At 48.5% G+C, this 70369-nt stretch overlaps 4 protein-coding genes across 7 annotated transcripts in view; 3 read left to right on the forward strand and 1 right to left on the reverse strand.

The window, feature by feature from the left end:
• Nucleotides 1-5027: 5027 nt before the first annotated feature.
• LOC135920543 (uncharacterized) lies at nucleotides 5028-18183 on the forward strand. Its single transcript, XM_065454852.1, has 5 exons — nucleotides 5028-5279; nucleotides 7839-8267; nucleotides 11855-12057; nucleotides 16862-16892; nucleotides 17744-18183. The coding sequence occupies exons 1-5, from the start codon at nucleotides 5028-5030 to the stop codon at nucleotides 17963-17965; spliced, it is 1137 nt and encodes a 378-aa protein (XP_065310924.1). The 3' UTR covers nucleotides 17966-18183.
• A 1009-nt stretch (nucleotides 18184-19192) lies between these two features.
• On the forward strand, nucleotides 19193-38523 carry LOC135920521 (solute carrier organic anion transporter family member 74D-like). The gene is made up of 9 exons (XM_065454816.2): nucleotides 19193-20150; nucleotides 25368-25454; nucleotides 26361-26555; nucleotides 27838-28002; nucleotides 29999-30194; nucleotides 34033-34177; nucleotides 35861-36033; nucleotides 36968-37038; nucleotides 37786-38523. Exons 1-9 carry the CDS (start codon nucleotides 19445-19447, stop codon nucleotides 38082-38084), a joined length of 2037 nt encoding a protein of 678 aa, XP_065310888.1. The 5' UTR covers nucleotides 19193-19444; the 3' UTR covers nucleotides 38085-38523.
• Nucleotides 38524-38639: 116 nt separating this feature from the next.
• LOC135920511 (uncharacterized) lies at nucleotides 38640-59603 on the reverse strand. Of its 4 annotated transcripts, XM_070538782.1 has the most exons (4): nucleotides 59559-59603; nucleotides 58841-59488; nucleotides 45952-46100; nucleotides 40717-41787 (listed from the first exon to the last, which is right to left on the reverse strand). In XM_070538782.1, the coding sequence occupies exons 1-3, from the start codon at nucleotides 59578-59580 to the stop codon at nucleotides 45994-45996; spliced, it is 777 nt and encodes a 258-aa protein (XP_070394883.1). In that variant the 5' UTR covers nucleotides 59581-59603; the 3' UTR covers nucleotides 40717-41787; nucleotides 45952-45993. The 4 variants fall into 4 exon arrangements, with proteins under 4 accessions (XP_070394884.1, XP_065310871.1, XP_065310872.1 ...); XM_070538783.1 differs by lacking the exons at nucleotides 58841-59488; nucleotides 59559-59603 and adding an exon at nucleotides 58697-58802 and having other exon boundaries at nucleotides 38640-41787; nucleotides 45952-46157; XM_065454799.2 differs by lacking the exons at nucleotides 58841-59488; nucleotides 59559-59603 and having other exon boundaries at nucleotides 38640-40744; nucleotides 40888-41787; nucleotides 45952-51333.
• A 1954-nt stretch (nucleotides 59604-61557) lies between these two features.
• The window catches only part of LOC135920547 (glutathione S-transferase omega-1-like), a 10569-nt gene continuing 1757 nt past the window's right edge, over nucleotides 61558-70369 (forward strand). Inside the window, exons 1-4 of the mRNA XM_065454856.2 lie at nucleotides 61558-61831; nucleotides 64902-65007; nucleotides 68910-69129; nucleotides 69923-70049. Of these exons, the coding sequence (XP_065310928.1) occupies nucleotides 61807-61831; nucleotides 64902-65007; nucleotides 68910-69129; nucleotides 69923-70049 (478 nt within the window). The 5' untranslated portion in view covers nucleotides 61558-61806. The remainder of the gene's footprint in view (nucleotides 61832-64901; nucleotides 65008-68909; nucleotides 69130-69922; nucleotides 70050-70369) is intronic.

Here is a 70369-nt window from a genome sequence, read left to right on the forward strand (position 1 = left end):
AGTGTTCACGTAGTGAACATGTCCATTTCACATGTTGCTGAAGTACTGATTGGCCGTCGACTCCTGCATGTCGCCTTCTGACGCGTACCCAAGCCCAACCAATTGTCGGTGAAATGGTCCTGTCGAATATAGGTGGACACTTACAGAATACACCCCCCCCCCCCCCCGCAGCGCACCGTGATGTCATGCATTTTGACGACTTCTGCTCGGTCACCAGTTAAATAATCTTATTCGGTGAAGATGGTTTAGATCGTATTCCAAAAGAGCCAAAGATTGAACCTGGCGTGTTTTACTGCTCTAGCTAGGCCCAAATACGAGATGACGTTTCGAAATCCGTGACGTCACACTGACGCAATGGCGCTCGGGTTGCCGCGGGAAATTACAAAGAAATGTTAGTTTAGCTGATATTTTTTTGTATTCAAGCTCTTACCGTGAAATTAACGAATATGCGCGTTATGAAATATTAATTTATCATTGTAAACCTGTTTCACATGAAAATGACATGAAAAGCCAACGCTAATCACTCTTGTAGGGCTCGATTTCTCGACACGCATGGTAGCTGCAATTCCGCCATTATCCTCCATGTTGACTCTGATTGGTTGTCGAGGTCAGGCGGTTTGAATTTGTACCAGGAAGCGCAAGTTTTGCAAAATGCTATTTCGCGTTTTCATCAGGATGATGAAACGTCACGTGGAGCCGGAAATTTTACCGACTAACATTTTTTTTCTGGTCCTTGGCAGCTGTAGTGCGAGTTTAGCGCTTTAAAAACGAAGTGAGCACTGAGCGGTATAGCGTGCAGAAGCCAGTGCAATGCATCTGCAATTTCACAAATGTGTGGTGGTGGACCATGATAGCCGCCATGCCAGCTTGCTGATCGGCTGAATGAATATCTCGTGAGGGGCGTCGCAGGAAGGGCCGTTTCGGAAACGTCAATTTGACTTTGCGTGATGTTGCGTTGGGTCGCCATTGCAGGTATTTTCTGCCAGAATTTGGGGTGTGACCAGCCGCGCGAATTATGCTAATGAGCGGCCATATACAATGGCGTCTGAGAGGCACGCGTATCGCCGCACTTCCCCCGTCGTTTGGGCCCATGAACATCTTTTGTTGATAAGGCGTGCTCACAGTATTTTGCATCGCTCTCTGGTGGTGTTGCCATTTCTCTTTCGGCCCACCATAAAAAAATCGTTTATTTGTAATACTATTGCTTGAACATTACAAACCTTCTGCGACTTCTTGCACTTTTCACTGCTGTGTTTGTATTGTAATCAAGATTAATCACTTTTCACATGATCAGAAGTTACGATAACGGCGGCTTTTATGCGAAGCATATTACTAGAGCTCAACCCAGCTCCTCAGGCGCGGCGGTGTCGCCTTCAATACCACGTGACACCGTGACGTCACGACAGAGGAGAAACAGGGCTCCAACTCGCGCCGTCGCGGCGGTATATAAGCAGCTGCGCTTGCCTCTGCTAGACACTCACGAGGTGAGATGCCTCCTGGAGACAGAGCTGCTCGTTGGAATGAGAAGCGAAGGTTGCGGCGTGCTACAGAGACTGTTTCTAGGTGGCTTTGCTACGGCGCAGCGCCTACACGCCCCGCAGCGGACGCGGTGAGCGTCGAGCAACGCAGTTCGGCGCGACAACGAAACGTGCGCCTCAGCAAGCGCCGCACGCCTGAGCCGACGCAGACGACACCGGCTTTTCTGCGACACGAGCTCCTTAACGCTGTCGCGTTAAAATAAAGGCTAGTATGCTTCGCATCCTGGGCTTAACCTTAGCTAAGCCACAGCCATTTTTTTTAATTTATGAAAAGAAATGTACGCAAGATGGCGTCTTCCTCACACAATGCTGGTAAGCAGCGAAATCAACAAGGGATGCCAGCGCCGGCCGATTCTAAGCCAACTGAGTCGGGCTGAGTCACTTGGCTTTCACGAGATAGCGATAAGGCGACCTAGAATGATGTAGGTCGCGTATGTTGTCTCCAGGTGAAAAACAAGCGCGTCGGCGACAATATTCGATGACTCGTTCGGTTTCCCGAGGACACGCATCCTGGAGCGAGGAACGTTTTCGACGGAATAATCGTACGCTTTGGGCTAGCTGCTTTATTTTTGCTGTGGGGGAAAACTGTTTTGATTTATCATGAACGTTAGGTTCAGCGCCTTCATTTCAGTTTCTTAGGCGAAATGTCAAAATTGTATCACGTTACGGAAGCGAAACGGGGCCAGTTTGTACGCGTCGCGCCTAGGTCACGACGTCACACATTGAAGGAAACGGCGAAATGTCCAGAATCGTGGAGGAAGGAAGATGTCCAGAACAGAGCCCCTGGAGAGGTCGGCAGGCTACCATATTGAAGGCCAACAGCAACGATATTTAGGAGTTAGTAAAGAAAGCCTAGTTGCAGATAGTGTAGCAGGCACCCGTGAAAACTTTCAAGTTCGAAATGCGAGTGAACTCGCCACAAGAAGTTCGCCAATATAGACGATTTTTGACGCCGAAACTCGAGAAACGCCGCAAATGACGCAGAAACCAGAAAGTTCCCAACCAGCGCTGCTGCTCGGCATGCTCTCCGAGATAAGGCGACGCCGACGGCGTGCTAAAAAATGTCGAAGGAGACGTGTGAGAGTTTCGTCACATCCGCTAACCAGGTGTATGCGTAGTCTGCTATAAGGGGCTATTTAAAGGATTTTAATAAGAAATTAGATGTGTCTTACCCGTACTCACGTACGGGGCAGAAACCTGGAGGCTTACGAAAAGTGTTCTACTTAAATTGAGGACGATTCAACGAGCTATCGAAAGAAGAATGATGGGTGTAACCTTATGGGATAAGAAAAGAGCCGATTTGGTGAGGGAACAAATGCGAGTAAATGACATCTTACTTGAAATCAAGAAAAAGAAATGGACATGGGCAGGACATGTAATGAGGAGGGAAGATAACCGATGGTCATTAAGGGTTACGGACTGGATTGCAAGGGAAGGGAAGCGCAGCAGGGGGCGGCAGAAAGTTAGGTGGGTGGATGAGATTAAAAAGTTTGCAGGGACAACATGGCCACAATTAGTACATGACTGGGGTAGTTGGATAAGTATGGGAGAGGCCTTTGCCCTGCAGTGGGCGTAAGCAGGCTGATGATGATGATGATTAATAAGAAATTTAGTCAACTGCAGCCTTCAAGCTTTGCCAGAACTAATATATAACCTAATATAATAATATATAACCAAATACCCAGAGTGAAATTTCGTTGCAGTTGTCCTTTAGAAAATAACCTCGCTGTCCTGCGTCAATCCACAGTCCAGTTACAGCGGTAACTGTCGCACTGTATCATATGCTTGTTATTCCGTAGTAACGCGTATTAACGCGACAGCGTTAAGGGCCCCGTGTCGATGAAAATCCTGTGTCTGTCGGCGTCGGTGGGGTTGTCCGTGAGCGAAAACTGTCTCATATATTTAGGTATATGTGTATATGCCACGCCTTGCTATATGACACGCAGTATATGCGGGTTATATTGCCACACCATTCTATCGCTAAACTTGCTCGTACCTTGTCTTAACATTCTAGACAAAGTTATTCTTCGAAATTTTGAGAATGACAGCCCACAAACAAATGTCATGAAACAAGACACCGACAGCGCATGCCTTTTATATTACATCTTCTCAGACCTAAATATTAAAAGTGCGAAACAATAACAGAAACCTGAAAAAGAATGTAATTTTTTGGCGCGGCTGTACACTACCTCTGGGAACGGCCCACGCTAGTGGCCGAGTTTCTACCAGAAAGCACGCCTTCCTGCATAGCGATTCGCCGCCAGAGTTTCCCGGTAAACATTACGGTTTAATAAGCTGTGGTTGCCGGGAAGCGTGAGAAGCAGTCGGGGACCTTTGAATGATATCGCGTTCCACTCTTAAAGGCGAAGCGTCCTCCAAGTTTTTGACCTTGTGATGACTGCGATTAATCAGCAATAACGTTGAGAGAAAGAAAAGGGAAAAGAGGGCATGCAGGGATGTCGACTAGACGCAAGCCCGGTTTGCTACCCTACAGTTGTAGCTGGAAAAAGGGGGTTAAGGGATGACAAAGACAAAAAAAAAAACCTCTGGGAGCACGTCCGGAGGTGCGTATGTACATTTGCCACCAAGAATGATTTTGAATCTAGGTGATACAACGTGGTTCCTTAGCCGAAGACTCTCTGTCTTTCCTGTCAATAAATCCTATTCTATTGAAGTTTGTATTTTTGTGTTCATATTGAGAAAAGTAAAACGATAAAATTAACACGCGCAGTACTCTTCGCTGTTTCCTTTTTTTTTTCTTCCAAAAGCTTCCAGCGGACAGTAAAAAAGCTCCTATGAGAACCTCAGGAAGGTATAAGGGAGGATGTTGTAAACGCCTTCATCAAAAGGAGAAAAAATAAAAATAAAAGAAACAAAAACATTAGATTAATTATGAGAGTGTCCAACAAGAAAGGCGACGTAGGTGAGGACATACTCCTTAGGGCTCACCATGCTTTCCTCATGAGTCATGTCATGTCATGGTCGACCTGAGCTAGTGCGCTCTAATATGCTACTCTGCAGTGGGGAAGAGGGAAGGGGAGGGAAAGTACTGGGATGGATGATGATGATAAGAGAAGTTGTGAGTGCTTATGTACATGAGACAGTTGTCTTGCTAGAGCCACTCGTCGAGCTTGGTGTCCTGCAGAAACTTCAACAACACTTTAGTTGCACGCATTGAGGTTGCTGTGTCAGGCCATGGGCCGAGCATAGCTTCCTCCGACTGTGGTTGCCTGCCAACGCTGGCTAGGACACTTTCCAACGTTCTTCACTCCAGCGTATATGCTAGGCAATCGCACCTTATGTATTCTAGCGTTTCAGTCATCTGGCATTGTTCACAGTCAGGGCTGTTCGACTGTACAAACTTCAAACTTTAAAATAATATAGCCTGAAAATCGATAGCAACGATCAGTATTTAACTTAATATCGTTTTTAAATTACAAAATTATATTTTACTATTCTTCCCTTTTTACCTATACTGCCGCCCGATTCATGTCCTCCGTGGGCCGAGGCCCCGTAGTGGGTCGAGCCATATCCGTAGCCAACGAACCAAGCCAAGCGGCGCGTGGGGCGCGATTGCGCGCAGCAGCCCCGCAGCGGCTTCTCTTGGCTCTTGGCTTAGCACGCGAGCAACGTTGCAAGGCCGAGCGCGGTGCTCTAATCACGGCCGCCGAGCCAGGAGACACATTTATGTTGTGCTCGGTCGCCGACTCTGAGGCCAAGCTGCTGCCATCGGGCATGAACGTGAGTGCTGCGTCTACGTTCTATATATATGTACAGTCGCGGTCAAAAATACGCGGCCCACGGCTCCAGTCGGCGGAGCGGCCGCGAGCTGCACCGCGGCGCTCGCGTCGGCGCTGCGAGAGTTTGCGCTCTGACGACAGGTATCTCCCTCGCTCTCGGGCGGATACGTAACACGGTTGATAAAGTTCAAGTGCATCGTTCAGCTGTTTCGAGATAGCGAGGGAGATACCTGTCGTCAGAGCGCAAACTCTCGCAGCGCCGACGCGAGCGCCGCGGTGCGGCTCGCGGCCGCTCCGCCCACTGGAGCCGTGGGCCGCGTATTTTTGACCGCGACTGTACATATATAGCGTGCGACGAACAACAGGGTAATCTCTCATGCGATAAGTGGTCATTCGCGCGCGTTCCATTCTGCATCCTGACACGATGCGCGCGAATTGCGCCTCGTTCGAATGCGCGTCGTCCCGTTCTCGCCACGTACTGTAAACTCCATCCTTCGCGATGTGGGCTCATCAATCGCAGCTGTTATTCGGAAGTGCGTTCCGCGGCAGCGTCGCGGGCTTTAGCGCATGTAAGGCACTGCGACGACATGCGAGGACAGGATTCGGATGTTATCAATGTAACTCAACAAACATGATGCAACGTGTTTACCTGCCCTCATTGCACAGTGCTGCCTGTAAAGGTTATACGCAAGCACTCGCACCGTTCGAGCGTTCCGTCATATGAACCACATCCTTCGCTGCAAGCTGACGCAATAATACAAATAATACTGGTGCCCTGAGACACTGTGGAACATTGCCCGTAAACATACGTATATCATCGCAACGATATATTCTATCGTCTATCGGTAGACCCCATTCCTTCTTTTCCCGTCATAGCCAAGCGTGTCACTATATTGCCTGACAAAGCTTCCCCCTCTCTCTATTTCTCTCTCGGTGCAAAGAGCGCAAAGCTTGCGCAAATCTCTTAGCGGGAAGCACATACTGTAGAAGGCACACCCATGCGAAAAGTGGTGCACATATATTCGACTGGTGTAATGCAGACGGATGTAACTGAAGAAGCCGGTCGACACATGCCTTGGTGTTACTTGGGGTTCGCCTGCACGCTGTTCAATAATTTACACCCTTAAAAGCGAAAAAAAGTTTAAATCGGCTCTATACCTCGCACCTTTGCACCCCTTTTAGGTGTAAGAGTGTAGTTTATCCTTCAGCGTATCAGCAGACTCTGTCACAAAGAATAAAGCATCCCTGATGGTCCTTTGAAAAGCAGGAAACGTGTAGGTCTGTTTACTGTTTTTATGACCCGACGTGCCGTTACCGCAACGACGTCAGCATGGTGCGATCACCTCCTAGAAAAATGCGACGCCAAGTGAAGATGTTACCATTCTCAGCTGGGATTATCAGATAAGAAATGCAATCCAGCTAGTTTATTTTTTTTTACGTAACTTTCGCAGCTGGTAAATGTTTGCTGTTGCATCGATTCCATGCCTCACAAGGAGAATGAAAAGGCATGCGCATTCTGTATTTGTAGGATCTGCTTTAAATTGTGATTCGTCAGGCAGGGTCGATCGACTGCAATGGGTTCGGTAAGGTGTGGTTTCACACAAGAGGAGAGCTTAGGTAACACGGACCAGGATGCATGCAAGTTTCGGGCCACTGAGTCGCCTGCTGTCATCGGGGTCATAACATTAGTTTAGAGCCGTCGACATTTCCTGGAAGCTCCATTGTTAAGAGCACATGCCATGATTTTTTTTTGCTTGACAGAAACTAGCATGAAACCTTACCTGCAAAGTGAAATAAAACTATATTTGTGAAGTAAAGTAATGATCGAGTTCGCGACCACCGAGCTCCTCCGGTAAGACCGATGTCACAGTATATGTGGCAGGACTGTTCTGCCCTGTTGGCCTGTTTGAGACAAAGGCGCCAGCTTGAAGCGTACGTATGCGTAAGCGAAAGAGAAGCCATAATTGGTTGTATATTTCTACTAAAGGTTGAAAGGAGGAAATGAATTATGAATAGTTGCAAATTGGTAGTGCAGTGGTCCGCACAAAACGAAACAATAGGTAAGTACACAAACTCACCTCTAGGTCGCAAGCAGGAATCGTCCCGCAACTGTGGCCACACAGGTCTCTAGAGTGACTTCCAGGCCGCTATGGAGACTTAGTTTAAGGGATTGATTTGATTGATTTGCTTTCATTTGTTACAAAACGTTACAAATACCGTTAACTTACCAGCAGAGGGGGGGAGGGGGGAGGGTCCACTTCTCGGCTAAGGAATGGAGAACTGATATGGTGTCTCAGAGACGACGGCGAAGCCCACGCCCAGTTGCACATGGCACTGTGTCTCACGCGGCGAACGCTGTATCCAGTGTTGTTCAAACGCAAGATCTACTATACTACCTGCTGTTGTGCTACTTGTTCCTGACATTTACTAAATCGGCGGCAGTCGCCAACGGCTGTGCGGACCCAACTACGAGTCTTAAACTTGTTGAAGCATACGTCGTCGAGCCTTCTTCGAGCACACGTCTTCGAGTCCGTGCGCGACGCGTGCTCGTCCCACGCAGGAGGACTCGCACAGCCCCGGCTGCTCCTACCCCGGCGGCAGCAGGCGCGCACCGCCGCGGTCGGTGTTGCGCCAGCGGCTGCTGGGCAACTTCCTGCAGCGTCGGGCACCCGCCGCCAGGGACGCGTTCCCGGAGACCGAGATGATGTTCCCGCTGCTGCCCGACAGCCCGACGGAGGCCTGGAGCGGCGGCTACCCGCTGGACAGCCCTCCGGCCTCCCTGCGGCGCCGCTCGGCCAACGGCCGGACGCAGGGTCCGAGCTCGGCGCGGACGGGCAGCTCGGCGGCCCGCAACCGGACGTCCCGCGACGGCGGTTCGCGCCAGGGCGGTCACCGGCGGCACCACGCCGCGCGCGACGCTGGAGCCAGGAGGAGCGTGTCCAGCGGTTTCTTCAAGAGGATCTTCCGGGGAACGCCGCGGAAGTACTCGGTGCGTGTCGAAGCAGCGTGTGCTGGTTCTTTAATTCGAACTAGGGTGGTTGCTTGGGCCAGTTGGTAATCCATGATCAAAAATAACGTACAGCGCGAAGGACAAGGACAGCGATAGACGTACAGCGCTGTGTATGTCGTCTATCGCTGTCCTTGTCCTTCGCGCTGTGCGTTATTTTTGATCATGAATTACCAACTAGCCCAAGCAACCACCCTAGTTCACTTCATTTCTAGTACAATGGGCCATTTCTCTTCGTCACAGCGCTGTGTATGTCGTCTATCGCTGTCCCATGTCCTTCGTGCTGTACGTTATTTTTGATCTTTAATTAGACTTCTGCGCGCACAAAGGCAGGACGTCGAACGAAGAAGGGACACGCAACTTCGTTCGACGTCCTGTCTGTGTGCGCGCAAAAACCATGTAAAACCAACTCGCCCAAAACGTAACGCTTTTGATCAGCGTATAGTGTCCGAGGAAAAAACTCGTAGGTCATCGTGCTAGGCCTGATCGACTGCAATGCGATAGCAGTATCGATCGTTATCGGCGCACGCTGCGCCTGTTATTCCGCTGCATGCCTCCAGGACCGGCCTTATTTACGAACCGCATTACGCTAATCGTCCGCGCCAGGATTGGCGCGCTTAATTTTTTTGCGTCGACGCCGACAATGAAGGCCGCTGATTGCCGCGAGTATATATATGATGTTACATTTAAAAACTTGGCGTACCATTGGGAGTAAAAAAAGAATCGATGAAAGATAACCCATAGAATATTGGGTACCTTTTAAGGGCGCATAAATAAAAGGTATACAGCATTCTTGCTCGCTAATTGCCTCGGTATTGCGAGGCCGAGTTCGTGTGGGCTTCGACTTTGCCGGGCCCGGTCTCTGACTTCGATATCCCATAACGTAGATGGCGACACGAGCATCGAAAGAAGGGCGTACAAAGATTGCAGAATCAATTATTGCACAGCCCAAGTTGTGCAGTTCGCGTTAAACGCGGCTCGCACGCTTAATGGTGTTGAACAGGTGAACAGACATTCCCTCCGGTGCGTTCCAACGGACACCGGGATCGCCTGGCAATAACATTTTGGCCCAGGAATCGCCGTTCACTGTCAACGAAGCGCCGCGTCCGCTTTTCTCGAGAAGCACCGTCGCTGCATACTCACTTTCTCGAATCGTGTGGAGTGGAGGAACGTTCTAGGATAAAGGGGTCAGATTTCTTGGATAAAGTGGTCAGATTTTTTTTTTTAATGCGAGGATAAATGCCTCAGGGCATACAAGGGTATGGGATGGGGGTGAATAAGGATGAATAAATGAATGAAAAAAGATTTGCTGACTTAATGAAGTCCAAGAGGGATTTCTAGGACAAAGTGGTCAGATTTCTAAAATAAAGTGGTCATATTTCTAAGATAAAGTGGTCCGATTTCTAAGATAAGGTGGTCAGATTCCTAGGATAAAGTGGTAAGATTTCTAAGATAAAGTGGTCAGATTTCTAAGATAAGAGGGTCAGATCTACCTCCCGAGAACACCTTGCATCAAGGCTGTAGGCCACCAGAGGTCGCCTTCTCTATTGCCTGTGGTCATGCGTCGGACAAATGGTGCAACGGAGGCTCCCTGGACTTACGTAGGCTGACGACACAGCTCTACTAGCGGTCAATAAAAGATATTTACAGACAGTTGCGAATATCTGTGGCAATGCAGTGGCAAATCTGGGCCTCAGGTTTAGCACAGAGACATCGGGAATTGTAATCTTTAATGAAGATACGAGCAATTACGTGGTGTCAGTTCAACAGCAAGTCACACCCATAGTCAAGCAATATAAATACATTGGCGTGTACATAAACGAAGGAAATACCCAAGCACCCACCAAGAGAATCTGAAAATAAAGGGGAAGCGGAATGCTTCCATAATGAAACACAAAGCATTGTGGAACCATAATGAGTATGAGGTGGTGCGTGGAATCTGGAAAGGGGTAATGGCACCAGCGCTAACGCTCATAAGTGCCATTCTATGCTTAAAATCTTATGTCGTGTCGGGGCTGGAAGTTTACCAGAGATAGGTAGGTCGGTTGACTTTGGGAGCCCACGGTAAAGCCAGAAATGAGGCAGTGCTGGGTGACATTGGTTGGGCCTCTTTTGAAATATGAGAAGCACAGAGCAAAATTAGTTTTGAAGACTCGGGAACATGGATGAAAATAAACGGGCAGCTAAAGTGCACAAGTATCTGTACTTGAAAAGCATGGAGACAGAATGGACGAAGAGCTCAAGAAAGTTGGCAACCAAGTACAAGTTAATTGAAACTGTACATAGACAACCAGCTAGGAGTCATAATGAAGAAAGTGAGAGAAACAGAGACAGTTAATTGGATACAAAGAATGGAAGCAAAAAGTATACCATGGATATTTACAAGAATGGGAAGAAAGAAATTAGAAGGGGGAAAATCTGTACGACAACACAAAGGGCAATGCCTTGCTAGCTGAGGCTCGAAACGGTTGCCTAAGGACAAAAACATACCGGAGCAAATATTCGCAGATAGATGAGGCATGTGTATGCTGCAGCAGAAATGCGGAGACCACTCGGCACATCGCAATAGAATGCGAAGCGATACGCCCAGTGAGAAACGTAGGTAACGTACACCTTCCAGAAGCGCTTGGGTTTAAAGTGGACGGAAGCGTCAACCGGTCAGCAGTCGAAATAAGCGAGAGACGTTGAGAGTATTGGTGGTAAAAAGGCAGGGAAGATGATACAAATGGATCTCTTACAGTCATGGCTAGCTGTACAAGGTAGATATTGAAGGAAGAAAGATTAGGGAGATGCACACAAAAATTTTAGATAAAAAACGTGTATAGCATATACCTGATCAAATGAAGCATGCTAAGTGACTATTTTTCAGTGCCCCATTTTAAACTGGATGTCACTAAATCATCATCATCATCACCGTGATAGTATGACCACCACTGCAATCTGGTCGCACCCAGGTACCCCAAATGTGTCCATAGCTTTATTTATCTTCCTGGTCAACACGCGCAACCTCTTTGTACAGATATATGTTACTCCAACTAAACAAAAGAAATATGTTCTTGTCGTCCGAAATGTCTGGCTACTATCTAGCGCTATCAGTCGGTCGGTTGATCAAAATTACGCCCCCTTAAGTTTCTTGTTAATGCCAAAAAAATATAAAAGAAAGGGGCGCTAATATTAAAAAAATAACGATATTTTAAAAATAACTAATGCTGCAATACGACAACACTATGTATAAGGTATCTCATCTTTCTCATTGGTTGATTTTTTGTGTTCATTCCTAGTGTCCATTTCGGTGCCTATGTATGTTTTCGGCGTTCTTTTCTGTAACCTTTTTTACTGCCGCCTTGTAGAGGGGGCTGCGGGCTCCTGTCAAGCTGCCGTTTGTTCGTGCAGCTTTTACCTGCAGCCTCCTCCATCTTGCTTGATGGGAAATAAACATTATTATTATTATTATTATTATTATTATTATTATTATTATTATTAAATACATCCAGCGGTTGCCTCGAAATCGCATCACTCGTTGACAACTATGTCGACGCATGCCGCACTGAGCGGGCAATCCAATGCAGCGGCTTGTCGGCTCCGCAACGCCGCAGTTGCCGCCCGAGCCGAAGGACACGTCCCCAGAGCTGAGCTTCAGCGAAGTGATGATGCGCTACCACCAGCAGTCCCCGGACTCCGGCAACTCGTTCGGCTCGGCCACGAAGAAGTCGGCGTCGGAGCGGAAGACGATGCCCGAAGTGGTTCCCGCAGCGCCCCCACCGGCGCAAAGGTGCGTGCGGTTACGACTTTTTTTTATGCGAAGCATATTACTAGAGCTCAACCCAGCTCCTCAGGCGCGGCGGTGTCGCCTTCAATACCACGTGACACCGTGACGTCACGACAGAGGAGAAACGGGGCTCCAACTCGCGCCGTCGCTCGCGGCGTCGCCTTCAAGGCTGACCACGTGACAACGTGACGTCACGACAGAGGAGAAACGGGGCTCCAACTCGCGCCGTCGCTCGCGGCGTCGCGGCGGTATATAAGCAGCTGCGCTTGCCTCTGCTAGACACTCACGAGGTGAGATGCCTCCTGGAGACAGAGCTGCTCGTTGGAATGAGAAGCGAAGGTTGCGGCGTGCTACAGAGACTGTTTCTAGGTGGCTTTGCTACGGCGCAGCGACTACGCGCCCCGCATCGGACGCGGTGAGCGTCGAGCAACGCAGCGTTCGGCGCGACAACGAAATGTGCGCCTGAGCAAGCGCCGCACGCCTGAGCCGACGACACCGGCTTTTCTGCGACACGAGCTCCTTAACGCTGTCGCGTTAAAATAAAGGCTAGTATGCTTCGCATCCTGGGCTTTACCTTAGCTAAGCCACAGCCATTTTTTCATCCGCGATGTGGCAGCAGTGCGTTCATGACCCCAGAGAACTACCGGTCAGCCATTTTCGAGAGTCCAGTTATCCAAGAAAAAAGAAGTATTTTGCCGCACAGTATACTGTACGCACGTATTCTTGATGTTTTCAGATATAAAGAACGTGCGCCATGCGTCTGGCTCATGTGTGGGCATTTTTGTTTGTTGTACTTTAGAATACAATTCATCGTCAAACACTCGAACTCCCCAACAAACTGGTGCCAGCTGGAGGGTCCTGTAAGTTTATAAACTTGCGCTTCTTGAGCTGTAAGCCGAGACTTTTGAGACCTATTTCTCCGCACTGTGGATAAATAGGTCTAGAAATAGAAATATAAAATAGAAATAGGAGAAATAGTAGCGTGTTCTGTGTGTTGGAACTGGTTGACCGCCTCTCGCGTAGAGGGACTCCAATATCAAAAGATAAGCGTGCAAATGCTACACTGCGACAGCTCGTCGATGGGCTGGCACTGGTCGATGCTTGGCGCGTGCTTCGCCCTGGGCAGTCAGGAATGACATGGACAGGGAGGGGCATGCAGAGCTGCATCAACCGTTTGTACATCTCGTCGTCACTGGCTCCCAGTATGCATTCTTCGTGGTTAATTCCTTCTGCGCTTAGCGACCGCAGCTTCCTAATTTTGCAGTTCGCCGATTCTAGCTTAGTACTAAGAGCAAAGAGGAGGTGGCGCTTAAATCCACGTCTCCTGAAGGATAGGCAGGCAACCGCAGAGGTATCATCCTTACTATTTCGATCGCTTCATAACACAGCGAGTCTACGTGGTACGGAATGGGATGACGTGAAGGTCAGGGTGCGTGAGTGCTTCAGGTCTTGGGGCAAGCGTCGAGCGCGCGAGGAGCATGAGGAGATAAAAATCGTCTCCGACGCGATCCTGCTGCTCTCGAAGCCACTGTCCGGCGGGCCTGGAGTTGCTCCGGCGCTGGCCTCTCTCCGAAAGGAACTTCGGATTCTCCTGCAGCGACGCTGGGATGGCTTGAGGGCCAGAACCCGAGCAGAGCTGTGGGAAATGGAAGCGTGGTGCATCAGAAACGTCCTACGTAAACATCTTTCAAGGATGAGCACAACTCTCTCTTCCCTAATAGATCCAAGCTATAATAGCATAGTCGACTCACCAGATGGAGTTCTTGCACTGGCGAGGCAGTTTTACATGTCCTTGTGCCTCTCCAGTTGCCTCTCCAGCTGTTTTTCCGTTTGCTTTACCAGCTGAGCCGCCGCAAGTGTGCGACTCAGCCATAGATGAGGACGAGCTATTTTCCGCCTTGCAGTCTATGAAGCGTAATCGCAGTCCAGGATCCGATGGTCTTACAGTCGAGTTTTATGTTAAATTTCGGACAGTGTTACGGAAGCCGTTCACATCACGGGTGAACAGGCTACTCAGTGAAGGGACTTTGTCAGTGTCTCAACGAGAGGGGCTAATCACTCTCCTTTGTAAGGACGAGTCGAGGAGCACCGATCTGAGAGCATGGCGTCCACTCACGCTTCTGAACTGCGATTATAAGCTCATAGCAAAGTGCCTGTGCACGCGACTCACACCAGCTCGGCACTGGTTTGGGTCCGTACCAGGCATGTAGTGTCCAGGGGCGCTCTACTCAGCTTCATGGTATTGCAGTGAGGGGGCAAACACCAGGAAACTTCCAGGTATTCTTTGCTCCTTTGATCAGGAGAAGGCTTTCGACATTATTAGCCATAGGTACCTTTTCCGTGTTTTGGAAGAGGCTGGTTTTAGTGTGGGTTTTCGGCAGATGGTCCAAGCTTTGTATTCTCGACCGACTTCTGCTGTTGTCATACGGGACCGCGTCTCGGAGGCGTTCATTGTGGGACGTGGTGTACGGCAGGGGGACCCCATCTCACCTGCCCTCTACGTACTCGCTTTTGAACCGCTTCTGCAGAGGTTGTCCTGTGACAGCAGAATTGGCAGGTTCCTACTCCCACCAGGTTCTTCCCCTCCGGTTGCACTATTTGCCTATGCGGATGACTTGTCCATTGTCGTCCCGGATGAAGCATCAGCTTGCGGCGTCTTGGAGGTCATGGACAGTTACTGCAGGGCGAGTGGTACAAGGTTGAATAGGTCGAAAAGTGCAGCCATGTACTTGAGCTCCACTCCGTCCAGCCCGCAGCCCGTTCATGGTCTCCCCGTGAAAACGCGGCTGCGCATTCTAGGCTTCCAATTCGAACCAGATGGTCTGTCTCCTGAAAGCTGGCAACAGGCTAAGGAGAAGCTTGAAACTAGAATTCAGGAGTTCAGCGCGTTGTCATGCCCATTGACTGCTCGAGCGACAATCCTGCGCTCACTTCTGTTTTCGTTCCTGACGTATGTGGCGTGTGTGTCTCCTGTTCCGACCCGAACCAAGCATATCTTGGAGAGGGTCCTCTTTCGCTTCCTTTGGAAGGGTACAAATGGTTGTGTAGCTAGGCGGGTGCTCAAGCTGCCCAGGGATAAGGGAGGACTCGGAATTCCCGACCTGGGCATCGTGGCTACCGCACTGCACGTCAGATGGACCCAGGTCGCTCTTAACTCGGATATGCTTCTGACTCAAAGCTTTACCTCGTTTTTCCTTAGCACTCAACTCCGCTTGTTTTCGCAGAGCACATTTTCCCACTGTGTTCCTCGCTCAGGTACCCCGTCCACCATTTATGCGGCGGCTGCCAACTCTTTGGTAAGCCTCCGCATGGTTCGCCCCGACATCGACGTAGTTTCAACTCCACTCCAAGATTTAGTTGACATCCTCACCCCAGGCCTCCCCCCCGGCCGCATTGCCAAATGTATGACCTGTCCATTCACAGGCCAAACTGGAAGCTCATCACGGCCAGTTCCCTCGACGCTATAGGCGAGTCACTTTTATGTATCGCCTGGCGCGAGGGTGCCTGCCGTTGGGCTACAGGCCCTTCACAGCCGTCCCAGCTAGTGGAGTGTGTCCGTTTTGTGGCGCTCGTGAGGACTCGGTTCATGCCTTTACGCAGTGTTTGCTTCCTGCAGCTCTTCTCTGCAGGATTGCTAGTCTTTTTAATCTCCCAGGCATTCCTTATCAGACAGTTTGATTTTTGCACCCTTTGCCTAATCAGGTGGTCAACCAGTTCGTGCTTCTTCTCGCTGAGTGCTTCTACCAAGTTTGATTGGCACGCCGGGATGCAGTTTTCGGGGGGAGGGCACCGGGCCTTCACGAAGTGCTTGCGAAAGCACGGAAGGAGGTCTGGTTCCATCTCACCCGAGAGCGGCACCGCTTGGGCGAGAAGATTTTTGAAGTGTGGGCCCGTCCTGCGGTGATTTTTGATGAGTCAGGTGGAAATCTTTCCATTAAGTTGTGATGCATGCTCCTAAGGTCGCTCGACTCGGCCGTGTGCGCCAGTCGGTCTACGGGGTTTTGTTTGGTTCAGTGGAACCCAGAGCTAGAACCGGTGGTGGCGCACCCTTGGTTGGTCGCGCTGCTCCGCGGTCGGCTTTGGTGCTCTGCATGGTTGTATGCCTTGGCCTCTTTTCGCCGAGGCACTCCGAGGGTCAGTCAGGCTTGAGTCCTGTAAGACCGACATGGCTGTTTGCGTGTTGCGTGCGGTAACTCTGTGTTGCAGCACCACAACAGCCCCCTTGTCCGGGAAGGACCGTTGGCTCGAACCAAGTTTCCCCACCTAGTCAGCCCGGGTTGTGGGGGAGAACCGGGGTCAATGCATCGGATGATGCTGGGTTGATGACTACATGAACGCTCATGGACGCGGTGCCTTCAAAGGTGCCAAGTCCTCTTCCCATCTGACAACGGTCTGACAGGAAACTTCCTGTCAATCCATTTTTGACAGTCAAGTTGGCCAAGAAAAAAATTATTTTGTCGCTAGTATGCTGTAGGCGCATATTCTTGGTGTGTTCAGATATGAAGAACGTGCGCCATGCGTCGTGCTCATGTATGGGCTTTTTTATTTTCGGCGTGGGGGGGAGTGCACTTAACAATAAAATTCACTTGTCGAACAACATGGTGCCAGTTGGAGAGTTCTACAAATTTATAGGCTATTGTAACGGGTGCTGCAATAACCCATGGGCACATTTGTTAACGCTCGATATGTAAACCTTTATTCTGCACGTCATATCTTCTAAATGCATGTCAACAACGTGTGAAGTTAAAGCTTTCTGCGTTATCCGTGTCCCATACGTGTTTTACTAATATACTTTCTTTTTTCGCAGGAAGAAGCGGTTCACAGCGCACGAACGAAAGGTTAGTTGTTTCTCCTAATGCGTTACACATAATGCGCGGTAACGAATGCTGCTTCAGTGTGCATATGTGGTCAATGAGCGTGGGTGGTGGGTCAATGAGCGTGGGTGGGGCATTCTGCAGCACTTCAGTGTCTCCACACACCCGGCATCGGCTTAGGCGAGGTGAAGGTATGCACGACAGACACAGAGGGTATTGCCAAGGGCTGTGATATGGACTTCTTGGTAGGTTGAGTAAACAGGAAAGAGATAACTCGGTATTGAAATAGATATAACTAACCGTAGCTAGACTACAGTGTACTATAGTATTCTGTACACTAGAGTATTCTAGTACACTGTAAACTAGACTGACTGACTAACTGGCTGGCTTGGGGCTTGGCTTAGCTGTCTTGGCTTGACTTGGCCTGGCTTCGCTGGCTGGTCGAAGAACTTAAGCTCCTCTGATCTTCTTATTCTAACTGATGACAGACTAACTAGGTTTTGGATGCCATATGCTAGCGATGATATAATGTGAAATTCTTTAAAGGGAACTGGAAATAGCTTGACCCCATAGAGTAATAATTTTCAGACCAGGGAAGGCATTCTGTAAGTGTTCACCTAGTGGGCATGTCCGGTTCGTCGGCTGTTGAAGTTCTGATAGGCTGGGCTGGACTGCGCCTCAACAGGAGCCAGGCGGCCCCATCCAATCATCGTTTCAGCAGCAGACTAAATGGACTTGTCCACTAGGTAGACACTTACAGAATAGCCCCACCCCCTCTTGAAATACCAGTGTGTCCATACGTACGTTCTAGCACGCAACTAACTTGTGTCCTCCGCGTGTGCTCAGTGGAACGGCGCCTTCTGGTTTTCGTACAGATGGTGTACGTGAAGATTCTGCAGGACGCCCTCAGCAACCAAGACGCGTGCCCCAACAGCGCGCTCATGGTGACGCCCGACGTGGAGAGCGGCTGGTTCCTGGTCTCCTTCCACGTCTGGGTGCGACACGACCACCAGCCGCTCAAGGACGCCGTGGCCGCCAAGCGCTTCCCCAAGCCTGGCGCCACCTACTTCGTGCATGGCGGCACCGGCACGCTCTGACGTCGACCCATCGGAACACGCGACAAACGAGACTCCAGGATCTGCATAGTGGACAGGACAGCTTTGCAGACGCCGAATCGCTGTGGCCGCGCACTGTGTGAGCATATGAAATGGAAAGACATTACAGCGTGAACTGAGGCATTTAAAAAGAAAGAAAGAAAAAAAAGGAACAGAAAAATAAACCCACGAGGACGTGTGCTACTAGCATGGTGATAGAACATAGTATTCACTTGATTAACTTGTCGGACAAATCTGAGACCCGCCGTTGTTGCTTAGCGGCTGCGGTATTGCTCTGCTAAGCACGAGGTCGTGGATTTCGATGGGGGTGAAATGCAAAAAAAAAAGGCCGTGTCCTGTGCACTGGGGACACGTTAAAGATTCACTGGTGGTCAAAATTAATCGGGAGTCCCCCACAATAAGGCGCGCCTCGTAATCAAATCGTGGTTTTCGCGCGTGAAACCCCAGAATTCATTCATTCAAAAATCAAAAAAAAAAGGAACCAGGGTCAATCAATGCATTGTTTTCACTCTGAGAAGACGGCTATGCGTCATTATAGTGAGAACTGCTGTGATCACATTAACCTGATTCGAATGCGTTCGATTTAGGTTAATTCTATAGTACAGCTGATGAAGTGGGTTGTTAGCTTTTGTTTTTGACAATATGCATCGTTAATCGTCTATAATCAGGGAGGGTATTCTGTAAGAGTCCACCTAAAGTGGGCTGTCCATTTCGGCCGCTGCTGATTGGCTAGGGCCGCTCGTCTCCTCCTCTGTCGTACAGCTGCATCCAATCAGCAACGACCGAAATGGACAGTCCACTATAGGTGGACTCTTGCGGAATACCCTCTCAGGTCTAGACACGACTCCAAGGTCTAGTGGACGACAAGCGCGCTGACAGAAACGTGCTCATTGCTCATACCAAATGCGATCTCCTAACACCGCAAAGGAAACTCCGTACCACCGACCCGTATTTGTCGGTCAACTTCGTTGTGAGCGTCGATCTCGCACATTCCTTGCTTGTTTGCACCTACTCACCCATGCACAGAGCGCAGGTGGGCCTATCTGCACACTAAGGCGCTGTAGTCTCGTGCGGCACCTGATCGCGGTTTGCAAAGGTCATCCCGATAACGCCGCCGGCAGCGATGCTTGCGCGCCGAGTGCTAGCTCCTTAGATAAGGGAGCTCCCCTCCCCCACTTCCTTCTCTCTCTCTCTTCCTCCCTCTCTCCCTTCGGCGATCCACGGTGTTGTCTCGCGATTAAACGGCGTCGCGAGCGTGCACACCTGCATAACGTCGGCCCTCGCTATCAAGCGTTGGCCGTTGCGCGTTGTTTGTCCGGCGCGTTCTTCACCAGCGACTCCGCTGGCGATCTGCAACTCTCGTTCGCCATGCCACTCGCGCCGTCTGCCCAATTGTCGCGCCGCCACAGCAGCAGTCAGCGCTCGGAAGGTGTCGTCTGCCTCTAGACCTTCTCCCTACAGATGCAGCAGGACGCAAACAACAGGGCGGGCGCCGAGCCCGTCGCCGAGGGACTGCTCCCCGAGAAGGACGACGCCGGGGACGGCGAAGGGAACGTCGCCGCGTACGAATGCGCCATCGGCCGGCTCCGCGCGCCCCTCTTCCGGCGTCTGGTCACTCCCAGGTGCTTCCTGCTCCTCTTCTGCGTCCTGGGCATCCTGCAGGGGGCCTACCGGACCTACTTCATCGGCGTCCAGTCGACGGTGGAGCGCCGCTTCGCCATCCCGTCCAAGGCGATGGGCCTGGTGCTGACGGCCGAGAACGTCAGTCCCGTGCTGGCCGTCATCGCCGGCTACTACAGCGGCGGCGAGAACTACAACCAGCCGCTGTGGCTGGTGTTCGGCATGCTCACGGTGGTGCTGAGCTGCGGCCTCTGCGTGCTGCCGCACTTCGTGTTCGGGCCGGGCCTGCCGCTGGCGCTGTCGCGCATGGCTCCCGGCCAGGAGACGGCCGCCGGGCTGGCGCCCGGAGCCGGCGTCGGTGCGCTGTGCGGCCAGGCTAGGGACGACGAGGACTGCCTGTCCAACATCAACCTGGAGGGAGACGTCACCATCTTCATCATGTTCATCGCCAACCTGCTCAACGGCTTCGGCTCGGCCACTTTTTACGTGATCGGCATGTCGTTCATGGACGACAACGTGAGGAGGAAGAACTCTCCGATGTACTTCGGTGAGGAGCACGACGAGCATGCGTTAAGTGTTTCTGTTTAGCGAGATAGTGCTTGGGTAGCCACTGGCTGAAGCCCAACGCGACCAAGAAGTCGCAGATGATCCGTACGTGCTTACGTGTCCAGTGTGTTGTCTCGATCGCGTTGGGCTGTGTTGCAACCCACCGTGATTAAAGAAGGATGTGAAACGATCTTAAAGTGTGTTGCTGCAAAAACAACGAGATCACGCTTTTGTTTCTTGCAGTGCATTTCGGGTTCTTTTGTTTCACCGTCGCTCTTAGTTTTTGCAGGCGTGTCGTTTCTAATGACGCCGCATTATCCTAGTCGTCCAAAGACCATAATATTTGACCTTCTGGAATATCTAGAAAGACTGTTTGTCGGCATTAGTCTTCGGTATGAGGCTGAATATCGATCGAGCGAACTCGTGTACGCGTTCATTCTGAGCCGGGAAGTGCAAGGCAAAGAAAATAGTGGTGCGAGAACACAGTTTTTCTGTTGTCGACGCATCGTCGCGTTGTCACACCAGTCAACGACCATAATCAGCTAGAGCCACTGCTTCAGAGGTTGTCATTCTCCTGTGCGTACTTATCTATTCTCATTTGTAAACACTATATATGAATAGTGCGGAACACCCTCAAGATAAGGACATGGAGTTATTTCTCGTGGGCGGCACAGTGGTATGTAGAAAGCAATGCCGCGATCGCACCGAAGGTCCTTTGTAATGGTTGCTAACGAAAAGAGTAAATAAATATCATGCGGCTTGCCGAGGGTAAGAAAGTCGAACTCTGTCTCAACATTTGATGTGCTCTTGCAAAGATATTCGAAAGGCACAATGGGTAAGACAGGTCTCATTTAATGAGACTTTGTGGCTAAAGCAAGGAGGAGTCAAAATATTGGTACACTGCAAAAATTGTGACATTTCTCTGCCATTCCCATTAATTCTCCCCCCCATTCCCGTCTCGCTTGTATCTAACGGAACCTTGAATGGCGCTGATTGGATGTCCTCACATGCTAGAGAAATGACCACAAGCGTCATTAATTCACCTGTCTTCCTAAACCTCGTTACATCCAAAAAGAATCGCTTTTATTACATCATCGTTGCATTTTTGTGTTTTTCAAAAGGCAAGCTCTTGTAGAATCGGCTAGATTTATTGAGTGAGCGCTTTTGCTTGACTGTAGCCTAACGTCTGAGGGTCTCATTAAACCTTCCTATGTTGTTTTTTGGGTCTGCTAATGCTTGTGAGGTATACCTGCCCGCGCCACACTACTCGCCGTTGCCTTAAACTCGTCGTGGTGCGTGGCTCGGCGACTATGACGTTTTGCTGCTGAGCGCGACGTTACGGGGTCGATTCCCTGCCGCGGCGGCTATTTCGATCTGAGTGAAATTGCAAAAACGCCGCACGTGTGCTTATCATTAGATGCGCGTCGCAGGGCCTCAGTTGGTCAAAATTAATGCGGAGACCTTCTCTACTGAGTGTCTCATATCCCAAGTGTTCGCTTGGGACGTTAAGCGGAATCAATCAATCAATCAATCAATCAATCAATCAATCAATCAATCAATCAATCAATCAATCAATCAATCAGTGCATTCCGTTCATCTCCGCTCATCTGTTCGACCTACTACCGACAAACCACGAAAAAGGCCGAAAGGGTCCAAGAAATCTATTCGCTTTAAGAAAAAAAAGGCGGTACGTGTATTATGTGTAACAAGACATACGTCTACTAAACGTCCCAAATGCTGAGCGTTCTCGCCCATTTTAGAGCACCTTGTCGGCGCGACGGGGCGACGGTCACTCTCGCTTATCGCTCGCTTTTTTTTTTTGCCTTCGGGAGGGAAGACCGTGGCGCAGAGCCGCGCCGGGCGCTGACACAACAACCTAAAACTGTTTTTCTGTCCTCGCCACTCGCGTCGCGAGGCCGGCCCCGTAATGGGAAAGTGGCGAGGCATCCGCGAGGGCGACAGTTCTGCGTGCAGCAGTAAAGCGCCGGCCGCAGCTCTCTCTTCGCGCTTATCGGATGCCTCGCCGACCTGTGCGAGTGTAGATGACGGTCCCACTTGGAAGGCTATAAAAGGGTGCCCTCCTCCTCGGTCATCATTGCTTTGGCGCGCTCTTTTTTGCACTCGACTTTAAGAAGCGCGTTTTGTTTTGTTTTGAAAGAAATAACGACAGAGAGAAAGAGGCAGCACTGTTACCGTCGTAAACCGCTATCAGGGGCTGTTGCTGTCTGGCCCCCCTTTCGAGAGGTCCCTGCCGCTGCCTCAATTACGTTCTACATGTGGCGGCTCACGTCTTGGCGTCTAAAGGAAGTATTTTTAAACGGTTTCCTTTGCTTTACTGCGGAAGTACGTAGCTATAAGCTCAAAATTGAAAATTGAATAATTAACATAATTAACATAATTGCCCTAATGAACTTCCTATTTGACTACTTCACGGCACATATTTCAATCTACGAGTTGTAGCTAGTGAGCTTGCAAGGCATATCGACTTGGAACGAATTCCGATCGATGCCACCGGTTCCGAGATATGCGCCGTTAAACTTGCGGCAAAAATACCTGTTGTTCCACTTACTTAAAAAAAAAAGAAACGACACTAGTTTATGTATTGAAGCGCAGGAGTAACTGGAACGCCAATGCATTTCGTCGCATCCTTTAAAAATTACCCCGAAACTGGCGTAGTACCGAGAATTCGTTCCAAATGGATACGCCTACTCACCGGCAGCGTAAAATTCGTAAATTGAAGTACGTGCAGCAATGTAATTAGTTGAATAGTTGAATTGAATGTTAACATAATTATCCTAATGAACTTTTTGTTTGACTACTTCACGGCGCGTATTTCAATCTACGAATTGTACCTAGTCAGTTTGCAAGGCATACCGACTTGGAACGAATTCTGATCGATAGCATCGGTTTGGAGATATGCGCCGTTAAACTTGCGGCAAAAATACCTGTTGTTCCACTTACTTAAAAAAAAAAGAAACGACACTAGTTTATGTATTGAAGCGCAGGAGTAACTGGAACGCCAATGCATTTCGTCGCATCCTTTAAAAATTACCCCGAAACTGGCGTAGTACCGAGAATTCGTTTCAAATGGATACGCCTACTCACCGGCAGCGTAAAATTCGTAAATTGAAGTACGTGCAGCAATGTAATTAGTTGAACGTTAATTAGTGCAGCTACGTTAATTATTCAATTAAGTATTTTCATTTCTCGTAGAAGTAATGGCCGCCTCATCGAGTAATTTAGAACAATTGTTAGAATTGTGTTATCTGCCATAGGCGATTTTGGTGCAGCTAATAAAAAAAGCATCTGGTATATTGTGCACAACGAGCGACGGTTACGCTACAAACTGAATATGCGTACTAATGAATTTTATATACTAGTCAATTTTGAATATGAAGTGATGAGTCAAGTTATTGATGTATGAAGTGATGACGGTTGTCGATGGGCCGATATATATGTAAGTTCACTTCAGTGATTTCATTTTCGACAAATTATGTTGGCACAGGGTATCTTAGTGCTGTGGTGTTTGTGTCGGTACCTTCCTCATCGGTAGTGATACTTGTGATACATCCATTTGCGTTTAAGGCCGTTTCGTTTTTTGTGGCAAGAGCGTAACGCGTTCTTCAATAGCCAAGTCGCTGCTTTTTGCGCTCGCTTCGCCTACTGTGTTGCGGTGGAGTTGTCTGGAGCGTCAGGTCGTAAGTGGGAAAGGTCACAGTTTTAGTTTTGGTGCCCGTACAAATATTTATATTTCGTTTTATCGCCGTCACGACAAGACGCTGATTGTTGCGGACGGAACACAGTTGGAGAGCATTGTTGTAGAATTCGGTATTAACAAGGTGGCAGCATGGATGAGTTTGCATACTGCATTTGACTGCATACAATCTGAATGCAGTACAAGTAGGGTAAGGTGCAGCAGCAACCGCTGATATACAGTCAAGATTCGGCGTCAACCACTGGTTGTCTATTACAAAATGACCCCTTATGCAAAGCTCGCAAGAATTGGTGCTGTAACGTGGGTTTTCTTGCAGCGCCTCAACGTTTGAAATACCTCAAATATGTTTTGATGCATACGTTTCTTTATATAGCTTGGTTTACACCGCCACAATTGTGCTTTTGAGTACCGGATGAGGATCTGTCGCTTTCTTTTTTTTTTTTGCGAGCATCACAATTCATATGACACTCCCGTAAATATTAATTTAAACAGCCTGCAGATGTGTATGTAGATTTCTTACAGGCTGACTTTATTTTGTATACCCTTGTTTGTTGGTTGGTGTAAACTATCGAAAATCAGTATGCCTAAAAGTTATAATAAAAGTATATTTTCTTCTTTGTGTCTGTAGTCCGTTGATGAACAAATTGTTCGCTCAGAGCTTGTACGTTATCTGACAAAAAAAAAAGAAGATATTAACCCACAGGCCACCTGTTGACATTGTACATTGCCTGATAACATTGTATACTTCAGCGCAAGACATGCGGCAGCTTTTTACAGACTATCGAACAAAATCTTGCTATAGAACGTAGTTTAACAGTTTCGCTAACATTGTCGCTATTGCTGCAAATTATTTCTCACTAATGTGCGATTACTTCGATGGGGTGCCGTTTACAAAAGGGCACTGAAATGCAACTCGAAATCAGCTTAGAGTGGTAAAGCATTCATTGGTGAAGTATTCAGATGATGAATCGTTCGAACTAGTAAAGTATTCGGTAGAAAAATATACTAAACGAAGGGAAAGCTTCACTCATTTCGAATTTCGCTCCGAAACCTCGCCGCCGGTTACGTCAGTGTGACGTCACCGATTTCAAAATATTTGCTCCCATCTCCATCGTTTTGGAAACGTAAAGGTTCACAAAACTTGCTAGATTTATATTTATGTTCGTTTGGAATGAACATGTAAGTCCTTCATTGTCGATACACAGTAAACTACACCCGAGAGCAGATACTGTCAAATTGTGTTACGTCACGGCGAGTTCCTGCGGGAAAGGATGGGTGGTGTCGTCACATGTCAGTCGTTTTGGCATCTTTTTCTGGTTTAATGAAGCCTCCTCTCACTGTGAGAGCGGCCATTTTGCTATTGCGAAAGCGTAACTAAATGCTGCTAGTAATTAATTTAACGCTTCTCATTAGTGACCATTTGTGCTTTTATCGAAAGCAGACGAAATTTCACTTGCGCGTTGACATACCTTCTTTTATCTTTTGTTGTGTTCATTTCTCCAGGCACGATGTTCGCGCTCCGCCTGTTTGGACCCTCCATGGGTTTCTTCTTGGCATCGTACTGCCTGTCCCATTACGAGATACCTTACGGTATGTATGGGTACGCTTACCTAGGTGTCTTTGCAGGAGCCGACAACGTCAGCTAAGGGCTGACGTGTGATATATTACAAGATTATTTGTAGAAAACGAAAAAAAAAACGTTGCCAACATCACGTTAGATACCCGACTGATCGGTTACATTTTATCGTAAAAGTTTTAATAAGTTATGCTAAACGGTTCATCGTGAAGACTTGGATAGTTGGTCGAAATAGGGGACCTTCAGTTCGGAAGCAAAGTGTTTCAGTTGAAACTATTGCGAGTGCATCGAAATTCGAGCAACCTGTATATCAAAGAGGGCAAGGCTGCTTAACAGATCTCTCACATTCTTCGCAAGTCCTGTAGGGTACTGGTTTGTCATTTCCCGAAATCTGCCCGAGAGCTTTGCAAACGCTTCACTAAATCCAGCGCAATTCCTTCACTGCGCCAGGGTCTTCTCGAGCGCTTCACCCAATCCGGGCTTAGTATACGTCTACACGGTCCGCAATATCCGACGCCACGTTCCTGTACTCTGCGCCGCTTCTACTGCGGCGTCTCCGCTCTATACGATGCCTCTGTGATCCTACGCCAAAAGTTGCCGCCGCCCCACCGGTATACAATATCGTTGTGGAAACACCCATAAACATCTTCGTTGTAAACCGGGACTTGCCTTGGTCAGGACAACCGCTTACCTCAGCAGGGTTTGGGTTTATAAGTTCTATCTGCCCAAATGACCAGAAGCCTAAGTGGATATGAAGGAGTGAGGTGAGGGCTATAGCTAATGCAGGTGGAAATGTTCAAAAGTAGTGAGAAATTATGATAAGGAGAAGGGTCGGGGAAGGGGGAAAGGGGAAGGGGGAGGAGGCTGGTGCTTGAACGTATAGTGCAGCAGGTTCCTAAAATTTGCGTCCCCTTCGCCAGTGGACCCGGGCATCTTGAAGAGGGACCCGCGCTGGATCGGCGCGTGGTGGCTGGGATACGCCTTCATCGGTGTCCTGGTCATCGTCTTCTCATTGCCCATGCTGCTCTTTCCCAGGAAGTTGTGGAAGACCAGGATGGCTGACAGCGACCACAAGGTCAGCCTCGCCTCTGGCACAGCGGCCGTCGACGCTTTCGGTACGAACCTTTCGTATTTCGTTACGCTTGCTGCCTTGTTCACGTAATTTGAATATCAGTCCTATACTGACCGACGCGTCGGGGCTCGGGATGAAGATCGGGGCTTGTTTCCGCATTTCTGTCCTGTCTGCTTCCTTCTGAGCTCCATTCGCTGTAGTACTGTGAGGGTAACACACGTGATTAAATGAGGAGTGGCTGCTTTTTTTTAGCTTTTGCAAGGGACGAATCTCACATTTTCCTTATTAATAAATCTTCGAGCGCTCGCTAGACCAAGGTGCTTCAAGTTTCTCCTACAGACCACATGCTCTAGCCCCCGTGCTATGGGGAGTTACGGCTACGAAGAGGACATTGACGGCAAGGACAGCGACAGCCGCGCAATCTAAGGGCACTTCGCCCTTCTTGTTTGAATGTCAAAGCACACATACACGCGCATAAAAAGAAAGAGAAGAAATGGAAGTTAGAGGTAATTACTGTGAAGGCAGAGAGCGAGAGAGAGAAGATGATGATGCAGGGAGGGTAACCAAGGTGTCGGCCAGTTGGCTAGAGCTAACCTTTCATTAGTCAGCTACAATTCATTGGGTAAGGGGTAAGGCTCAAGGAATCGCTTGCTGGGTGATGGTAATGAAGAGCAGGGAAGGGTGGTTGTAAACAAGAGCACAACTCGGCGTCATTAGTAAACCTGCGATTTCACTGCAGTGTCATTTTAAATGAAAGGGCAAGGTGGCGGTCACATAGTCACTGCTGTATCGCTGACATCATTCGGACTTCTGTCGATGTTCCGATTTTTTTCTTTTTGAATGCGTAGCAGTTCGCCTAGTCGGAGCCAAGGTCAAATGCGACGCCATCCAAGGCCACAGGGTTTGTCACCGATGCACTTCATCGGCGTCTTTCTTTCTTTCTTTCTTTCTTTCTTTCTTTCTTTCTTTCTTTCTTTCTTTCTTTCTTTCTTTCTTTCTTTCTTTCTTCCTCTCTTCCTTCCTTCCTTTCTTTCTCTCTTTCTTTTCTCTTCCTTTTTTCTTCCTTCCTCTCTTTCTTTCTTTCTTTTCTCTTCCTTTCTTTCTTTCTTTCTTTCTTGCTTTCTTTTCTCTTCCTTTCTTTCTTCCTTCCTCTCTTCCTTCCTTCCTTCCTTCCTTCCTTCCTTCCTTCCTTCCTTCCTTCCTTCCTTCCTTTCTTTCTTTCCTTCCTTCCTTCCTTCCTTCCTTCCTTCCTTCCTTCCTCTTCTTTCTTTCTTTCTTTCTTTCTTTCTTTCTTTCTTTCTTTCTTTCTTTCTTTCTTTCTGCAGAGCTGAAGGAAGTCGTGAGAAGACTTCTGGGCAGTCCGCTGTTCATCTGTCACGCTGCCGCACTGGTGTTCACCGTGAACGGGCTCATGGGCTTCCTGCTTGCGACGCCCAAATACATGGAGACGCAGTACAGGCGCTCGGCGGCTACGGCCAGCCTCTTCTCAGGCAAGTGGCCACAGGGCACTTCGCTGCTGGCGTGGAAAGATGCCAGGAACGCCTTTTGCGTGTATTACAGATCGAGAAGGTGTAAGAGTGGGCTTGAAGATTAATATGCAGAAGACAAACGTAATGTTTAATGGCCTGATAAGGGGAAACAAGAGTTCATGATCGCCAGTCAGCCTCTAGAGTCTGTACAGGAGTACGTCCATCTAGGTTAATTACTTACAGGGGACGCTGATCATGAGAAGGATATTTAAAGAAGAATAAAAACGTGTTGTAGTGCACGCGGCAGGCATTACCAAATCCTGACTTGGAGTTTGTCACTTTCGTTGAAAAGTGTATCGTTGCATTTTACCGGTGCGAGCATATGAGGTGGAAACTTGGAGGGTAACAAAGAAGCACGAGAACAAGTAAAGGACCGCGCAAAGAGCGATGGAACGAAACATGTTAGATGTAACGTTAGCAGACGGGAAGAGAGCAGTGTGGACCAAGGAGCAAAGGTGGATAGCCGATATTATAGTTGACATTAATGGGAAAGAAATGGAGCTGGTCAGGCCATGTAATGCGTAGGGCAGATAACCAGTGGATCATTAGAGTTACAAATTGGGTGGCAATGGAAGGGAAGCGCAGCAGAAAGTTAAGCGGGGAGATGAAATGAGAAAATTTGCATGCGCAAGTTGGAATAAACTAGCACAAGACAGGGTTAATTGGAGATCGTTTGGGGAGGCCTGCATTCTGCAGTGGACCTATGTAGGCTGCTGCTGATGATGATAACAGATTGAAGGTATCGTCATTCAGTATTTCTAAAGAATCAGAGATGAAGCGAAAGTGTAACCTATATGTTAAGATAACTGTATACTTTTACTTTGTGGTCTCGTTTGCGAACAAGTGACGTTTTCATTTAAGGTCCTTTGTTCCTGACCAGATAGAGAGGATTCAAGAGGATTAAATGTCGATGGCCTCTAGAAGCAGGTCTATGACTTGTACGCGTTCAGAATGTCAGGGAAATGTTGTTGTTTCCAAATGGATTGTATTACATAGAATATGCAATTTCTGAATCTTTATATGTATGGAGACGAAGTTGGAACCACGTAGACATGCTACAGCGTGCCTTTCAGTGATCATGTATCGTACACAGACTGCTTTCTCATTTCATGACAGACCAGGTGACCTCTTGCAATCATATGGGACGACATCATCGTCTCCACATCCACACGACACTCGACATTGATGCTCGTAATACTTCTGCTCCTGGATACGTTTTGTGCCGTTCTTGTACTGAACTAAATTTCTTGTGCAGTCCCAGGTGTAGAAAGTTGGTTATTCTTTCATTCTTTCCTCATTGTGACGACGACGAAAGCAACAAAAACACTGTTACTCTACTACTACTACTGCGACTACTAATACTCCTATTGCCGCGGCTGCTACTGCTACTGTACTACTGCCAACAACAACAACAACAACAACAACAACAACAACAACAACAACAACAACAACAACAACAACAACAACAACAACAACAACAACAACAACAACAACAACAACAACAACAACAACAACAACAACAACAACTACTACTACTACTACTACTACTACTACTACTACTACTACTACTACTACTACTACTACTACTACTACTACTACTACTACTACTACTACTACTACTACTACTACTACTACAACAACAACAACAACAACAACAACAACAACAACAACAACAACAACAACAACAACAACAACAACAACAACAACAACAACTTCTACTACTACTGTTACTACTGCTACAACAACAACAACTTCTACTACTACTACTACTACTACTACTACTACTACTACTGTTACTACTGCTACAACAACAACAACTTCTACTACTACTACTACTACTACTACTACTACTACTACTACTACTACTACTACTACTACTACTACTACTACTGTTACTATTACCGCTACCTACTACTAACTACACTAGCTATACAACTAAAGTAACTTTCCGTTGCAGGATCGGCCTCTCTGGTCACCATGCTCCTGGCCGTTCTGTTCAGCGGCGCCGTGGCGCGGAGGCTGAAGCCGGGCGCCGGAATCGTGTCCGCCTACATCTTGGTCGTCGACGTGCTCCTGCTCGCCTGCTTCGCCGCCTCTCTGCTGCTGGGCTGCCAGCAGCTGAACGTGGCCGGCACGGCGCTACCCAGTGGCGAGTGGGTGACACTCACGTGGCACGCGAACTCGGACGGTCGACCGTTCGGAAATATGCTATGTCTATACCAAATTAACTCAGCGCTGATCGTTAGGGCCCGTGAGAAATTATGCAAGAAAGAAGTAAGGCATTGTTAGGTTAAGCTAGAGTGGTGCATTACATATATTTTAATTATTGTTAATAGCTGGGCCTTATAGGATTTCTGGAGTATGATGGGTAAACCTGTTAAGACGGATAGCGATCGATATCACCTGTAATTTGTGCCGCACGTCGCTCCGCGTGATTGTCGCATAAAGGTTGTGTGGGAACGTACGATGGCACATCATCGTAAAGAAATTTAAAACAGAAATTTGCGTTGGTGACTTTCACAGGCGTCCTACGCGAATAGGACCCCCATACTCGTAAGTGCAATGAAATCAGAGAAGTTGCAACATCTTCGGTGCCATATTTCAGAGACGAAATTTAAACATGGAAGGTTGGCCCCCATTTCTTGCGCTAATCAGAATTCCTTCTTCCCCCGAACACGTGTAGAGAGAGAAAGAGAGGCAACTAGAAAAAGAGAAGCGAGGTGTTTTTTATTCGAATCCTGGAACGTTTAACCGGCGGCTCACATATAGAGCATGTTACTCCAGAAGCGATGGTGTATGAAATGAACATACAACAAAATGCACGTCCATTAGCAAAGCATACAAAAAAATTGTACTCACAAAGCGAGTCGCAGTGTCTAGCTGACACGAGCGTTCCGAAGCTTCCTGATATTTGCGAAAGAGCAGTCTGACACACTAGCCTGGTTCCGTCTTTTCATTTACCGTGCCTCTAAACTTGCGGCTTTCATCAGGACGTAGATGCAACAACATGCCGTAAAAGATGACTCCCTGCTGGGGGGAGCCGAACCTGCAACCTTCGCAAGTAGCATGCGGTGCTCTATTTGTAAGACTTTGTTGTCGGGCGCCTTCATCGTGTTTGTGCGAAAAGATTGTTTTCATATCTTCTTTCCTCTTCGTCTTTGCAACCCGTTCCAGCTTTCCCTATGCACAGACTAGCCAACAGGACGGTTACATGGGTTAACCTCTCTACCTTCTGCCTCGTATTCTCTCTCTCTCTCTCTCTTTCTCTATTCCAGTCTGCTATGACTGCGGATCTGCGCTTCTCTCCTTTAGGCATAAACAGTTGTCAAACAAGTGATGCCTCACTGTCTCAGACTGGGACGGTGAGGCATTTCTTTGTGTGACCACTGATGACCATGTCAAGCCTCCATCTTCCTGTTACCTCTGTCTTACTCTCGTATCATAGCGATTTCCTATGCGTGCTTGACTTGCATACGTCCCGGCATCCGATTCTTATGTTGTAGTGAGTGGCTAGACTGAGTTTATTTATGGCTGGGATTTATTGTGCCGTTCAGAACAAGCATCGAGGAAGAACTGCAATGCTCGCGCCGGTCGGCTTTTAAATGTCTAAATAAGTAAGCGAATAAATGCTACATTGAGGAGCTAGCGTAGATAGTGCAAAACAACCGGGGTAAAGTGCAAACTTCCACCTATACTTGCAGGAAACGAATGACTTTGTTATCATTCATGAATGATAGGAAAGGTCATCCATTCCCTGCATTGAAACGTTGTAAAGGTAGAAGAAACGCTTGACATTGAAACTGGACACGTGCGCTCAGGGAATTCAGTGGGTGCGCTTTTCGGTACGTCCTACTGCCGGCTGTTTTTTTGCGAAGAGCAAGATAGCACCGAGCGAGGACGAGAAACAGCGGGCTCACCTGTTCGCTATACACGAGGCGCTCAAGAACGCCATTTCCGGTGAAGAGAACCCTCGAAACTGCTATGTGCTTATCGGCAGCCATTTCCGTGCAGTCTCTTAGTTTTCTTCTTCTTGTTCTTTTTGTCCAACCGTCGTATAGTTATCTGTGGCCGCGGCAATGATAAGCGTACGCGTAGTTCCTCCTTCGAGAGCTTGAGTCGAAGTAAGCCACGGAATTATTCTGCGGCTGCCCCCTTCTTAAGTGTCGGTGCTATCGTTCGGACACGAAAATGAAGTAATTATGAAAATGACCTTCCATAGTTAAAAGGTAAAAAAAAAATATCGAGGCTAGGCAGACCTCCTAACAACGTGGGACAGGTCACGTGTGGTCTATCGAAGAAACAGCACGAGTGCCAAGGCGACAGAAGCGCTCCCAAGGGCGGTGGAGGCGCGGATATGAAATTACTGATTATAATTTGTGTACTGAATTAAAATGTAACGAAAATATAGGGCTTGAGGTCGCAATGAACATCGTCGTCTGTGACACATGCCCATAGGGGTAAGGGATGTGGGCTTCGGAATAATTCTGATGGCCTGAATTTCTATTACAGTGCACCCAAAAGCACGGTGTATACACGGGGCGTTTTGGCAGTCCACCTCCCCGTCGGTGGGTAGCTGCCGCGGGCACGAATTCGAACCCTCGACTTCGGGCTCGGCAGCGAAACGCCATAGCAAATGAGCAACCGCGGCCGGCTCTGACGTCACTAGTTTCGGCGTTGCGGCGCAGATGCAGAATGTTATGAACAGACAAACGAATGAATTGCGCTCAGCATGCATGATGTTGTGAACAACACAACTAGCCCTGCAAGTTATTTACCTCGACTACATTTTCTCTGCAGTGGGTCCTTCATTTTGTCGACGTGGCGGGAAGTAACGCAAAAAGTGAGGGAAAGAAACACAGGAGGTTCGATACAGTACATCAATTAGCCAACAAACCAGCACACCCACTACACCAACACGCCAACTAGCCTAACAAAGCACCTTGTTCAAGTACGTTCAACCTTGTATTTCTAGCTAACGACTGCTTGCAGAAGTGAAAACTTGCACTTGATCACTCGTTCCGTTTTCACGAAGTGAAGTGAGCATTTTATTGCGATGGCAATCGTATGGACACTCCGGGCGAATTCCCGCCGTCGCCGTCGTCGTGATGTTCCGCACAAAGCCCAAGTGCGATAAGATCGCGGCCGCGCGCAGTATGCTGTAGATGCGTGGGAAAGCATGCGAGGGCAAGCCAGGATGGTGACTTGAGGCGGCGGCGTCTTCTCGCGCGCGCAAGAAAGGAAAGCGGGAAGAGTGCGTGCGCTAGGAGGAGGGGGAGAGAGAGACATTCCGCTTCTACTGGTAGATGTGGGCCTTTGTGAAGCGACCTCTGCGATTAGTCGCTTTTACCTACAACTTCCTACATCAGTGTGATGATGAAAATAAACATTATTATTATTATTATCATCATCATCATCATCATCATCATCATTATTATTATTATTATTATTATTATTATTATTATTATTATTATTATTATTATTATTATTATTATTATTATTATTATTCCAGCCGCAGCTGCGCGTAGCTCGACTGATAGTGGCCGCGCGCGTGCTATCTTGGAGGTAATCTGCGGTAGGTTCGAAGGCCAGCCCACTCGAGAAAGCTGATGGCTTCGTGCGCGCTGTGTTCTCACGCGCCTACCTATACTTCGCGTTGAAGCGAGAGGCAGCAAGAAGAGCAATGCGCACGTTGCTTCTGCCGCTCTTCATCACGCCACCGTTCTGACAGCGAGTGTCCGCGTTCGTCGTGCGAGATGTCTTCACATTTGCACCGGCGTGCGTGACACTGTGATTGGTAATTTATCTGGTAAGACAATATTTACAGCAGTTTATGCAGCTGATAAAACTACTAGCCTTACTGCGTGTAGCTGTCTAATAATTTGCCATCGCGATCAGTGCTTCTGCTTTGGAACAAAACTACGACTTCAATTTTAGAGCGCACGATGCCGCTCGAGGAGAACGCTGAAACAACTCGTTGTCATGGAAGCGCAGGCTGAACCTGGTCAACGAATGCAACTCCCGGTGCTCCTGTAGCACGGATGTGTTTGAGCCTGTGTGCGGACCCGACGAGGAGACGAACTACTTCTCGCCTTGCTTCGCAGGATGCCACAATTTCAACAACTCAGACACCAAGCAGGTGAGGAAGTTCTACAACAACGGGAGACACCTAACCACGTTGTCTCTCGTGAGTTTTCGTACCGCGTGTCCCCGTCAACCCAGGCCAAGCAGTTTTAAAGAAATGGGCTATACGAGAGACAAGGCGACGGCGTAGCTGTTGGCAGCTGACATGAGCAAGGAGCCGTGTCATGCCATCTGCTAGAGCATTTTGCACAGGCCTATAGGGCAGTGATAACAGATACGACTGAAGTGCCGTAGTCAAGATGGCGATGGCCAGCTGGTCAGATAAAACCAATGTTACAAGATTCTTAAAAGCATTGGTAAAGGCTTGTAAACAAGGGATCCGTACGGATCCCGAAACGTCATTTTAATTTTGACTTTGGTTAGCGTCCTGCTTCAGCTTTAATAACACTGAAGCGATAAAAAAAAAAAAAGCCCGCGGCTGCTTGGTAGTTGCAGCAGCAACCAATTGTGACCAAGTCGCTCACCAAGTCGATCATTGAGTAGTGTTGGTTCTTTGAAACGGATTCTGAAAGCGCTGCTAACGCGCGCGCGGGCCCGCCTTCACGTCGCTTTCATTTTCGCGTTTCGCGCCACAACTTTGGGAACGCTGAGGAAAAAGAAAAGATATCTGGGGAAGATGTAGCGAGTTGGAAACTGTTGAATATGTTTTTTTCTTTCGAATGCGATACCCAGTTAGACATTCGAGCTTACGCAATTATGCAATAAATTATAACACTATAAAGCAGTGAATCTTTACTCATGAGCTAATCAGTGACAACAGGAAGATTCAGCAGTGTGCTGACTCAAGGCGACTGCTAACAAAACAACGTTGGTACCATAGTCGTATTGCCTTTCTTTTTCTCCTTTTATATGACTGTAGGGCCCGCGTTAACTGGGACACGCGGTATGCATGTTTACGTTACAATAGGTTATTGCATCTAACGTACCAATTCACGGCACGGGCGTATACGCAGTAGTTGGAAGGAAGGCGGGTCGGGATTTATGTAAACCAACCAGTCTTCTGTATAACGTACACCCAAAGCAGAGCACACGAGTATCTTTCTTTTTTTTTTCGTTCCGCTCACATTGGAGTGCGACCGCTTTGTCCGCGGGAGTCGAACCGGTGACATCGTGCTCAGTGTACAGCACAACGTCATGACGCTGTGCTGCTACCGACTATGTAACTGAGACAAGCAGCCTCGACTGTAGGTTCCGCTGCGTCGTATAATGCATCTGGCCGCTAAGTAATTGTACTCCGTTGCCACGTTCGTGGTTCTATATTATTGCACCACGGAGTGGAGAATACTGTGAGGTATTTTTTTTTCTCTATTTCACTTGAAACAAACATTCTAAGCAAAGCCATTGCTGGACACCTGTCATTGGCGGCAGAAGTGTGTTAAGAATTTCCGTGTAATCCAGCAGCACTTGTTAGCCGGAGACGCACTAGGAATTATCACGTGCTATTTATAACTTAGCAAGCAAAAATTGCTTCCTCACGGTAAGGATACGTTCCAAGTGTACACGGACGCCCGCAAAGCTGGTGAGAGGAGGACACCGCAAAACGAGAAAGAAGATACGGCGTTTTTCTTTTCTTTCGGTACGTGCTCCACTTCTCTAATTGTGCGGTGCGCTGTTGTTAATTTCCGAGTAACGACTGGTCAGAACAACCATGAAATGGCCCGACAAACCCGTCTTGCAGCTGCTGGATTGCCAGTGCCTACTGGGACCGGAAGGCACGAGCTACACGTCAAACGCGACCGCCGGCTTCTGCTTCAACGAGTGCACCATGTTCGTGCCTTTCGTCGCGGTGCTCGGCCTGGCAAGAATGGTCTTCGCTACGTCCAAAGCTGGCAGCGTTCTCATCGGCATCAGGTTGGAAGCCTACTTCTTCCGAGTTTACTTCATCGTCAGCTATGTAGCCTTAGTACAACTTTGAAGCAGCAGAAGCTTGATGTGGGCGAATTGGTTTTGTATACTTGAAGAAATGAGCGCTATACGAAGACGCGGACTAAGGGAGGAACATGTACGACGGACAAGGCTCGATGTTCCTCCTTTAGTCCGCGTCTTCGTAGCGCTCATTTCTTCAAGTTAGTACAACTCCCCATATGAGGCTCGGTAACATTGCATTAGTCAAACGGGAGAGCCGTGGTACAGTGGTGAGGGACCAACTGAAAGACAAGACCAGGTTTGCATTCAACACCGCCGATCGTACTTGCTTTTGGAGTGAAGATTAAAAAAAAAATGTAGAAAGGGACCGCTTCTCCAAGAAAACTGCTACTTAGCGGGTACCAGTAAGCGATGCATGCGGGGCCAAGATTTCGCAGTAATTCGTTCTTTGAGTAACTGTGCTGTGGCGTTTCGTTTCAAGTAAGAGCGGTCAGTAAGTTCGTGCCTGCGTTCCTGCGTATATATGACTAGACGGGCAACTTTCTAGCAACTTTCTAACATCTAGCAACTTTCAATAGGAACTACCATAATTCAGAAGCGGGGCTAGTTGTGCCGGACGCCGAATCTATAGCCCGTGGCTCCTGCTTAACAGTCTCTTACTGCTCGTGCCACACATCAAATTCCGTTAGCAATAACTGTTTTCGACACTAACTTGCACGGCTCAATTAGCGTACTCTTACGGGACATGTGTAACAGCACTAACAACAACCTTGGGGAAAGAAAGATGGCATACAAACGCAGGTGCTCTCCTTTGTTCGAGCTATACTATATATCTCTAGAAATCAATCCCGACCGACTAACCCTGTTCGCCGCTTTGATTCGCGTGTGCCTTCGAACTTTTTTATTTGCTTTTCCCCAGGCCCAGCTGCCTTCACCCAAGAGAGGAGAAAATCGCCATCGCGGTCCTGCTCACGCTGGGCTCAATTTTCGGTGCGTTTCGTGGTTTGCGATTTTTTACGCATTCAATTATTCCTGGGCTCGCCGCTGAATCGACCTGACCGCGTCTTGTGGCAGGAATAACTCTTGTGGTTGCGACATGTCAAGTATATATACTTGAAGTGAAGTATATATACTTCAAGTATATATACTTGAACTGAAGGACCTCTGTGAGGTCCTTCACTCATGATGTCTCGTCTTACATGACTGCCGTATGCCGTCCTTCAATGCACTCGGCACTTTCGTAACAGGGGGCCGGGTCGCTCATAACATACCATACGGCAATGAGAACCGGCTCGAAAGGCGACAATGTCCCTGAGGTGCCGGTAGTTCTGGAAAGCTCGAAGGGGTTGCAGGAATGATCACAGCGAAGCTGTTAGGGTTAGTTCCCCCAGGATCGTGTCCGTGTGTAGACACAAAACTACCCATACGTGGACCGATCCCGAAGATTAAGCACTCCCCATGCACGGGCCGATCCCGGAGATAGTGCAATGCCGGGCCGACCCGCTGCGGAGGTGCAGTTCGCCATTATGGGGGCCGCATACACAGCTTCGCTGGTCATCCTTCTTCACAGACTGGAAGGGCACTGAGCTTTTTTTTTTAATAATCTTTCCTCTCATATTGTCTCAGTCTTTCACATCAAAAGTGGCAAGTCAATCAAGAAGCGGCAGAGCTGGGTATCTTCAGTTTTCAATAAAGTCTCCCCTCTCCCCCACCCCATCTCTGTCTACATTCCAACAGGTTTCATCCCGTATCCGGTAATCTACGGGGCCATCATGGACAGGTCTTGCCTCGTCTGGGAAGTGAACTGCGGCGCGCGCGGCAACTGCTGGGTCTACGACGCGGCCACGTTCCGCTACCTGCTCCACGGCGTCTCGATGGGCTTCATCGCGCTCGGGGCGTTCTTCAGCCTCGCCGTTTACGTGTTCGGACGTAACTCGTGCCATCTGCGCGCCGACCTGCAGGAAAGCGGAGACGAGGACGAGGACGTGGTCTTCATGCGTCACATCGGACACCCCGGCATAACGCATGCCACGTGATCGGCGCTGCACACTCGCGCATGCGCGTTCTCCGCCATACTTGCCGTTCATAGCGAGCTTTTCTTGCTCCACGCGACGAACTAGAACTGTCCCTGCACGCCCCGAGTTGCGGCGTATAGATAGTTTGCACGTGACGTCATGGACGCAGCTTCTCACTTTGCTGGTCCTCCAACATGGCGGATAGGAAGACGTCAGTGTACCATATTCACTGTCACCGGTAACCTGCTTCAATGTCGCGGAGACGCGGTCGGAACGCTGCTGGCATCTGCGCTAGAACCACGGCAGAATGTGCAGAACCACCGCGCGAGACCGCAACGGACGCAGCTTCTCACCGCGTGCTCGTGCTCCTACACTGCGGCTAGGATGACGTCAGTGCAAGCCATCCATAGGCAGTGGCGTAGCAACGGAGGGGACCGGGGGGCCGTGGGTCTCGGGTACACGGGGCCAGCGGGGGGCGGGGGGGAAGGGTCATATACGTCTGAAGACACCCGGAAATTGCCGATATCCTCGCCTTCCTCGTCTACACCCGGGGGCGGGGGGTGGGGGGGTGGGTGACTGAAGACCTATGGGCCCCAGGTGCCAGACGACCTAGCTACGCCACTGTCCATATAGGGCTCTCGCAAGTGACGTCACAAGCATGGAAACTAGTAACGCGGTCGAAAAGTTATTGTAGCGCATTGCTGCGCGTTATATCTTGCTTTTAACGCGAGCGGCAACTCCTCGTCGATGATCAGCACTCGTTTTCAGCGAGGTCTCGGGCTATTCTAGTACTACAGGCCATAGAAATCTCTGTGAAGGAAGCGCCTATTTTGTCGATAATTAACTATGGTTGATGCATCCGTCTGTGGCAGCGATGTCATGGCAAATTCTTTACCGATAGCCCCAAAACTCAAGCGTCTGACTGTAGCTGCAGTAGAAATGTGAAGGAACACTCTTCCAAATTCTCTAACAAGGCATTTCCTGTGCCTAGTACTCTCACACCGAAACAAAAAAAATGGCTGTGGCTTAGGTAAGGTTAAGCCCAGGATGCGAAGCATACTAGCCTTTATTTTAGTTGTTGAACCACTGTTTAGCCTGGTGAACTGCTGTTGCTTGGCTATATTTGGTTCGGCTAGACGAAGAAACAACTCATGCATTACTTCTTCGCCTTCAAGAGTGGAACGCGACAGCGTTCCCGTCGACCCGCCAAGGGGTGTAAGACAATGGGCTACAGGGCAGCGACTACGCGCCCCGCATTGGACGCGGTGAGCGTCGAGCAAAGCAGCGTTCGGCGCGGCAACGAAATGTGCGCCTGAGCAAGAGACGCACGCCTTAGAAACAGCGCGTTTCTAAGGCAACACCGCATTCACTAGAGGCGCTTTTGTACCGCTTTGAAGCGTTGTACTCGTGGCTCAGTGGTAGCGTCTCCGTCCCACACTCCGGAGACCCTGGTTCGATTCCCACCCAGCCCGTCTTGCAAGAGTTGAGCCAAAGCCACTTCTCCTCTGTCGTGACGTCACGGTGTCACGTGATTTCATGGTCACCGCCGCGCCTGAGGAGCTGGGTTGAGCCCTCGTAATATGCTTCGCATAATAGAGCTCATTTGTCTTCGGTACGTGGCTTCTCTGAGAAGCGACAGAACAAACTATATGTAGACGAATATTGATGTCCGATACCATTAAACGTTTTTATACATGAGAATACATTGTCACTGGAGAATTTTATGCTGTGTTTTGTTATCGGCATATTGTTCATGAAAACCAGATGTGCCTGGACAAACGAAGTAGTGGTTATTCGTGCTAATCCTTTCCCGCCCTGTTCTACCTCTTGCGTTGACTAGAAGTAACCACGGTTGCCTCAGCCGAGACTGCCCGCGTAAGGACGCATCTTGTTCTTCGGGCGAGAAGCGACAACGAGCATTTTGTTAAGTTATACTAAAATAAAATACATTCATTACGTGTTCCGAGTGGTTTGTAATGAGTGGATCTTGCCAATAATTGTGTCATGGTCCACATCTGCTGACATCGATGGATTTACACTCGCAAGCATATCAAACCATCTCACTCTGGAGAAAACAGTTGAACAGCGTCTTAACATTTGCAGCGCTCAAGGTATGGTAATTTTCTTCTAGCGGACGCGACACACTTGTTGTCCAAGATCCACAAGTTTTGAGACACTTAGCACTTTGAGAGCGTGAAGTTCACAGTGTGATGGCTGTTACACAAACACGTCGCAAATGCCGATTCACAAACTACATCGCAGTCTTGTTCTCGCAGACGATTTCTAAGCTGCTAAACGAGGTCACCGCATGCCTCGAGTCCTTCTTCGAGGGGGCGGTAGTAGTCGACTCCGCGGCATCACACTGTACGTCGTGCGCCGTTTCGTTGGCACCGTCTTCCAGCACGATGGAACCGAGCAGCGGTTCGTCGTTGTCGGTGACGACGCCTTCTTCGGCGTCCGGGACGGCGCCGTTCTGGACGTACTTCCAGTCGCCGGTCTTCTTGTAGTACACGTCCGACTTGGCGTCTGCCGTGGCAGACCAGGCGCACGGGTAATGCCTCTGCGAGATCCAGTAGTAGCTGCAGATGGCGGCCAGCAGAAGGCCCAGGAACACGCTGCCTCCGACGATACTGAGGACGAGCGCCAGGTACTGCATCGGTGCCAGTGGTGAGCAGACGACACTGCGACAACGGAGCCGCTAAGACTTTCGTTGACGGCACCCAAACGTCAAGTTAAAGGCACTTGAGTGAGCAGCCGCTCCCACGTAGTCGTGATCGGTGGGCCACTGAACGAAAACAAGGTTTGCTCAAGAGCTTATACTCACTGTATTTTGGAGTTCACGTTGTGGTACCGCTGCTAGACGGCATTCGTTACGCAAGAACCTGTAGCAGCGAAAACAACCGGAAACCAGGAAGTGAGTCGCAAAATGGATGCACTAAGAGGTCTATGTACGGCAGCATACAGCGGTCGAGATTCGTTGTCGTCGTTGCAGGGTCTTTTTTCGTCCAGAGCAAATGTATGCCTAGACGTTCAGTGTGTCGGGGCGCAACCGTCTTCAACCTCAAAGGCGCCAAATCACTCGCGCACTCACACACGCGCACGGTTTGGCATAGGAAACTGGTGTACGCTAGCTCAAAGCACTCGCAACGCACCAACTTTGACCTTGCCACAGACAGAGCCTGGGAAGGCTTGCTCTTCTCGAGTCGTGGTTCGAGAGAGAGCCGGGGTTGACCAACGTACGCTTGCAGACGACTCTCCCTCACGGCAGCTCCGCGCAGACGGCGTTTGCTCGCCGACAGTGACGTTGCTTGCGGTCCTGCTAGTCAACACCCCAGGTGGCAGCAAGCAGACGGCACACGTAACACTGCACGTATAGTGAGCTCGCCGCACCTCACGCGGGCCTTTGACCACTTCCGTTTGCCGAGGGCGCAGGATCGTGAAAGGGCGATCCTAGCTCGCGCCCGTCTTGCGTCGACTGCGAGCGAAACGGCGCGGTTCAGTTCCTCGGCAGGCGCTGTTCGGGTCCGTCGACGAGTGACGCTACGCCGCTCGTCCGGAACTCGTGCTGCAGTGCAGCCGCTGCTGCCTCCGCCGTGGAGGCAGCGGTGGCTCCTTCCGCGCTGCACGGGGGAGGCATGGTGTGAAATGGCTTCCTCACGGGAAAACGGCGTTCCATGCGTGCCTTCTCTCGCCCTCCGCGTCGCCGTTGTTCCGTCGTCGGGGCCTGCGACGTGAAGAAAAAGAAGGAAGTCCGAGCGCAAGTCTTTTAGGGGTGCAGGTGTACGGGGGCGAGTTAAAATTTGCCGCTCGCTTCTATATACATGCGCCGCTGCGCCGGGCTGGACCGGACTGGCGGCGGAGCGTTGAAACCGGAGCGGACGACGCCGGCAGCCCGTAAATAAAAGAGAAAAAAAAGAGGAAAAAGGACGACGCCTGCCCCGTGCCGTTCGTGTGTAAAGGGGTCCGCCGCAGCTTGGCTGGCTTGCGCGCGCTTCTAGAGCAGAGAGCTGGTGCGGTAATTTGCTCAAAGGAACAGGCGTGCGTCGGTAAGGTTGCTGATGCATGCAGACGGGTGATGCGAAGGGCCAGCCCCGAGATAGCTATGAGGAAATCGTTACGTCTTTACGCTGGAGAGTTTTCTAAAAGGCTGCGTTCTTTTCTTCTCTTCTTCACAGCTTCTCGTGCATGCTCGAGTTTTCCTATCATCCCGGTGATCTAACCTAACTGTGCAATAAAAAGGAGGAAAATGGGAAGCGCTTCCTGATCGCGTTTGTTGTGGCGTGTGATGTAATTATAAAACATGCCCTCGCTTTTCACTTGAGGCAACCTTGGAATGTTGAATGATGTGCGAGTTTTCTTCTCTATGATGTGTCCCACTTCTTTCAGCCAATTTTTCTTTTGTATTGATTGATTTGCCTTGGGGATTGACGTGTTAGTCTCAAGTTTCGTTCACTCCAGGTGATGTCAACCGGAAATCTTATGACAGCGCTCCTCCGAGTTTTCAAAGTAAGAGAAGTCGACTAAGCTTGAACGGTCTGCTTAGCGCAACGACTCCTTTATGCAAAACTTACGCGTTTCTTGTACAGGCAAAAACATCTTCAAAAGTGCGTCGAACAAGAACTTTATCCCCTTAACCTCTTTATCCCGTGTAGGGTAGCAAACCAGACGCGAGTCTGGTTGACCTCTCTTATGCTATTGTTTTCTTTTCTCAGGGAACGTCTCAGCATTTAGTATGACGATAAAGGCGAAACTTTTGAGGTAATTTCTTTCAGCAGCACCAGCATATATGTTCTGACAACAGGATTTGGTTAACTATTGTGAAGTTTTAGTTCGGTAACAGACCATACTGGTACTTAGGGCGTTGAATACTCTTCAGAATGATGGAAACACGCCCTATCACTGTCGATCAAAAAAACACGCTCAAATAAATAAACGGCTGTCCGCATTATCCGTTGGTAGCAGCCACTTCATTGCTTTGATAACTGGCCGTTAGTACTGTGCTAAAGCACCCGTATAGTATGCTGTTTTGGAATAGCGGTCTCCCATAATGATTAGCGGCTCGCCACAGCACAGTGCATGCACCGTAAACGGTATCTTTGGCTTTGGGTTTTCGCTCGCCCCCTAACGCTAAATTTCAAAGAATAGCGTGGATGCCGCAAACCTTCTTTGCGTCGGTAATGTCGGTGGTGACGAAAAAAAAAAGGTTATTTAACATAATAAGCGTTGAAAATAATCAGCTCTGAAGTATGCTTTCATCCTGTCAAATATTAGATTGCATTATTTCATGTTGTTGGCATTATATTTTCATTTTTCTAGCCCGTTCCAGGAAGGGCGCTGCAATCGCGTGACGCTAACTCGCAAGCCGGGAAACCCTTATTCTAAAGCACTTTACACCGGCGGGCCAAACCGCGAATGCGAAGCCGTCGCTTGTTGGGTGCACCCTAAGTTCTACGGACCCCTATATTCTAAACCTCCCTAATATTTGGAGCCCCCTTTTGACTGTTTGCTCCAATATGCACATGTTTGTTCAGGTTACACCTTGACGTTCTTCATGCGTTTTTTTTTTTGTGTGTGGACCACGTAACCTGCGAAGCGTTGTGAGCAGTTAAAATGTCATCTGTGGGCTGCTACGAGATAAGTGTTGCGGCAACGGCCCAATCTCGGGACCAGTGAACCTTTCTGTGAGCGCGAGTTGCTCCGTTTTCGGGCTGCTTAGAATCGAGAAAGTGTATACGGTACTTACTTGGAGAAATTCTGCCATCGCAACGCAACGAAGAGGTTGCTGATAAGAAACATCGACTTCGACGACGGAATGTTTTCGCTCTTACGGAAGCTATCGACGGAACTATGGTGAGCAGGCAACCGAGAAACCCGAGGCGGACGTCAACAGCCTTGACTGTATCCCCTTCTTATGCGCAATTCGTTTTCTTCTACCCTCGCCGGGTATGATAGAGCAAGCCGACCTTCGGCGTCAAGGCTGTTTCTCGCGATCAACACGGGAGCCCGGCCGGACCGACAAACGGCTGCTTCTCGATTCGCTCATTCCGAACGCTCGTGTATACGTTGGAGCCAGGAGGAATTTGGGACACCGATATCGCGGATCCAGTTGGGCCTGCCCCGAGTTGTGTACTTGCAGGTGTCGACGAACTTCTGAGTGTAGGCGTGTGTACTGGCCTTCGCAAGCTCTTGCACGTTTCCGTTGCGCTAGATAGTGCGAAATGCGTGCGTGATAAAAGCTTGATGGAGCTTTGAGATACGGGTATGTTGAGCGAATGTAGGTAGTAGGCACACCATTACGTGCGCGAAGGAAGCGATATTTATTTATTTATTTATTTATTTATTTGTTTGTTTATTTATTACACACTAATGTGTCAGCCTCGTTCAGGCGCCCAGACAGCTAGTTACTTAAGTATATTAACGGTTCAAACACAAATAGTTTAGGAAGCACAGTATGCAGTGCATGTCAGTATAGCGACACTATCATCACAAATTGCCGTAGAAGCTACATAATATGTGCAGAATCCAAACCGAAATAACAAAGTTTGCATTCATATTCTAGCAATTGCTGTACCAAGGACGAACACGAACATTGTGCTAGAAAGAGGACACACATTGTTACGTTGTTGCATGGGGCACACATAGAGAGAGAAGAAAAAAAACTGCTTATCTTTCATGGAGCACATTGGAAAAGCAATTTTTTCTTCTTTGTTCTTGATGTGATACATTTCGCGGGGCCTTCGCACACAATCTCGGCGGAAAAATTTGTTCCACACGGCCTCGTTGCCAGGGAGAGAGAGAGAGAGAGAGAGAGAGAGCAAATGATAAATTAAAGGTAGGTAGCTACCCTACACTGGGGAAAGGGTAAACGAGTCGCCAGAGAAGTCATATTTATAATAGCCCGGTGGCGAAAGAATTCCCGGAGCGTTTTTCGAGATTGATACGTCTTAGGAAAAATGAGACCAGAATTAAGAATACTAATTATCCCTAAGTCGATGATGATTGCTACACCTTTTTCACTCGTAGGCCACAAATGTAATTTAATAATTCCAGCGCGAAAAGGAAGCTCCATAATGTCAAAACAGCACACAAGTCGTCGTACCGTTAAAGAAACAACAGTAAGATAGGCGAATAACGCACAGAGAAAGAGGCCATCAAGAAGAAAACGGTGGAAAACTAAACACGTGGCACAGCATCAGCTATCGCCCACTTGAATAAAGGCGCCGGAAATACGTTCCATGTAGTTGTCGCTTCGCAGGAAATAGACTTCTGTTAAAAGGCCAGAAAGGACGATGTAATCAGTCGTCTCTTTGCTTGAAAAAAAAAATGGTGAGGAGCCTTCGGGGGCGACGAACTCTCACTTCGTCTGTCCTGAATGTTACCATCAGTGCCGGCGGCGAAACTGTTACCGTGCAATACGTAACGCGGGATAGCTATATACGTGCCGCTTTTACGGCTGGTCAAGGCTACGCAGGCATTTCCCTATACGCTTTATGGGCGGCCGCCCTTCTTTCGCATTTCTTATTTCACAGTGATTTCTTTTTTAAATCACAAGGTCGCCCGCCCCCCCCCCTCCCCCCGTCCTTCATCTTTCTCCATCAAAGTACAAACACCCTGACATGAGGCACAGATAGATTTTGCTTGGGGATCAGGTTCGAGAGGTTCGAAGCACGCGATTCCTTCAACTGCTACGTTTCATACGCGAGCTCAGGCCACGAGTGATAAAAATTACTTAAAAAAAAATGTTGAATAACGTGGAAAAATAAATTAGCGGATGACATAACGTTGCCTTCTCCGTCACACCATTTCCGCCCAAATGGCAGCAGCTTTCCAAACACCGAGCACGTTCGTATGTATAGAGCAATATATACGCGAAGCGTAAGGGGCTTACCTCTCTCACGTGACGCGACGACCTTGCCTTGTGCGAGCACGTCTAGGTAGCATACGGACGGTGGCTGCTCCCTCGTGCAACTGCGGCAGGCGCAATACCTCGGCGGCGTCGATGGCCGGGCCCCCTTCTTCGTCGACCGTCCCTGCCGGCTGCTGGTAGCGCGCCAAATGAGGGAAGAGCCGAGAAGTCCGCGTAGCCAGATCCATCTGCTGGCTCGGCCGGGCGAAGAAGAAGAAAAAAATAGGAAAAGCAGAAAGGCTCGACGACGCACCCTCGTCGAGATTCTGAGCGCCCCACAACCTACTTTTCTTTTACCTCGCCGTTTTTTGCCGCCAAGCCGGCGCCGCACACCGTAAGCGAGAGCGGTATATACACGAGCCGTGTAGGTGTGTGTCGCCTTTGCGCGAGTATAAAACCCTCGATCCGAAATCGGAGGCAAGGACAGAAAAAAGAACGCGAAGTCGGAGGAGAACATTTATGGGCGTGTGCGAGGAAGCGCTGGAAACGCCACCGTCCCGGCTCACTAAATTGCTGATTTCTGTAAAAAAAATTTAAAATTAAATTATGGGGTTTTACGCGCCAAAACCACTTTCTGATTATGAGGCACGCCGCAATGGAAGACTCCGGAAATTTCGACCACCTGGGGTTCTTTAACGCGCACCTAAATCTAAGTGCATGGGTGTTTTCGCATTTCGCCCTAATCGAAATGTGGCTGGCCGCCGTGGCCGGGATTCGATACCGCGACCTCGTGCTCAGCAGCCCAACACCATGGCCAATGAGCAACCACGGCGGGTGCTGACTTCTGTATATTAGCTTTGAAGGTACACTAAAGAGATAGACTATACGCCTGCTGTAGAAGTTAGCGGCAACTAGCTGCCGCCGATTGCTCCGCCCGAGCATCACCAAGTTAAGCACGTTGTATAGCCTGGCGCCCGTCACGACACCTACAAGCTTCGTCTACGCAAACTCCACGCGAGTGGGTCGAGTCGGAATTAGAGATGACGTTATCTTTCCAACTGGGTTGAGTGATTCAACCCAACAGTGAGGTTGGAAGATGTTTGGTTGACCAAACATCTTTTCTACGCTCGCTCCACCCGACCTCGCTAGCGTGTACATAAACCCGACGACCGGATTTCGACCCGATAAACCGACACGACCCGACTTTATCGGGTTCACGTACACGTAGTAGAAGACACGGCTAACCAACTCCGTGTAGTGTAGAAAAAAAAAACTCGGAGGACGCTTAAGCGTAGCCTTTAAGAGTGGAAGGCGATAGCATTCAAAGTGCTGCTAACGCTTCCCCGTAAGTACAGCTTGTGCAACCGTAACGTTTACGTGCAAATGTTGGCGGTGAACGCTATGCACGGATTATGCTATGTTCACACTACGGTCGTAACGTGCGTAACAGCTCTTTTGGCGTATCGAACGTAACGGCTGTAAAAAGCGTTACGGCAGTTAAGCCGGCACCTTTGTTCACATTTACTGCTGCTTAAATTACGGCTTTTACAACAGGCCAATCAAATTTGGAGCTGCAGAATCGACGTCACCAGCGGTCCAATATGGCTCCTGCCAACATGCGAGCGCTGGCCGAGATCGAAGAAATTCACGCTCAAAACAAACTTATAGTCATGTATTCAATCGCCCAAAGACGACGAAGGCGACGCAGAAGGGTTTGGGTGCGGCAAGTATTTCTCGACAGGGCCGTGGACGGCGATTTTCACAACCTTTTCGCCAAGCTCCGAGTTGGTGACGCTGCGATGTTTCATAACATCATGCGCATGTCGCCCCAGCAGTTCCGCTTCCTTGAAAACCTAATGAGACCACTCATCGAAGTTCGGAGCACGCATCTGCGGCCATCGATTTCCTCGGCGGATAAACCAGATGAACTGAAAACAGTCTCGCAAGGCGCACTGCAAAAATTTTCACGAACACAGCCAATCGTGCGCACGGAATGGCGCAATGGCACTTCCCGCGCCCGGAGCTGTCTGCAGACGGAAGGACGGAAGTGTCGTCACCGGTTGTTGAAAGCCGAAAGCTTATCGCTCATTGGCTGTGTCGCAATGGTCGTAACATAACAGTCGTAAATGTTGCCGACCCTTTAACACTCTCACCCCACGATTTTTGCGAGAATTGCGCACGTTGGTACCTTTACGTTCGCAGTCTGAACTAGACGCATACGCTTGTTGCGCTTCCGCTTACGTATGTTACGAAAAATCGGCGCCTTACGAACGTAGTCTGAACATAGCATAAGAATTTGAAGAACGCAAATCAACGCAGCAACTAGGAGGAGAGGGCTTAAGAGGCCGCAGAGGGAAAGGGGAAATACATTCAGTCAGCAAGAACCGTAAGGAACGTGCAGCTTCGACAACCGCTGGGATTCAAAGTGATTGGAAGCATTAACTGGTCAGCAGTCGAACTGAGCAAGACACGTTTCCACTATTTGTGGAAAAGAAGCAGGGAAGAAATTGACAGAGCTGGAGTCGTTACAGGCATAGGTGTAACTGCGCTGAAAGAGATAGTGCTTTTAATCCCGAGGGAAATATCAAGGAAAGATACACCAAATGCTAGACTGTTATGCATGTATATAAGGCCCGATCAGCTAAAGCAGGCCAGGTGACTATTTGGCACAGCTCCTTTTCGACAGCGGATATGCCAACAGCAATCTTCATGATCATGATCACGTCATATTGCATTGGCGCCCATGCTTCTGGAAGGCGTAACTTCTTTCCTGTCCGCTTCAATCCTCTCCTTTTCTGTGTACTTCCCTGTATGCAGTGGTTGTCGGCTTCTTGAGTATTAACGCTATTAATAAATACATTTATTGACCAAACTAAGAGGCAAAATACATCGTTCAGTTCCGGCGAGCCACATTGGGCTTGTAGAGCAGCACCTGGCAGGCAGCGATAAATACTAGGACATACTAGGACACATTAAGGGGTGGTGTGGGGAAGGGGTGACATTTAGCAGTTATAACTTAGTCAGGCGAGTAAAGAAGTAGTTGAAATGTGAACAAACAGTGATTGAGCACAATGTAGGTGAGTGCTCATAGCAGATGAACAATAGGAACCTTCATTCCCAAGAATGATCAGAAGCAGAAGCGGGGAAAATTGCCACTTACGGAAAGATCATGAGGAGTACGCCACAACATCATCTTTTTTTTACAACGAAGCTGTATATGGCTAGTCAATTCGTCCGTCCGTCCATCTGTAGCTTGTTCACTGAAAACTCCTCCGGCGCAACCCCATACGCATGCGCAGAAAAAAAGAAGAGAAAAAGAGGCACGCGATTGGCTACGCCCGTAGTGACGTCGTTCCTCTCCGTCGCAGCCTAGCGCGTGCGCAGCAGTTTCTCTCCGGCTCGGAAATGGATAGGCCACACATCATGCGTACTCCTGAGGAGCAGGCAGCTTTCGAACGGCTACGCCGCGACCAGAACCGGGAAAGAGCTTCTCTACGCCGTGCCGATGCTGCAGCCCGAGCACAAGAACAGGGTCATGCAGCCGAAAACAAGCAGCAACTGTGTAGCGAGGATCCGGTAGTCTACCACGCCGTCGTTCAAGGAACCGTCGGGATTAACCCAGTGATAAACACCGGGGCCGCACACTTCAGCTTTGCTGGTTAACCACCCGTACGGAGTGCTTGGGCGGTATTTTTATACATGGAATTCGCACTGGAAACACTTCGCAGTAAGTAGGTTGTTGAAACATTTTGGAACTAGAGTATACTGAACTAGAATAGTAAAGGGGTAGAGAGAGAGAGAGAGAGAGAGAGAGTGCAACACTTTCAAGGCAAGTACAGCACATGTTCAAGATCAAAAACACGTTCAACAGTGTAGTCGTTCACACAGGCCAGTTGTTCCAAGGAAACACACCATCGATCATCTGTGCTTGCACTCGCCAGCGTACGGTAGCAAACCGCATATTCCCAACTGGTTACCCTCCCGGCCTTTCCCATTAGCACTCTGTCCCTATCTTGGAACTTAGTAAGTGCGAGTCGGTGCACCTTATCATGTGTTGCAACGAGGTGTTAGGTATCGATAGAGGCAGCGAGGTAGATACGGAGTATATACATATACAGACGCAGAAACTACGACCCTGTTATATAGGCGTAAACACGGTACTTGCTCCTGCCTGCGCTGCGGACAGCTTGCGCGGCGCCCGATTATTGCCTGCTGCTCGTTTCTTTCTCTTCTTTCGTCGTGCCTTTCCCGTATAGCAGCTCGACTGACCCGTGTCGCTTCAGTTGGCGTGTAGACGGCTGGCCGAGGCTCTCGAAGCGCGCTGCCTGCCTGCCTTTGAGGGCACCGTCGCTACGAGTTGCGCAATGCCGGAGTACAGTTGGCCCCTGGGGCGCCAGCATGAGGTCACGTGCGCTTGAGAACTTGCGTGCTTTTCGCGGTTCTCGGCGGAGAAGGAGCGCCACCGATAGCCGATTGCCGAATCATGAACAGCCCCGGATGCACGGAGTTTGCCGTACAGCTTTCCGCACCGGCTGATTCAAAACAAACGGCACGTGCTCTAGAAGTTCAATAAAAAGCGAACGGTACAGAAAAGTTACTCAAAGAAAGAGCGAGGGGAGAGGTGGAGAGGCGGTGTGTCTCAAGCTGGATAACCACGTTTCGGTACGCGAACGCCATGTAAAGCCTAAAATGTGCAAACATTCATTTTTGTTCTTATTTTTAATGAAAGTATTTTGCTGTTCTCGTTTTACAAAAAAAAAAAAGAAAACAGCCAAAGCTACCCTACAGCCGAGCAGTCATATACTCGTGAGCTGCAGAAAACACTTGAGCAAAATTAATTTTAAACAAATTACGGAATTTTTACGTGAGAAAACCACGATCTGGTTATGAGGCACACCGTAGTGGGGGACTGCGAAAATTCGGACCACCTGGGGTTCTTTGACGCCCACCTAAATCTAAATCCAAGTGAAATTAACTTTCTGTTTCAGTGGACTGGGAGGCAAAGTGTCACGAAGTTGCCGAAAGTGAGTGCGCCCGCTCCCGCAGGCAACCGAGTCGACAATCTTCACGTGCCGCGTATGGTGTTCTTACAACTGATGATTTGCTTCTGCGCAAGTTGGTAAGGTTTGTTGTACAATATATCGTTCAGACGTGAAAGGTGAGCGCACGGGCAGAAGAGCCCACGCTGAGACAGACTGATTCGCAATAATACTGATCCTGTGGCAGCTCTTAACCCGTGTGCACACCTTGAGTTGGCTAGCCAGCACCCTGCCTGTCCATGGCGGCGGGAAGATATACGGTAAATCTAATGCCATCTCGGGAGCATGAAAATGGGTGACAGGCAATATGACATGACAACCTCTACGTTATCCTTTTCTGAACTACTTAACTATATGGCGAGGGAGAACCTGAAGACTAGAGGGTAAGTCTGACTACTACGGGCGTCATCTGAAGTGAAGCGTGACGTATACTTCTCCTTGAAATGCTTCTCATTGTTCGAAAGCCTGATTTAACGAACACGTTTAGATGATTTGATATTTAACACACACACACACACACACACATATATATATATATATATATATATATATATATATATATATATATATATATATATATATATATATATGCTAAATGTAGAATCCCCCAAATATGTTCGTTGAATCAGGCTTTCCCACAATAAGAAGCATCTCAAGGAGAAGTCTACCTCACGCTTCACTCCCGATGACACCCGTAGTAGTCTGGCGTACCCTCTAGTCTTCAGGTTCTCCATCGCCCTATACGCCTATTAGCCCCGAGAATTAGGAGTGGCGCCCTCTCGCGAGTGACGTCACGGCCAGGACGCCGCTCGCTCCGGCTCGCTCGGCTGCCGCGCGCGCTCGTTCCCTTCGTACGGATTGAAGAATACGTCGGCTTCTTTCAGCTGCCATACCTTAACCACAGTTTCTTCAAAAGCGTGTGAGTCGAGAAACTTTGCGGCTTGGATATCGCAAGCTAAGTAGCGTTAAAGGGGTCTACTAGGTTTTGCAATGCATATATATGCGCCGTGTCTATCGGTAAATTTTGACTAAAAAAAGAATATCTGCAAATTCAACGCGCGAAGTTGTGTATGATGCTTCGCTAAACATTTAACATTCCTTTAGTATTTAGCTATGAGAGGCATTACATTTTACGTGGAAGAAAAATTTGGTAATTGGCGTCAACATGTTATCTGATTTTAGAAAGACACTGCCCAGCGAAGCTCTCATCATGATTCCTATTACTCTGGTGTGTTGTTCTATTCAATTATGGCCATTCATTAATGCGTAAAAAAATAGTTAGGCGCGCATTTCTTATGAAAAAGTTTGCTGCTACTTTCATCCCCCTCTGAAACAGGCCTCCAAAAAAACGAATTGCTCATGGCTGCTAACACGACGGCGCGTCATGTGGAGTATTTACATAGTTAATTCACAAACACCATAGTAGCAATCACCGGAGAGAAAAGTTTCGTTGTTGAGATCGAGAGCCAATCGATTGAAAGTGATGAAATGTTTCATAGTGGCCCTCAGTAGCCTTTATCGACAATATGGCACACCCCTGATCACGTAACGGTAGCAATCGACTGTTCGTATGGCGAGGCACGCTATGTTCGCGAAACCCATCAGTTCACTACAAATTCGAATTAAAACCATAAAGCATGTTTTTTACAGCGCCAACTGGAATGGCTAAAGTATTCTCGAGCTACTACACCGCAGCTTAGATTTACTGTATACAAAAGGAAAATTCAAGCACCTTCTGTCTTACCATGTCTCGATCCAGCGTTATTCAATTATACAAACGGATAATTATTCGCTTCTTCGGTACATAAAAGAGAACCCTGCAGGCAAATTAAGTTTGCTCCAATCCAATCGCAAACATTCATAAAGAAAGCACCACAAGCCTTGCATATACTTTCACTTGATTTCTGACCCTCCACCGGGGGAATTTCGATATCTTCAATATGTCCCATACTACTAATCATTCATGCTTCGACTTCTGTCTGGCTGCAGCGATGCGGTCCAGCAGGCATACTTCACTAAAAAAATTGGGCCGAGCAGCCTGTGTCAGTTCGCCAAACAGATTCGTCATGTATATTCCTCAAGCAGCAAGCACCAGTAAATTTCTCAAGTGAGTTTGATTTGATTTAATAATTTCCATTTACACACACACATGTACAGAGGAGTGGTAAGTGGAGGTGGATGAGGGAAAAAAGTCGCACAGACGCGGCTTGAGGTTACCTCACCCCCTTAGGTACAATATGGCTGCATGGGGTAACACATCAAGCACCATATAAATTACATTTATATAGTGGCCATAAAACATTGCAGTTATTCAATATATGAAAGAACAGTGAAATATTTCCACAATAACAATGCAAAACACACTGCGGCATTGAAATAAATAAATGATATACACTAGGTAAGATAGGCAAAAAAGAGGAACATAACATACATTATTATTCATTAACAAACGCGCTCTAAAGAGGTGAGTTGAACGTGTAGCACGGAAAAGGGAATATATATTGGTACATTCCTACTTGTACTCTGTAAATAGCTGTAAGCCTTCATTAACTTTACTTCAAGTTTCCGCCGCTTAAAAAAATGAACACGTGAAGAACCGCCTAATGTTGACAAGCAGTTAAGGAAGCAAGTGAGGCGTGTAGAATCTAAGCTCCAGTATTAGTTAAGTCCCCGTGCTATTGCCGAGCGTTTCTGTGAGGAAATGCAAAAATTCGATATTATACCATGAACTACTCGTCGTGAGCAAACCTGTTTTAGCGGAATAAAATCAACGTAACTGCTGTAGAAGTCATATATAGCCAGCTTTGTGACATACTTGTTGCACCGCGGCAGGTATGGTATCATAACTGGATTCCGATAGGCTATGCTCTTGCGATTGTCTATCCGCGTATAAAAAACCCGCAATGGGCTGGTCTGCGTCGCTTCGGCTGGCACTGTAGCGTTGCCTTCGAGAGCTGCATTGTTGTCTAAGAAATTAGCTCTTTGAATAAATGTTCGCAAAGGAAGACGTCGTAAAAATATATTTGAGACGACCACCATAAGTATACAAGCAGAGAGAACGAGGGCGAACAAACGAAAACACCGCAGAAAGCGCCCGGACAACCCCCGAACTGTAGCAGACGACAGGCGCGAGTCCTTGCCCTGACGTCACGCGAGCGGCGCTCGCAGCGCCGCTCGTGTTCGTTCTCGGGGCTAATAGTGCACCGCCTATAGATACGCCACTGATAGCCACCTGGCAGGCGCTTGCAACAGTACGCGCGGGAGCAGTAGCAGACGACAACCCTTTGCAGCAAGGATAGCTGAAATTCGCTGCTGCGATTCCTCCTTTGTTCGGGGGCCAGACATCTTCTTCTGCGATGACAGCTGTAGGGAAGACGCTGACCTCTATGGGAGCGCGTATGAACACGATGTTACCAGTGTTTGGGACAGCATGGTCTGCATACGTGCCAGGTGCGTCCCGCAGACAAACGCCACGAACCCCATTTACATGGATTGGAGCTCATTTTAACTAGCCGATCGTTTTTCTTAAGTTCTACCCTTGCCGTAATGCTGCTTCTGTACCTCAATAATAAGCACCCGTCATTATTGCAGACTTACATCAAACAAATCCGCATGGCGCGATGTCTGCATATGACGTTGTGATTTTTCCGCCGGTGAATATTATGTCAACACATACATATGCCGTATAAGTGCAGTCAAAATAGCCTCAAGAAGAGTAATTGCGAACCAACTGATGGAAATGCGGACACTAGTCAACGAAGTCACCAAACGCACGAGTTAATAAAAGCGCGTGTTAGCGCTGTACCGCCGATGCAATTCTGCTGCATTCCGTTCATCATCCGTTCCCACTGCAGTTTTTGCAATTCCCCAAGGAAGCTGCTTGGAAACGTACAAAGTTAGTCTGATTAACTTTTCAGTACTTTTTTATATTTTAGTACAGAGAGTTGCCACATGATAAACTTAAAGGCAGAGCAGCGCCAGTGAAAGTAGATGAGGGCTGGCGGCAAGGCGGGGTTTAGACTTCTGCGGCGTAAACATAATGACAAAGAATTTAGTGGAGTAAAAAATTCTTATGCATGAAGCGACTACGTTGTGAAACAAACAAATCACTCTGCATGTTAAGTCTGCTCAGACAGCATCGAGTTGTGATGACTTCCCAAACGTGACGCTAACTTTTCAGCGAAAAATGGAACAAAAATACCATAAGCAGCAACTAGTAGCAATTCTCGCCCGGAACTGCCCATTTTCTAAACACATTTCCCCAAAAAAACCATAATATCTAAGATGCCCTCGAGCAAAAAAGCATAAAACTGTTAAAGAAGCACTTGCTTGGTATCATTCCGATAAGACACAGCGTGATTTATACCCTTTACCAACGAGGTAGGGATAAAACCTGGCAGTTCAAAAGAATCAAGAGCTATGCATAAAGCAATCAGCAACAGTTAAACATGGGCGAAGTCACGCATAAAATAGATGTAAGAACATTAAGTGCGCGACAGCTGGTGCGACGATTTACCGGGCCACATAAAACTAACAATTTCAGTTCTTGCAAACTTCAGTAGCTTTAACATACAACACAATGCGCTCGTGCAGTCGTACTGCCTAGATAGCCCAACGCGGTAAAGAAGCGGAAAACAATATGAGCGGCAAATGGCATTCCGAACTTTAGCGAAGTGCCTTTAAACCGTATGTTGCACTGTAGACGAACTTCGCCACTTATGCATGGAAAAATCGAGTGAAAAAAAAAAAACACCGACGCGACAAAGGAAAGGATGACAACAAGAAATTTCCAGCCGAAGCGAAGATACATTGCTAAAGTTGCTCCCGCTGATGAGGCTTTACGGGGAATGTTTAGAAGCGCATCGCCGGCACGTTTTCGCTGGCATTGACGTCTCACACATGTCACTTCCACTGCTTTGGAGGTTGCATTTCGGCAGAACGTCTGAGCGGTGCAGTGCATAAATATAAAAATTAAATGACGTTAAAGCTGCAACCTTCGCAGTGCGTAAACGTTGCATGAGATTCCACGTTGCATAAGGAATGAAAATAGACACAATTGCACGCAATACTGTCAGTTTTATATCGTTTAATTGACCGCTTCACTACAGTGATTCACGTATATTGTTCTTAATGAAAAGTCCCACGGGGGAATGTGCGGGCGCTGCCATGTCCAAGACCTTTCGTCGCTCGTCATTCCATTTTGTCTTCGAATCGCCCGCCTCTCCGCTGCGGGTCTGTATACATGTTAGCTCTCTCCTGCTCGGCATACGTTTGCCGCGTGCAATATATATGTCTGCAGTTGAAAGTTTGCGTGTCCGGTAATCGTCGTATCGTTCGTCCTGGTTTTTCCCCCCTCCAGAACAATCTTTAGCCTATAGGCCAGGAACAACCAGCCCAGTTGCTAAGATTGAGCGCTTCATGAATCTCCTGTTGTACATGTAGACGTAAGAATGAATCTCTTTCATCCCCGTGTAAAAATCTGACGCATAACAAGAGCTCAACGTCCAACATGATCACTCGGATCGGAATATACCCGTACGAAAAGTTGTACGCTGGGATTCCGGCTGGTCGAAGCTCGCCTGCTCTAATTGGAACGGAAGGAACCAAGGCTAGCGCAGTGCCGCGTTCATCCAGGTGGCGCGGGCTTGGCTATGAAAAGCGAGGCCCGCGTCGGCTACAGGCTGCGTAAACAAATCTCTTACGACGAGCAACTGGGTCACGACAGCCAGATGCTGTGGGACGCCACGCGCTGTTTGTTGTGGCATGGCTGCAAACAGAGAGAGAGATACCTGCGCCCTTGGTCCTTGTAGGATCGCGACACACTGTTGAAAACACTCGCTGCTTTGTTTTCTGTCCCCTGTCTTTAGCTTCTTTTGTTACAGTGGCGAGGAATGCAGAAAATGCTGAGCGTGCCCGAATTAGAACTTCCGTTTCCTTCGTAACATGCGGCGTAACGCTTCGGCGATTGGAGGCTGACGGGTATTCAAAGAAACGGACAGAAATGAAAGACAGACCGATGGTCGAAATCTGCATTTTTATTTTGTCTTGCTCGACATGTATATTACTTACTTCTAGAGACTCGTACACCAATGCATGTCATTGGTTAGACGCCGTTCTGATTGCATTTTAATTGAAGCTTATAATATACCTTTATGGACTGTATTTGTAGGTAATAATGGAGCTTACGACAACGCAGTGAGGGGATCGCTATGGAATATTCTCAAGCGCGAGGGCACAAATGATGATCTTGTGGGGATGCTGAGGGGGATGTTCAGGGACAACCGAGTGCTAATTGTTTAGGAAGGCCGGAAATGCAAAGAACTAGCTGAAGTTCCTCGCGGACTGACTAAGGATGTCTTCTGTCGCCATTGTAGTTCACGCTTTATGAGCACATATTCTCAACAGGATGAGGCATGTGCTTGCCTCGGCAAAAGTATAGCGAAATGACTCAGCACATAATAATGGGATGCCAAGATATTCTCCAAGCCAGATCGAGTAGGGAACGCCCACCTTTCAGCGGCACTGCAGGGATTCAAAGCCGGAGGAAATATTAACTGGACAGCAGTCGAGATAAAAAAGACATGCTTAGAGTAGTGGTGAAAAAAAAAAGAATAAAAAAGAACAGGGCAGATATTGATGGAACCGGAGTCGTTAAAGGCACGAGTAACTGTATAATATGCAGAGAGGATAGGCTTTGATGAAGCGAGAAAAGATCAAGGAGAGATAGACAAAATGCTAGACTGCTATGCGTGCATGTAATACATGATTAGCTCAAGCAGGTTATAGGTGACGAATTGTCGCTTCCCCGTTTCGAAGGGGGGTGCCAATAAAAATAATCACCAACATCATGATTGACGCATACGTTAACACGTATGCAGAGGCTGCACGTGACGTCACTTCCTGTTTTCCCGCCACGCGTCCGCCAATAGAGACCTTTAGCTTGTACGCTATTCCGGTAAACGGGAGCGGTTTGGGCGGATTACCGGATGGTCGGGGCGTAAACATGAGCGGTGAAGCCGCCTGGTGTTGTAGAGCTCAACCAGACAAACGCATAGCTAAAGCTGCCGTAACTCACCATATCCTGCTTCGCCACTCGTGCAAATTTTTGGCAGCGGCGTAATTGTGAACACGATTACGCCACTGTCGAAAATTTACCCCAGCAGCTAAGCAGAATACAGTAATTAGCTCCGCGTTTGTGTGGTTGAGACAGGAAATCGCACTGTAAACTGAGTGACACCCTTAAGAGTGCACAAAGGTGTAAATTAGTTTGCAGTGCAGGTGCTCATTCACCGCATCTTTTTTTCTTCGCAGATGATTTTAATCATTCTTAACACGGGAGTGAGAAATTTGTTGTGAAGTATAAAACAAAAACAAAACTAAAGAACAAAAGCGACATCGTGCGCTCGCTAACAAATTGCGACAGGCCTTGTTCAGTGCATTCAACTCCTCTCAAGTAATATGCGCAACACAAGCAACTGCGTCTCCCCGTATCGGACAACACCTTCGCACGGTCGCGCAGGCTCCTTGCCTTATCACCTTAGCAATTAAACGGTACATTCCTGAGCTGGGTTCATCGTCATGTGACTTGCATCTAATGCCTGCTCTGCCGCCAAATGTTGCAGAAATTGCCATCGTGACGGCGTGGACGGGGAACGCGAAAGTCTCGTAGTACGAACCTGCGAGCATGTCAGCAGCGTCAGTCGTCTGGTGCAATGTGACGGGGAACGCGAAAGTGTCGTAGTACGAACCTGCGAGAATGTCAGCAGCATCAGTCGTCTGGTGCAATGTGACGGGGAACGCGAACGTCTCGTAGTACGAACCTGCGAGAACGTCAGCAGCATCAGTCGTCTGGTGCAATGTGACGGGGAACGTGAAAGTCTCGTAGTACGAACCTGCGAGAATGTCAGCAGCATCAGTCGTCTGGTGCAATGTGACGGGGAACGCGAAAGCCCCGTAGTACGAACATGCGAGAATGTCAGCAGCATCAGTCGTCTGGTGAAATGTGACGGGGAACGCGAAAGCCTCGTAGTACGAACCTGCGAGAATGTGAGCAGCATCAGTCGTCTGGTGCAATGTGACGGGGAACGCGAAAGCCCCGTAGTACGAACCTGCGAGAATGTCAGCAGCATCAGTCGTCTGGTGCAATGTGACGGGGAACGCGAAAGCCCCGTAGTACGAACATGCGAGAATGTCAGCAGCATCAGTCGTCTGGTGCAATGTGACGGGGAACGCGAAAGCCTCGTAGTACGAACCTGCGAGAATGTCAGCAGCATCAGTCGTCTGGTGCAATGTGACGGGGAACGCGAAAGCCCCGTAGTACGAACATGCGAGAATGTCAGCAGCATCAGTCGTCTGGTGCAATGTGACGGGGAACGCGAAAGTCTCGTAGTACGAACCTGCGAGAATGTCAGCAGCATCAGTCGTCTGGTGCAATGTGACGGGGAACGCGAAAGCCCCGTAGTACGAACATGCGAGAATGTCAGCAGCATCAGTCGTCTGGTGCAATGTGACGGGGAACGCGAACGTCTCGTAGTCCGAACCTGCGAGAATGTCAGCAGCGTCAGTCGTCTGGTGCAATGTGCTTGGTAAGGCAGGCGCCGTGTCCCAGACCTGCTGTAGCGTGAACCTTCATTGTTCTGCGGCTTACGTTGCCAGTAAGCCATGGCAATAGGATCGCACTGTTTGTTACGCGTAGTTATCCATTGTCCTTGTAGCACGACACGCCTCAACGCGCTCAGAAAAGGACGCAACCACTACTCAGAAGCCACTCGGAAGTTGGCTCCGTTGGATCTCGTCTGTGTGCAGCTTTCTGCGTAGTGCGTCTCTTGGCGCTATGAGGAGAAATGCGTCCTCTCAGTTCGAATAATTAAACGATGCGTTAGAAGTTCTGAAACACGCGTTATAAAAGACGGTGGCCAGCGCGTGGTTAACAGCATTCCCAGTACAACGAGCCGTTTGTATTGCACGGGTTCGAACTTTGAATACGCATATGTGATTCTCTAACACGCAATCTTGCACATCGTTCCCTTCCAAAAACCCGTATTTCGTGCACGCTTGTTCAGTGGCGTGCTAGAACGTGTAATGACTGAGTGAGCTGCGAGTTCATACGTCGTCGATTCATCTTCAATTTCTTGCGTAAGTATGTAAAACAGGCTGTACAGTACTGGACGAGAACGACGTTGCGCGCATGCATCGCGAACCTCTCACAAAAATTTCATTTTCTAAGCTCCAACCGTCAATTTGTTCATTCCCTTGTTTTTTTTTGTTTACTCTGAATTTAACCGCGCGATTCATGGCCAGTCCCTCACTGTAGGTTTGCGCCACAAGCTCTCAGGAGAACAACATCCTCCATGATCACAAGGAGGATCCCATGCGAATTCTTCCGAATCAATATTCGAATAATTCACCGAGGTACCGATGGTGTATTCGAATTTATCCGTACACCGTCAAATTTGCTGTTTGTGTATAATTATTACTGTTTCTGTAATTCTCAGTTAAGTTACGCCGAACGCATCTAACGTTAAACGTTTACTATCACATATAACTGTACGTAATCATATCATAAGAAGCCAACAGACAAAGACACCAAGGACAACACATGGGAAATTACTTGTACTTACTAATTGAAAGTAAGGACATTGTAAATTAATGGAATTGAAAGTGGATGAAAAAGTAACTTCCTGCAGGTGGGGAACGATCCCACGCCATTTGCATTACGCGTGCGATGCTCTACCAATTGAGCTACCGCGGCGCCGTCTTCCCATGCACTTCCTGGGGTATTTATGTGTTGCTACTAGAACGAACTCTGAGAGTGTTAGTCAGCGCCACCACTCACTAACCTTGGCGGCGGATGTGGAACATCCTTTCCTCCGCAGGCGTCACGAGTACGTCATCTTTGTAGGTGAAGTCTAACTGGCCAATAAATCCACGCGTGCTACCTGAAGGCATCAATGTTGCCGGATTCGAGACCCTCGTTACGTAATGAACGAGAATGGGGTTAACCGAGGGAACGATTTTTGGTAATCATATGATCGCATTCAATGTGGGCGCAGGTACACATATCAACCGGTGAAAGCCCCGGGACTCTTCCAAAACGTTTTCAGCGGCGTGTGGCAGGGTGCAGCACATGAAAAAGGCGGATTGGTAGAGCATCGCACCTAGAGCCCACCTGCGACGAGTTGTTTTTTCATCCACTTTCAGTTCCATTAATTTATAATTTCTTTATTTCAATTCGTTAGTACAAGTAATTTCCCCTGTGTTGTCTTTGGTGTCTTTGTCTGTTGGCTTCTTATGATATGATCGGACCCCTCGGTTAACCCCGTTTTCCTCTCGTTTATGTATAACTATATATTATCATATATATAATTCTCAATAAGTTATGCTATGTTTCCTAATTATCTAAAGATTTCTACCTTAGCCTGCCGTACTTTCTCTTTAAAGTTTTCTCCACCGTAGTGGGTACAAGCGCCACAAGGCAGGCGTCCGCTGTGCTGCCCTGTAGGAATGCCACTAGTCTGCACATCCTTTTTTTTTTCTTTTAATGTTCGTTTATTCAGCGCTTCGCGTCCTCGATGCTTTGTTTTTGCGTTGCTTCAGCTGCACCTGCGCAGCCACTTCCCTTTCCTGTCTGGCTTCAACGGGCAGCGCTGTGTCCCGTGCCGCTGCCTCCTCCTCTCAGCATCGGAGGCCGCATGTGTTGGCGCTGTTTTCAAGCCGCCATCCGGCAGAACTCACTCGCCTCGGGGTAGGGCGGGCGTCGTGTTACTGCATCCTCGCCGTGTCAAGTTCGCGGGTGCCGCTCATTTTCGCATTTGCCCGGATACCGCAGCCGGTGGTCGTCGCTCTTCTCGGCCGCAACATGAACGCGTGGTCACTGGAAACCGGTGAGTCGCTTGGTTTCTGTTATAACCTCGGCTGCAGTTCGCAGAAAAGATGGTTTGATATTGCGAGTCGGGCTAGCGCGCTCATTTGTACTCGTACGTTGCCAAACGCGGCAGGCGCTTAACAGCCAAGGACGAGTGTTCGTTTAGCCGAGAGCGACCCGAGGCCTATTTGTCGCGCCTGCGCCGACATACGCGCGCGCCTGCATACACTCTTAAAAAAGGTATTTGCGCCCTTTAAGGCTTCTTCCGACCCACAACGCTCATCGTAATCTGCCTTGCGCACGTTTCGTTTCTTTAACGCTGCGCTCCCGGTACTTGCCGGCCATTATCGACGTGCAAGTCATCAGCGTGACGTAGCATTCTATGGGGAGCGCCGAGTTTTCAAGAAAGGAAACGCAAGAAAGCCGCATGACGATTATTGTCGAGACAGCACAAGCCCAGAAGAGTGCAAACATTTTATTGTGTTGCAAAACTGGGCGGGATCCTGCTGCTTGTACCGTAGCGCGGAAACATGGGCAGGCTCGGAAATGCGCCGTGTCGGAGTGAATGCCAACATCCATGTGGTCGCCGATGTGGATACGCTGTGGCTTTGTCACGGTGCTGTGAAGGCACGTTTGCTGGTGCACTCACGCTCCCTTGAACCTTCCACGACCAGTCAATCCGGCTTGGCCTCTCACCTCCCGAACCGCACGTAACGCTTGCTTAGAAATCGAAAACCCGGATACAAATTGGACTTCTCTATTCCGTGCTGTATGTAGGCTACAGTAAAAACAGAGAGAAAAGAAAACAAATCTAACCACAGCACATCTGTAAAAAGGAGACACCGGGTCACGTGGTCACCCAGGTCATCCTAGCTTGCTTCGGTCCTGTGCTTTACATTGTACAGCGGTCCGCGGTGCGGTGTTGCCATCTAGTGGTGATTCATGAAAATCCTGAGCGCAAGTGGTCGCGCGGTTCATTTGAAACTGAAGACGCACTCGCCGCGGTGCTGGGGCAGCAATACTTTCTTTCTCCGTGGCGCGGTGGATTAAGCGCGAGGTTGCGGGTTCTATGCTCGGTCGAGGCGCCTGCATTTAGATAGAACCGCAGTGCAAAAAACCTTCGTGCAGTAAGCCCAGCTAGCAACAACTGTACCCGCAGTTTGTAGCATTGTACCGATTGTCCATTCTACCAAATTTTACGGAAATAGGAGACGCAGGTATAAAAAATATGTCCAAGTTAAGCCGCTGGATTACTCGTGTTCAAAATTCTCACAAAGGTGTCATTTTGCGGTGGATGCGTTTTGGTATCACGTCTGGGTGCATTATTACATGGCAGTTCTCTCCGCGAAACGCATACACACATCCTATGAATCAGCAGCAGAAGGAAAGCGGGGCGGAAGTTGGGCTTCTTGTCTGGCAGCCCAAAGTTTGGCATTTTCCTTGTAACTTTCGTAAACGATTAACACAGGCAATGATTTCGATCCTTGTGGGCACAAACGTCTTAACTAAAGATGCGAAATCACTCATAGGAACAAATGACAAAGCAGCTGTTCGCAAGTCGTGGGACGAACTTATCTACTCATATCCCCGAGCGCAGGCATTGGTTAAAATTAAGACTTATTTAAAGTACACACAAACAAAAATAACAAATATACATGTTTTCCTATCGGAAAGGTGTGATGGTTTTCTTAATAGCTCCTCTTGATGTGCATTATCATTTGCATTTTTTTTTCTGTGTCTATCCCATGCCTTTCAGGCCTCTGAACATACCTTAGTTGGAAAAACGTCCCCTCAACGTCGCAGCTACCGTCCGCAACGCAGTGCATCGTTAGCACAGTGTTCGCTATAGGTTGAGGTTACGGGAGGTGGCGACCTGAGAGATTGTGGGGTTTCACGTGCCAAAACCGCGACTTGATTGAGGCTCGCCGTAGTGGGGGACTCGGGGAAATTTTGACCTCCTGGGGATCTTTAACGTGCGCCCAATGCAAGGCACACCGGCGTTTTTGTATTTCGCACCCCATCGAAATGCGGCCGGGATGGTTCGTGGCGATCTGCCAGCAGGCCAGCGAGTGAGTGATTCCCTCAGCGCTCCGTTCTGGCTGCAGATATTTGAATGTGTTAACATTAGGGGCGTCATAGTCGAAAAATGGGTGCCTGTGCAAAGTGTGAGAAGCCGGTCACGTGGCAGAGGTAGAGCGAGAATGCGAGAGCTTAGAAGTGTGTGTGTGTGTGTGTGTGTGTGTGTGTGTGTGTGTGTGTGTGTGTGTGTGTGTGTGTGTGTGTGTGTGTGTGTGTGTGTGTGTGTGTGTGTGTGTGTGTGTGTGTGTGTGTGTGTGTGTGTGTGTGTGTACACCGTCAGTTGCACTTCGCTCCTCTGTCGAGTGAGCTCCTGAACAACACTTCGCAATGTTGCGAACGCGGTTGAAATCATGGATCTGGGACTTCAGACAGGTGCCACGTGGTGTCAAGGCATTTGTCATATTTACCGCTAAATCGCTGCTGAATTTCTTTAAGCTTTTTGTATAAACTGATTCTTCGGAGAATGTACAACAGTACTGACGTAACTCAGCGGAGCATTTGTCTTCCTTCCCCGCGGACGCCCCAGAGTCGCAGCTCTATAGGGTCGAGTGAGATTGCCTCGTTCGGATCGAACGCAGGCTGTTGGCACAGAGACGATGCATACCTTAAATGCCGGCATTTTATTTTTACTCTCTATGGAAGGGCGGAACATTGGGAAGAAATCGGCTTTGGCCCGATTTTCATATCGGGCGAAAGCCGGGTTTTTCGCCCGGTGTTCTGCCAGGAAACGAAGGACACTCGCACCATGCAGAAGGCGGCGAAGGCGCCGGTGAAGTTTCCTCGTTCAGTTGACCTATAGTTGAACGACTCTGACACTCCCGCTTTCTTTATTGCGTGTACGTGTGTATACTCTCTCTCTCTCTCTGCGTGCATTCCTTTATCTTTCTGTTTACTCCTTTCCCAGTGCAGTGTAGCCACTTGAATGCTTGTGTTCGGTTAACCTCCCTGCCTTTCTCATCTAATTCTTTCTTTCTCGCTCTCTCTCTCAACTGCTTATTGATTCCGTGCAGGCTCGAAGCTACCGCCCCTGGTCCCGGGCAAACTGCGGCTATACAGCATGAGGTTCTGTCCGTACGCGCAGCGGGCGCTCCTCATGCTCAACGCCAAGGGTCTGGAGTGAGTATATAGGCTGACAGCTGATGCGAATTTCACCTCACGGGTGGTCTTACCATTATGTTCAACGTGTGGTGCGTGCGGTGACATAGCACATTATCTAATGTGCTGTACTGTGTATAACGCGGAAAGGAGGGTGTTATTCGGGTCCCTCAAGAACACAGGACTTCCTCACAGTTCGCTTCAGGACATAGTTTTCCCGCGCGGGAACCGGTTGTGTAGGAAGGAGGTCTCCCGCCTTCCGTTAAATTACCTACAGGACACGGATTTGGCTTCCACATGGTGAACTGAGGAGTGAACATTTGTAATTGCGATGTCTGTGTCGGATTCCGTGATTTAATTATTTTAAGTGTCGCTACGGTGGAGCAATTGCCGGCAGCAACTGCAAGGCTAATCCCACCAGTAGCCTACAACAACTCAACTCAACTCAACTCAACACAACTCAACACAACTCAACACAACTCAACACAACTCAACACAACTCAACACAACACAACACAACACAACTCAACACAACTCAACACAACTCAACACAACTCAACACAACTCAACACAACTCAACACAACTCAACACAACTCAACACAACTCCACTCAACTCCACTCAACTCACTGGTGGTGAAGCCACGAGGCTAATCCGACGCTCCTGCACTTGTCGAAAAAACATACCGAGCGCGTGGAAGAGCGCTGATAGACCCCGATATATATATAGCCTCTCGTTGTAATCGCCTTAGCGCGATAGCAGAACGGCGGTCGGCTATTTTACGGCCTAGGAGCGAACGCGGAGCCTTTTTTGTTCTTCAGGACCGTAATCAAGGTTGTCGTATAGTCATCCGCCATGCATTAAGGGTTCCTCGACCCAGTCGCGAGTAGCTAAGGGCAAGTTTCAGCCGGAATTATCTCCACTTTCATGTCACCTGACCGGTGTTTGCACACCATATATATATACAGTAAAAGCTCGTTAATTCGAACCGTAAGGGGAAGCCGCTTCAGTTCGAATTAACGAAAGTTCGAACTAACGAAAGTGAAGCCTGTATTGGAAGAGCAACAGTACACTGCGATTTGGAAGCAGTAGGGCATGTCAGAAACTTGGCGTGTCAGAAAGTGATGGCGTGTGCCGCGGGTACACGCCATCTTCAAGTCGAAGCTCTGGGTGCGACTGTGCCACACCACCGATGTCCACCGAAACGAACGTTAGCCGAGGCTTAACACCATCACAATGAATCACGACGGCCGATACCTCTTAAGCTGAAAACAGAGGTGCACAACCAATGAAGACTGCCGAGGCAAAGACGCTGAACATGTGAAGGTGGCGAAGGCCCTGATTCGTTGGTTCTTGATTGCAAGCGCAGCTGCGACGTACTTTATTAGCTGTGTTTTGGCGTTTGCCCTGCCATCTCCACACAACATTAGCAGCTGTACAAGATTTGCAAAGCCTCCGAGATTCGAAACGGGCAAAAAGTCTCGGAGGTTACGTAGAACGAAGAGGCGGCAGTCGCCGCTGCCTTCTGGCTGACCCCGCGTCGGTTAGATTTTTTTCCGATTTTGCCTTCTCTCGCCATTCTCTCCGTTTCGGAGGCAATACAGGCTTGTGTGTAGGCAGTAAGCGCGTTTCTCTGGCCGTGTGCCAGGCGAGCGTAGTTCGAATTATCCGTGAGGGAACCTTCTCGCGTTCGAATTAAAGGACGTTTTTATACATAGACTTCTGTGGAGCTTGGCCGGACCAAATCGTACAGTTCGAATTATCCATAAATTCGAATTATTGAAGTTCGAATTAACGAGCTTTCACTGTATATATATATATATATATATATATATATATATATATATATATATATATATAATGAAGGAAGAGTACGACCCCGATATATATATATATATAATGAAGGAAGAGTACGACGTGCGTTAAATAAGCGCAGTATATTTGACTGACGTTTCGGCTGGTGGGCCAGCCTTTGTCAACGTGATTTGAAAAGCTAACAAGCTTTGACAAAAGAAAGGCTGGTCCACCAGCCGAAAGGTCAGTCACATATACTGCGCTTATTCAACGTACGTCGTACTCTTCTTCATTTCACTACCGCGGCCAGCGTGATTTCCTCAGCCATAACTATATATATATATATATAGTTGGCACACTCTGATCTCGTAATCGACATTTACGGTAAGTGGCAGGACCAGATCAAGAAAAGTAATGATGGTTAATTCTGGTGTCCAGTGCGTGGGTCCGCGACTCCTTCGGCAGCATCCTTTACGCTTCTCACAAAACGTGCCATTTTTCCCGCCTGCATGGTGCGCAGGCGAAATGGCGGCTTTCGATATTCAGAAACGCCTGCTGAAATACTCAGCGTGTCGTGTGTGGGCGCGTGTATGAGTTTGTGCGCGAGTTCGTTGCGTGCGTGAGATGCAGTTTGTGTTCCGGAGAACCGCTATCCGCAATAAGAGACCCGCCATACCAGTTTTCGTAGAACACGTTCCCATAAGCTGTCATAAGTTTCAGCAGCAAAGATGTGGCTTTGTGGCCAGCAGCGAGTCGCCTCGATGATCGTATTTTCAGTGTATAGAAAAAAAAATATAGAAAAAATTATTCGGGCTGTGAAGTAACGCGTCATTACAGCGTCCTGCTCCAAAAGCCTGAATAACCGTCTCTCGTGAAACTTATATTTTATCTATGTGTCGTCATCTTAGCACGTCCTTCGTGTTTCTTTATTTGCTTATTCATTTTGTTGTATTGACTTGATTGACTCCTGTGCAATCGCAGAAACCGTAGAACGTGCGGATTTTTTCACGGACCTCTTGCCTAACGTTGACAACCCTGGGTCTGCATTGACTTTCCTCCACCATCGTGACGGCTGGCGCGCGGGCTCTGCATGCTACGGGTATCGTTGAGTTTGCTGCGGTGTTCTGAGATACACGCACAGCGTTTTCGCTGTACGTAACATCTCCCCGCGAACGAAAGCTTGGTTCGCCACAGCAGGATCAGTAGCATTTTGGCGCGTTCCATCGCTTGCGCCACAAAGGCGTCTTTGACTGTGCTACAATATAAAAGCGATGACGGGAAGGATTCCTTTACTGCAGGACGTTGCAACTTTTCATGTTCTGCAGTCTTGCGTTGTTTGACATTCCATCAGAGCAAATCACACGAATACAGAAAGAAGTGCGGCATGCTGCGATTATCTTATGTCCCCGTCATCTAGCATTGCCGAAGTGGCCTCGCAAGCGCTATAGAGTGTTCGGCCACGCGATCGGGTCAGCTTGTCGCAGGTACCGCTGCACGTCTATTAGACATCATCCTTGCCTCAAGAAACGTGGTCTGCTGTCGCCTATATACACGGCTTTCGGCGAGTGACGCGTATCTCGTGTCAGCGCTGACGCGCATGAGTGTGAAAAATGGATTACTATACTATACTATACTATACTATACTATACTATACTATACTATACTATACTATACTATACTATACTATACTATACTATACTATACGCATTTCTTTTAACTGCAATTAACTGTTACAGTTAGTGTGGAAATACGAGCGGGCGGTGATCACGGCCTGTAATGTAGCAAAACCCGCGCGGCCAACAAACTTCCTACGTGCGGCCTGAGCTCGCCCGCACATCTATACGTTCACGATGGTGGAGGAAAAGTAAAGTTGGCCCAGGGGTTTCGGCACTCTGCAGGAAGCATATATTGACTGCTTCGGGACGTTTGCGAAGAGTTCTCTATTGCGGAACATTTCATTCGCATCACTGCATGTTGTATAGTTGTTCGATCATTTAACAATCCACTGTTGGTGGAGATGCCAGTGACCCGTACTATATAATTGCCAACGTTTCTAATTTCCTAAAATTAATTAATTACATCTTGTCCTATAACTTGGTTCTGCTGAAACGCCGCGCGCGTCGTTTTCAGCCACGAAGTGGTCAACGTGAACCTGAATAAGAGGCCCGAGTGGTACTACGACGTGCTTCCCGCGGGTACCGTACCGGTGCTCTACCAGGACGATAAGGTCATCAGCGGCTCCATGCCCATCGCCGAGTACCTGGAGGAGGCGTACCCGCAGCCGCGTCTCCTGCCCAGCGATCCGTACCTCAAGGCCCTGGACAGAAGCTTTCTGGACGTGGCATTGCCCGTGAGTGAACGCAAGCTTTCGGTGGCCAGCGTTCATGTGACGGCGCTAGATGCATGGGGAGTACTGCCGCTGAATCTTTTTCAAAGGCATGGCGCTATCGGCTTGCGCTTCGAAAGGCCCTTTCCCAAGCTGCCACACTCGTTTCCCCCTTTTCGCACTACTGTCAAACTAATGGCCTTTACATTTAAGCTAATGTGAAACTAACGCTCAAACCATTATTCAATTGTGCATGTGACAGCTCGTATAGTGTTTTACAGGTTAAGAAGAGCCACCTCGAAATCTCTCGCAACGTAAGACACAGAAGCTGGACACTTATTCGACATAGTCAAAGCGCAGGTGAAGATGGAATAGTTTCTAAAACCGGTGGTGTTCCAGTCTCCGGTCCTTGTCACATACCTGGCAACTCGCTTGAGGAACCACACTGTAAACCTTAAGACACTCTGACTTTTTTTTTTTAACTGTAGTGCGTGCAATAAGAATTGAGAGATCGATGAAGCTTTATTGTTGATCAGCGGTGATTGCTTAGCAGCTAGTCTGAGTCCAAGGCCCGCTCTTTCATCGTGCTTCGGAGTGAAAGTGATTTACGCGGCCAGATATTCTTGGTCTTGAAATATGGTGGCCTCAGTCAGTCACACGAGGTTGGCGATAAAAATTGAGGAGCTTAATGCATCGCTGCAAACCAACTGAAAACTGCGATTCCATAGATCGTCGGAATACAGTAGCTTTTGCAATACGAGAGAAAAAAAAAGGGCATCTCATTCATTGCGTTTCTTCCCATTCATTCCACTTGAAGTGTGCGTCTCTGATCGGCAGCATCTCGATGAAGAGGGGATCGAAAGAAGAGCACTGGGCCAACTTCGTCAAGAAAATTGGGATGTTTGAGAAAGAGCTTGGCAAGAGGAAGACGACGTACTTTGGAGGTACGTATATGCTACATTGCCTGTTATAGCCCTCTGACTCCGAGTGCGTGGAACTTGCGTTTTCAAGAAACGGCTTCCTCCGAAGAGCAAGGAATTGTTAGAGCAAAGTTGCTTTCCATTATGATTTAATTTTCATACACGGAGCACCACAGTCCTATCATGCGAGCACATGGTCCATATTCTCGATAACTTCCTGGGATATTAGTCTGCGCTCGTTGATTGGCTTAGCTATCAGAAGTGGGCGAGACTAAAGTAATGACGCATCTGTCATAAGCGTTATTTTCATGTCCCATAGTTGCTGATTCGATTGGCTGTAATGC

This window comes from Dermacentor albipictus, chromosome 5 (assembly GCF_038994185.2).
Source record: "Dermacentor albipictus isolate Rhodes 1998 colony chromosome 5, USDA_Dalb.pri_finalv2, whole genome shotgun sequence".
In the NCBI taxonomy this organism is placed as follows: Eukaryota; Metazoa; Arthropoda; class Arachnida; order Ixodida; family Ixodidae; genus Dermacentor; species Dermacentor albipictus.

Bases quoted from the DNA above. Each gene is read 5' to 3' on its own strand.
- LOC135920543 (XM_065454852.1), top strand. From the start codon at position 5,028: ATGTCCTCCGTGGGCCGAGGCCCCGTAGTGGGTCGAGCCATATCCGTA. The intron at 5,280-7,838 runs GTGAGTGCTGCG...CGTCCCACGCAG, and splicing joins TGCTGCCATCGGGCATGAAC to GAGGACTCGCACAGCCCCGG. The intron at 16,893-17,743 runs GTTAGTTGTTTC...GTTTTCGTACAG, and splicing joins TCACAGCGCACGAACGAAAG to ATGGTGTACGTGAAGATTCT.
- LOC135920521 (XM_065454816.2), top strand. From the start codon at position 19,445: ATGCAGCAGGACGCAAACAACAGGGCGGGCGCCGAGCCCGTCGCCGAG. The intron at 26,556-27,837 runs GTACGAACCTTT...TTCTTTCTGCAG, and splicing joins AGCGGCCGTCGACGCTTTCG to AGCTGAAGGAAGTCGTGAGA. The intron at 37,039-37,785 runs GTGCGTTTCGTG...ACATTCCAACAG, and splicing joins CACGCTGGGCTCAATTTTCG to GTTTCATCCCGTATCCGGTA.
- LOC135920511 (XM_070538782.1), bottom strand. From the start codon at position 59,580: ATGAAGGTTCACGCTACAGCAG. The intron at 59,489-59,558 runs GTCTGGGACACG...ACATTCTCGCAG, and splicing joins GAAGGTTCACGCTACAGCAG to GTTCGGACTACGAGACGTTC. The intron at 46,101-58,840 runs GTTCGTACTACG...CGCTACCAGCAG, and splicing joins TGCTGCTGACATTCTCGCAG to CCGGCAGGGACGGTCGACGA.